General features: G+C 33.4%; 5 protein-coding genes across 5 annotated transcripts; all 5 read left to right on the forward strand.

Annotated features, from left to right (window-relative positions):
* The first annotated feature begins 6018 nt into the window (after positions 1-6018).
* On the forward strand, positions 6019-19527 carry EBS3 (Alg9-like mannosyltransferase family). The gene is made up of 10 exons (XM_086445085.1): positions 6019-6435; positions 15135-15222; positions 15358-15517; positions 15823-16040; positions 16160-16455; positions 17826-17940; positions 18032-18170; positions 18662-18858; positions 18960-19049; positions 19135-19527. The coding sequence occupies exons 1-10, from the start codon at positions 6161-6163 to the stop codon at positions 19264-19266; spliced, it is 1710 nt and encodes a 569-aa protein (XP_086301211.1). The 5' UTR covers positions 6019-6160; the 3' UTR covers positions 19267-19527.
* Positions 19528-26245: 6718 nt separating this feature from the next.
* LOC147411148 (Heavy metal transport/detoxification superfamily protein) lies at positions 26246-27738 on the forward strand. The gene is made up of 3 exons (XM_086449480.1): positions 26246-26397; positions 27077-27152; positions 27267-27738. The coding sequence occupies exons 1-3, from the start codon at positions 26392-26394 to the stop codon at positions 27608-27610; spliced, it is 426 nt and encodes a 141-aa protein (XP_086305606.1). The 5' UTR covers positions 26246-26391; the 3' UTR covers positions 27611-27738.
* Positions 27739-39089: 11351 nt separating this feature from the next.
* Positions 39090-43499, forward strand: LOC147411149 (noroxomaritidine/norcraugsodine reductase-like). The gene is made up of 5 exons (XM_086445097.1): positions 39090-39268; positions 39352-39559; positions 42265-42481; positions 42608-42714; positions 43043-43499. The coding sequence occupies exons 1-5, from the start codon at positions 39189-39191 to the stop codon at positions 43214-43216; spliced, it is 786 nt and encodes a 261-aa protein (XP_086301223.1). The 5' UTR covers positions 39090-39188; the 3' UTR covers positions 43217-43499.
* A 14782-nt stretch (positions 43500-58281) lies between these two features.
* LOC147411150 (noroxomaritidine/norcraugsodine reductase-like) lies at positions 58282-63443 on the forward strand. The gene is given in 6 exon segments (XM_086445140.1): positions 58282-58440; positions 58518-58725; positions 62200-62319; positions 62321-62417; positions 62535-62641; positions 62974-63443. Coding segments are annotated over 6 exon segments (786 nt in total). The 5' UTR covers positions 58282-58360; the 3' UTR covers positions 63148-63443.
* A 3987-nt stretch (positions 63444-67430) lies between these two features.
* Positions 67431-68508, forward strand: LOC147411151 (L10-interacting MYB domain-containing protein-like). The gene is made up of 2 exons (XM_086445106.1): positions 67431-67621; positions 67702-68508. The coding sequence occupies exons 1-2, from the start codon at positions 67439-67441 to the stop codon at positions 68380-68382; spliced, it is 864 nt and encodes a 287-aa protein (XP_086301232.1). The 5' UTR covers positions 67431-67438; the 3' UTR covers positions 68383-68508.
* Positions 68509-72089: the final 3581 nt, after the last annotated feature.

A 72089-nucleotide genomic window follows, 5' to 3' on the forward strand; every position in this document is an offset into this window, starting at 1 on the left:
GATTAGATCTCCAACCTCATCTACCCCACACGGATTCGGTAAAACATGGGTTGGGAAAGGAGAGAAAGAGGTGGGCCATATTAGAATTAAAAAAACACATATTAGGATTTGATGCCCTAACCCTAATTTTATAGGGGGTTGTTTAGAAGAGAAAAAACATAAGAGTTGGAAGGCAGCGAAGGGGGCGATTCCAATGGCGGGTTGAAAAAGAAGCGAAATGAGAAAGACAATGCGAGACTTCATGAGCTTCGGAATCCAATGCAACACCATTTTCTCTCCCTCTGAAGAACGTTGAACAAAATGTTCTCAACATTCACCTCTCAAGGTGACTGTTGAACGACACAAATGATTAGAGACATTGAAAGTTGGAAAGTTGCGAACTTGCATTTGTTAGGTTTTCAAATTTGTACAGTTGTGCAACTTGTGTGAGTTATCAACTCGCACACGCAACTCTTGTTTATCAAACATACCCCTTATCTGTTAATCAACAATCGAAGTATTTTGATCCAATGCATAATTTTTCCAAAATCAATCTTTTTTTTTGTTGCGAAACCTATACATTTAGGTATAGAGTTGGATAATTTTGGTGAAGTTAAAAAAATGGGAGAAATTTCAGAGATTGTACATATGGTATTTTACTTAGACTCCCTATGAAGATCCTCTTAATCTTGAAATTCAAATGTTGTAGGAAATAAAAATTTGAAGGTGAAGGGTAAAATTGTTATCATATTCGCAATTATTCAATGTTGTGGATTTAATGGGCTAGTCCCTTATTTGGAGAATTTTATGATTTTTTTTTTTAAATTGAAAATGTTTTGTGACTATGCCTAGAAATTTGCAATGCTTGAAATATTGAAATGACTTTATCAAAATTTTAGTAAATACTTTTTGTCCAAGTCCAACTCAATTAACGTTATGCTCACTCGATCCTAAGCACGATTTCAATGGGTGGGGATTTAAACCTGATTGAAAAACAAATGTTGACTCCAAGGCCTAACCAAATCAGATCCCATGTCTCAATTTATTTGGATTAGACCTTTTGAAATAGATTGAGATTATTTTATTATTTTTTCTTTTCTTTACTAAACTTTAAAATTTTCAAAATCATTATTTGTTTTTTCAAGCATTAGGTTAAATTTATTAGCATAATAATTGTATCAGGATCCATGGATTAATGAACAATGACTCGTACGATAGTTAAGGCTAAATATTAGGGATACATGATATATTTTTGACTTATAAGTTTTATTCTTATTGTTCGATTGCATGTTTTAATTTTTATTTATTTATTTTTTATGGTGAGGGTATCTAGACTCATAGACCCGACTTGTAAGGATGAGGCAACTGGCTTCTTAGAGCACCATATCTTGGCCAGATCCCCTAGTTTCATGTAATACCCTACAAAACAGGTAAGCTGAAACGAATCTATGTGGGTGGCCAATGAGAGGGTTTGAACTCAAGACCTCTCCAAAAAGGAATGTATGTTTCAAGGGAAAATTACTTAAAGGACCTTGACGGAGGGATTTATTTTTAAATAGTCCTTTAGTTTTTTTGTTTTGTTTTGATTTTTTTTTTCAGTAGTTTTATAAGACTTTTAGTAAACTTTTATTTCTTAATGGTCTCTCATTATTGGCGCACTCATCGATTTTTTATTTATTGTCAAGTTCACCACTTTTTATTTTTTTTGTTGAACTTGATGTTTTTTTATCTAGTGTCGAGCTTACAATTTCTATTATCAAACTCACAATTATGTATTCTCGAGTTCACCACTTTTGTAAAATCCCGAATTTCTGATTCGTATCTCGAGAAAAAATAAATAGTGAAATTTTGAGAAAATCTTGAAAGTGGGACTTAGGGGTAAAATTTTAGGATGTTTTTGATCATTTTTAATGGAATCTGACCTCACCATTGGATTTAAAATTATCAAAAAACATACTTTAGCCTGGAAGCACGCTCAAATGCGAGTCCGAATATAAAAGTTGCAAAATCCTCGATTATCGGGTCGGACCAGGTTAAAATCGTAACTTTTTGCTAGAGTAAGAATTATTAAAATTCGATTATACCATTGGATTCATAACAAAAAATTATTAAATATGGACTATTTATTTGTCATTTTTGGAGATTAGAAAGTTAAATTATCGTCAAAAACGAAAACGACATTAAGTTTAGGGGTCGCCTAAGGTAAAAAATGTAAATTTTTGTTAGAGATAAAATTTGTTGAAATTGACTATACCATTATATCCAGAATGAAAAATTAAGCAAAATAGAATATTCATTTATCAGTTTTGGAGTCTGAACGGTCAAGTTATAGTCGATCAAAACAATTGACAAAATATCGAATTCGTCCCAAATTTTATATAAATAAAATTTTTAATTTTTTTTTATTCCTTCGTTTTCTCCAACCCATCCAAACACAGCCAACGCGTTATATAAAAAAAATTATTTTTTTAACTTCCACCTCAGATCTCGTGCAAACGGCTCGTCGTCGATGATCGACGCAGAAGGGAGAAACGTCTGCAGCCTCGACATCTACAAAATCCATCCAACCTTTTTTCGTTTCACTTACTTTTTCATCCAATATCGTCAAAAATCAGTCGTATTTATATACGGAGATTTTGAAACTTCGACATCGAATTTCATCGATTTCGGGGTCAAACCATCTTTCGTCGTAGAATGGAGAAAGGACGACGGTGTTGAGATCTTTAAAACCACCGGGTCAGATTCAAAAATCAGCCGTTTCGAAGTTCGGGTAGTCTCGATTTTCATGTCATTCACCTCGATTTCGACGCACACGCTTCGATCCTTTTACCTAGAGATGGTAAGGAACTCTCAATTTTATTAGTAATTGTAGGTTGTGAAAATTGCATTTAGGATTTTATCAAAAAAATTTAGATGTATTTCCAAAATATAGAATTCTTTTGTTATTTAAAAAATTCACGTCAGAAATTGCATGTTTGATATGTTTAATTGTATTTTTAACAAATTATACGTGGGTAGGATATTTTAATGGGTTATTTCCATAAATTGGGTCTTGTGCACTGTTCGGACCCTGTTTTGATATAAAATTTGTATTCTTTTTCAATATTATTGATAGAAATAAATTCTTCAATTGAAAAATGTGATTTAATATTCAATGAACTCATATTGAGTTGATGAATATCAGAAAATGGATATTTTATTGAAGAGATTAAAAATTGTAAAAATCTAAAAAAGGAAAAAATAGTATGAAACGGTAAAATGTTAGAGTCACACCCGAGGGGTGATGTTTGCATTTTACGTTGTTGTGTTGTGTGTAGGTTGGTGAACATATATCTAAGAATAATATTGTTGGTTGCATGTTTATTTAAATTTCTGTTAGCGCGAGACGCTGTTTTACTTTCCGTTATGCTATTTATTTTAGGCCGGGTGGCCACACTTGCATGGTAGAAAACTGGATATCCATTCTCAATCTTGTATTGTTAATTTCTCTTTTGTTTTCAAATGAAAATAATATATATATATATATATATATATTATATATATATTATATATATATGTAGTTATTTTGTGAGCTGTTAAAGAGTCTGTGAATGCCTAAAGGGATAGTACGTCATATCATTCGGAGTGGTGTACTATCCTGGGATGTACGGTAGGGACCACCAAGCTCATACGTGGTATGGGACGCGTATGAGAGTGGAGTCATAACTGGAATCCAGATTATTCCTCTTTATCTTTACCAGTGAACTTGTAATATAAAGGTGGTCGTATACGAATGATTTGTATATTTGGGAATCACATGCACACCTAATAGGCATAGACGAAGATGATTAGTCAGTGATCACTAACAATCTATAGTAGTCGAACGTTCTGACACATCGAAAAGAGACCTATTGTTTACGGTCATGTTAAACGGCCAGCTTGAGCCGGATAAATGGTCAATCAAGCGTGGTAAATAGGGACCAGTCACAAAATCAGAAACTAAAATCAGAGAAGAATTGTAACATCATGTCCTGACTGGGAGCGATCCAGTCGTGAATCCCAACTCTCTAATTTCAATACTCCACCATTGTATATTATGTATCTGTTGCTTATTTTGATATATAAAATGAAATTCATGTTTAATGTTTCCATTTGATTAATTAGATTTGTATAAAAAGAGAATGTTATAGTGAGTAATGATGATCGATGTAATGTGAGTTTTAAAATGTTTAGTTGCTCATCCCTGACTATATGTACCGGTTAATCGTAGTTTCTTCTATAAAATTTTGTATATTTTAGAATGATTCAGTAAATTTATTCGTTCATGTTAGGAGGGGTTATTAACAGAAATTGTTTGTTTCTTTACTAAGTAACCATTATTACTTACCCGTTCCTTTATATTTTTTTAGCTTCAGAGCCTACAGTTGGCTAGGCGGGTATAGAACCAGTGTGTGAGGACCATCTGGTGGGTCAGATAGACGATCAAAGTCCATTAGCTGGTGAGTATTGGGGTTATTACCCCCTAATGGTGTCGATTTGTCTAAGAGTAATATAGATTTGATTTTGAGCGTTAGGAATTTTGTTAGAGTAAGGAATTCCTGTATAATCATGTATATAAACTTCTTCTTCCGCACTCTGATTTTTGTTCGTTATTAGATGTATCTAGACTTCCGCTAGTATTATATTTTGAGTGTATATATGCAGGAATGTATATCGTTTATCAGGTACATGTTGAACGCCTTGGAATGCTAACATAAACAGAGGAGACCATGCCAAAATTTTGAGGGGCCACCTAGTACCCGAGTTTTGACATGGGGTTTTGTATTAGTGTTCGGCGAGGCACCACAACTTTTTATTTACTACCGAACTTGACTCTTTTTATTTATTGATGAATTCACTACTTTTAAAATAAAAAGTGGTGAACTCAATCTCAACATTGATAAAACCCACCCATTTTCAATTTTCGAGTTTTTTCATCTAAAATACATGGAAAGATTGACTAAAAATTCAAGATAATGACTTGCTTAGGTGATTTCAACCTTAAAGAACCATTCTTGATTACTTTTCATCCAAAAACTAAGAAAAAGTGAAAAACCTTAAGTTTTTACATACATCTTCAAAATGTTTAAAAACCCCCATTGAAAATGGTTTATTCTTCATTCTTAAATCATTTCCAATAGAATGGAGTCTCTAAAACTCCCTTGAGATGCCAAAAATCTAATTTTTTGGATGAAAACAGTGAGATCGAGTGGTTAGGGCATTTAATCGTGAGAAATGTGGGAGATGAGGTTCATGGACTGTTAAAAAAAAGAAAAATTTACTAAATGGACTATTAAGAGATCGTCCAAATTAAACTTATGGACTAGTTAGAAAAAGTCCCCCACCAAGGTATTTTTAAGCAAAATTTCCATGTTTTAATATTAGGATTGCATATTATAATATGAACTATTTAATAAAAGGGGAAATGAACATGTAGACCAACAATTTGAAAATAGTCGTGATAAAATGATGCCCCTCTGACATATGTCCCCATAATAGAATTGTAGATTATTTGCTTTTGGATACATAAGAAAGAGATTTATGATTGTATGTATCCCGAAGCAAATGATCTACGATTCTGTGATGTACACATTTGAAAAATGTTACCAGTGAGTCACCTATTTGCAAATGTGTAATGATTTCCTAACGCCCCCCTCTGACACACGCCCCCATCACAGAACCATCGATCATTTGCCTCGGGATACATATAATCATAACTTTTTTCTTGTGCACCCTGAGTCAAATAATATGTGATTTTGTGACGGGGGCATGTGTCAGGGGGGAGTGTCATATTATCACGATTCTTTGCAAATAGAACCTTCCAAGGCTCTTGTTTTAAACATTGTCCTCATTGGATCCTTATGGATTGGGTCTAATCCTATTCTAAATCCAAAACCAAATCCTTGATCCAGACCCTAAATTATCGGATTTCGGGTATAATCCGATCCATTGATTGGTTGTGGTCATTAAAACTTGAAAGTAATATTAGCAGTAGTGACCAATGGCAAAAGTAAAATAAAGCATCAGTTTTTGGACCTCGGAATCCAAAAAAGCTACCATTTGGTTCAACGAAGCATGAGAGAATGAAAATGAGGAAACCTTCACTCTAAGTCATATTTGTTGTTTTACTTCTCTTTTAGACAAACCAACAAACATCTGGAGAATGGAAATCTCTACGAGGCAGCGACGCCCACAAATCTCCGAAATCTCGTCCTCGTCTACGTCTTCATCATCTTATTCGAAGCTTGATAAACCAGAGAAATCAAAGGATGGGAGAGATGGAGGGTTGAGTTGGACTCTGCCCTTGTTTGCTCTAGGGGTGCTAAGGTACATGAGCGCCACCTCCAACATTATCCACGACTGTGATGAGGTCTTTAATTATTGGGAGCCCCTCCATTACCTTCTCTACAAATCGGGTTTTCAAACTTGGGAGTACAGGTCTCTCTCTCTCTGTGTATTTGTCTATCTATATGTACTTGATTATAAATTTTATTTGAACCATGGCTGGACTTGTATTTTTTTTTATAATTATAAAATATATTGAAGAAAGAAGGAGGAACAAAATACAAGGAGAGAAGGCAGAGGAAGCCCCTCAAAGAAAAGCAAAACGAACGAAAAAAAATCTAAAACGTGAGTGATTACAGAGGGAATTCCATCTAAAAACAAAGTCATTGAAAGTAGTCCCGCAAATTCTCTGTTCAGTTTTGACCAAAGGTTAAAAAAGCCCAAGATCTCAAAAAAAAACGCAATGAGAGCTGGACTTGTTTTGAATATGTGGGTCTTTTGTTTCAATTTGTAGGATTAGTGCTTATTTAGAAACTTTATTCGATTTGTGGGTGTGATTGCTTTGAGATTTATGACTATGGGTTCTTTCGTTTCAACTTGGAAATTCTAGTTTTTAGAGTAATTGGATCTCTCTTGGTGGATTGGTACTTATTTAAGAACTTTATTCAATTTATGGGTGTGTTTGCTTTGAGATTTATAACTATGGGTTCTTTTGTTTCAATCTGGAAATTCTAGTTTTTAGAGTAATTGGATCTCTTTTGGTGGATTGGTACTTATTTAAGAACTTTAGTCGATTTATGGGTGTCATAGCTTTGAGATTTAGAACTGTGGGTTATTTTGTTTCAATTTGAAAGCCCTAGTGTTTGGTATATTTGGATATTTCTTGGTGGATTGGTTATTCTCTGTAATTATAGCACAAGTAGACAATGAGTTTGAATTGATTCTAAATGCTGACATTAGTATGGTTTCGATTTAACTTTTAAGTTATATATTTTTCTTATTGAAACCATGATCATGATATCTTATCTTTATGAATATTGCTTCCAATTTTATTGATTTTTTATTTTCTTTCTACTGTCGACATTACTTGTGAAAGCTCCGGTTTTCCATTACCCATTTTAAGAGAGGCTTCTCAATATTTTTAAAGATGCCAATAGACTCAGATTTTGGATTCATGTGTAATCATCATTAATATCATCCTTGAAGTCTTATCCCAAAGATTTGGGGTCAATTGAATGAATTATGTTCCTCCATTCAATTCCATCAAGAGCAACGTCTTCTCTATTATTGGAAGTGAGTTCATGCCAACTTTCTCTACTTCATAATTCACATTCTTTTGGGTCTCCCCAGCTCTTTTAGAACCTTCAATTTGCATATTGCTTCTAATTGGTGCTGTAATTGGCTGGCGTTGAATGTGTCCAAACCATCTTGCTTGACATTATCTCTTTTTTAACCTTGCTAGAGCTAATACTACATTTTCTTGAATGCATTCATTTCTAATTATATCTTTCTTAATGTTTTCTCCCATCCATCTTAGCTGTTAAACTAATTTAATATGACAGTATCCTATATTTAAAGAAGCAAGTAAACAATGCCCAATGGAAGCTGAATTAAAATAGAGTTCAAAACACTTACAATGATGTATATGAATACAGACAAAAAAATGAGACCGAGACTAGAGTTTGACTCTATGTCCTTAAGACAATATTCGCTCCGACTGGTGCCCATGGTCTTTGATGATTGTCTCCCAAGATACAACGATCTCCTTCTTGCGATAGCAGCACTTTAAACCATAATAACAACGAAACAACTATGACTTGCACACACTCTCTTTCTATGAAACTAGTATGCAAAATGATCAAGAAAAAATCAGTGTCAAATGTAATGAGAGATGGATTATAAATAGAAGGAACATGGGAAGTTAGAACACCTATTCGTAGTGGTACTGTTGGAAATGGTATTGCACCTGTTAACATTTAATACACCTGCTTGAAGAGGTACATAACTCTTGGAAAGAGTATTGCAACTGTCAACATTTTTCTGCCCTTAACTACCCACATGACTGTTATGAACAAGTTTTGTAACTACCTATGTGACTGTTGGTTTGAACTCAGATTCTATAATTTGAGACAAATCCAAACTCTAATTTATCATTCATTTTTCTAACAATTCCTTACATGAATGGAAATTAAATAAAAAAAATGTAAATGAAAATGCAGACACTTGAGAGAGTACGATTGGAAAAAAATTGTATTGAGATAGGTAGCTTGTGGGTTTGTACCTTCCCTAGTGAAAGAGTATTGGATTTACTAGCTAATCAGTGAACATGATGTCTTGAACTATTCAACCTTTGGTGTAAACCTAGACAATAGAATTCACACAATTCCTTTTTGGACAATTCTCACGGTTGTGTTCTTTTTGGCACTAAACAATTCCTGGTTTCATGAGTGCTTTAGATAATTTTAACTTTTAAAATTCTCATAGAAGCGGCCCCTTTTCACATTCATATATGTGATTTCTTATTAAGAGTATCCTGCTATACCCTACTTGAATTTTCAAGTTATAGTTACTATTAAAAGCATAGCTTATCCTAATACACGCGTCGTAGGTGACATTGTTTCATCATAGGATTGATTGGGAGTAGTTTTCTCCCTAGTGCTACTATTGAATCATACATAGTTTAGTTGTCCCTTTTTAACCTAAATCTAGGGATCTCTAGTCAATTTGGTTGGATTGCTACTATGAAGGTTCTTTAGATATACGCTTTAATCCCATTCCCCTCGATAAGTAGTTAACTTTATCTCTTGTTAAAATTTTAGTAAATGGATCCATAATGTTGTCTTTTGATTTAATATAATCTATGGAAATTATTCCATTTGAGAGTATTACTTCACGATATTGTGTCTTCGACGACTATGTTGGAAATGTTCAGCACCCAACCATTTGCCCAACATGTTTTGTCCTACATGGGTTAGAAATTTTGGAATGGGCTGATTTTTGGTGAGGATGATCTCTACGGTTAGAAGATCATCCTCACCAAAAATCAGCCCATTCCAAAACTTCTAACCCCATGTTTACAAGTTTAAAAATCGTGGACCGTCCATTTTTTGTAAATCATTTGTGATGGGGTTAGAAGTTTTGGAATGCGCTGATTTTTGGTGAGGATGATCTCCTCATCATAGAGATCATCCTCACTAAAAATCAGCCTATTCCAAAACTTCTAACCCATGTAGGACAAAACATGTTGGGCAAATGGTTGGGTGCCGAACGGGACCTTATATATATATATATATTACTTTGTGCCCTTCCAATCACTGATTGACTATCGCAATGTATACATATTGCTGGCATGGATTTTGACCAAAATGGAATATCCTCTAAGAAATTATGAAGCCATTCGGTTTGCTCTCCAATTTTGAAGATTTCCTTGATACAGCTGCCCCTCCAATTGTAAGTACAAATCCTCTAATGGACTTGGAGTCCTTAGTGTTTGATATCCAATTAGCATTGCTATACCCTTCAAGTACAACTAGATATCTTGTGAAGTGCAACCCATAATTTAGGGTGTATCTTAGATATCTAAGAACTGTAATTATTGTCGTTCAATGATCTTTTCCTAGATTACTTATAAATTTACTGAATTTATTAACTGAGTATGCTATGTAAGGATGTGTTGAGTTTATGATATACATTAAATTGCATATGATACGAGCATATTCTATCTGAGATATAACTTGACCAATATTTTAGCTAGATGTAAATTTACATCTACAGGTATTTTTAATGGACTATCTCCATATTTATTAAAATTTTATAGTATTTTCTCAATATAGTGTGATTGAGATAATATTAGTCCATAAGATGTTTTAGAAATCTTTATTCCTAATATAACATTCGCAACACCCAAGTCTTTCATATCATAATTTTTGATAAGCATTTTCTTGGTAGCTTTAATGATATCATTATTGCTACCTATAATAAGCATATCATCTACATAGAGACACACAATTGCATAATCATTTTGTGTGCTCTTGGCATATACGCATGTATCACATTTATTGATTTTGAAGCCATTTGACAACATTGCATTGTCAAATTTCATATGTCATTGCTTTGGTGCTTACTTCAATCTATAAAGAGATTTAATAAGTCTGCACACTTTCTTTTCTTATCCAGGAACGATAAACGCTTCCGGTTGTTCCATATAGATTTCTTCATCTGATTCACCATTTAAGAAAGCTGTTTTAACATCTATTTGATGAATTTCAAGTTTATGCAATGCAACAATTGCTATTAACATTCTAATGGCTGTTATCCTGGTAATTGGTGAATATGTATCAAAGAAGTCCAAGTCTTCTTTTTGTTTAAAGCCCTTGGTTACTAATCTAGCCTTATACTTATCAATTATTCCGTTAGATTTCAATTTTCATTTGAATATCCATTTGTATCCTACGTGCTTATTACTTGGTGGAAGATCCACCAACTCCCATGAGTTATTTTGTAAAATGGATTCGACTTCACTATTAATAGCTTCTTTTCAAAATGGAGTTTCAGGAGTTGACATTGCTTCCTTATAACCCGGAGACTCATTTTCTAACAAATAAGTTAGAAAATCAGGTCCAAATGACTTAATCACTTTAGCTTTCTTACCCCGTCTAGGTTCATTCTCATTTCCTTTGAGAACTACTACACGCAGTATCATGAGTTCTTTTATGATAATTTATTTCTTGTACATTTTTATAAGGAAAAATGTCTTAAAAAAATGAAGCAATCCTTGACTCAATATTGATATTTAACATGAATGTCAGATTTGTGCACAAGGAATTGATATACACTATTGTTATGTGCAAAATTAATGAATATACAATCAATGGTTGTTGGTCCTATCTTAACCCTTTTAGGAGTAAGAACCATTTAAATATTTATATGACGGTTTTCGTCCTTTTTTATACTCATGGAATTTGGTATTTTTTCTTGTGAGGTATTTTATTGAGAATGTGATTTGCGGAAAGAATTGCTTCTCCCTACAAATTCTGAAGTAAACTAGAACATATTAACATAACATTCATCATTTTCTTTAAGATTCGATTTTTGCGTTCAACAACATCATTAGATTGAGGTGAATAAGGAGCGGTAGTTTTAGTGAATAATACCTTGTTCTATACAGAACTCACCAACATGTATTTTATATTCACCACCATTATCGCTTTTTATTATCTTTTATCTTTTTCCTAAGTTGATTCTCAACTTCATTCTTGTAATGCTTAAATATTTTTAAGGCTTCGTCTTTACTCTTTAGCAAATACACAACAATATTTTGTGCAATCATGAATAAAAGTAACAAAGTATTTTTTACCACCTCTAGTTTGCACAAACTTTAAATCACATATATCACTGTGAATTAACTAGAGGTTTAATGTTTCTTTCAACAGAATGAAAAGGTGTTTTGGTTAGTTTAGCCTCCACACACATTTCACACTTATGGTTTAGGTCAATTTGAAATTTAGGCGATAAATCTAAATTTATTAATTTACGCAAGGTATTAAAATTCACATGACCTATTCTATCATGCCACACATTAAAAGACTCAAACATATAATCAGAAGAGTTAACTCTATTAATATTAGAAATTATCAATACAATTGTCATTACATTCATCTTAAACAGACCATTGGTTAAATACCCTTTGCCCACATACACCCATTTCTTTGTAAGTACAAATTTGTGGGATTCGAAAACCAACTTGAACCCATTTTTGTTCAACAACGACCTTGAAACTAAGTTCTTTCGAATATCTGGAACATGCAAACACATTGTTGAAAGTGAGTTCCTTGCCCAAGGTCATTGTCATTATGACTTTGCCTATGCCTGAAATCTTGGAAGTTGCATAATTTCGTATAAATAATTATTCTTCATTCTTTACTTCCTCATATGAAGAGAACATTTTCTTGTTCGAACAAATATGGCAAGTAGTTCCAGTGTCCACCCACCATTTTTTTGGGTTGCTTACCAAATTAACTTCAGATACTACGATTGAAAGTTTTATGTTGGAAATTTCAGTTACTTATCTCTCTTCCTCGGTCATATACACTTGGTTTGTCTTATTTTTGAAGTTCTCCTGTTCCTTGTTCAAACAACATTCCTTAGCATGATGACCTTGCTTATGACACACATAACATTTTCCTTTGAACCTTTTTGAATAGAGCCTTGGCTTGGTTAATCAAAATGCTTTCTCTTTTTATTGGTTTTCTGCCTTGCCTCCACGATGTTTACCTTGGATTCCATAGAAACATTTCCCATTTTCTTTTCAGAAGTACGGTTATCTTTCTATATCCTCAATCTCACAATGAAGTCCTCGAGTCCCATCTTTTTACGTTTGTGCTTTAAATAATTTTTAAAGTCTTTCTAAGTTGGTGGTGATTTTTCAATTAGTGCAACCACTTGGAATGACTCAATAAGCACCATATTTTTTTGCATGTATTTTATGCAAAATGAGTTGTAACTCTTGGACTTGACTTATGATAGTCTTTGAATCAATCATTTTAAAATCAAGAAAACAACTGGTGACAGATTTCTTTATGCTAGTATCTTCTGTTTTATATTTTTTATACAAAGACTCCCATAACACTTTAGAAGTTTTGATTTGGTTATACACGTTATACAAGTGTTGTCCAATCCATTGAATAAACAATTTTTACATAAAAAATCAGAATGTTTTCATGCATTCACAACAACCACTACTTGAGTATCAGTTTCATTTTCTTTTGAAGTAGGGGCTTCCTCATGCAAAAATCTCACGGGATTCTATATAGTGAGATAGAACAACATTTTCTGTTGCCATCTCTTAAACTCAGCCCCATTGAATTTCTCGGGTTTCTCCCCATGACTAACATGGATTGGAATAGTGAGGGGTAACAAAATTTGTAACAGATATAGTAGCTATTCCTATAAAATACAAACTCTAAATAATAAACAACTAGGATTTAAAACAAATGTCACAATTTATACCAAAACAAAATTTAAAATTTGTTCCCCACCCCTTTTAATATAATTTGAAGTAAAAAAAAATTGATATTATATTCAAAAGTATTATCTACCTTTGTAAATAGCAATAAGAAAGCAAGTTTAATATTATATAGGTTTATAATAATACAAAAGTAGATAAAGCCACTAATGTACTAAAACACTTGCTATTATAATAATGAAATAATGTCTATGAACGAAAAATTGTCTTAAGATTGTTAAACTTATTTAATATGGCAATATACTATATTTATTGAAGAAGCAAGTAAACAATACCTAATGGAAATTGAATTAAAATAGAATTCAAAACACTTACAATGGTGTATACGAATACAGAAAAAATAAGAATGAGACCGAGACTAGAGTTTGACTCTATGTCCTTAAGACAATATTCGCCCCGCACTGGTATTCACAGTCTTTGGCGATTATCTCCCAGGATACAACGATCTCCTTTTTGTGATAGTAGCACTTCAAACCACAAGAACAATGAAACAACTATGACTTGCTCTCTCTCTTTCTCTATGAAACTAGTATGCAAAATAATCAAGAAAAATTCTGTGTCAAATGCAACGAGGGATGGACTATAAATAGAAGGAACATGAGAAGTTAAAACACCTATTCATAGAGGTACATGGCTGTTGGAAAGGGTACTGCACCTGTTAACATTTGATACACCTATTTGAAGAGGTGTATAACTCTTGGGAAGGGCATTGCAACTGTCAACAATTTTTCTGCCCTTAACTACCCATATTACTGTTATGAACTGGTTTTGTAACTACCCATGTGATTGTTGGTATGAACCCAGATTCTATAATACTCTAATTTATCAATCATTTTTCCTCCATTAGCATCCTCATCTATGCGATACTCAATCCCTTTTTGCCGTCTTATAAAATTTTCCTTTTAATTTGATTGTTGTGTGTTGGTCACAATACAATTCAAAAGTGTACCCCTGTACCTCCACTTTACGTACTGAATTTATATACCATGGGCAACATCTTCCTCAATCTCTCAATCCATATGTACAATAAATCCTGTGATAATGAAAATGGTCATTTAGGTGTATTTTTAGATCATCAATTTTTATTGTATATTGGTTAAAAAACCTTATTGCCTTGAAATGGGTACTACCCATAAGAAATAAGAATTGAGATTCATAGGCACGTTTTCTGTAAATGAGGATAATAGACACAACCACATTAAATATTAGTCTTTATAAAAGTTATCTCATGGTAATTTCCTTCATTTTACTTCTTCTATTGGTTATCTTGATATAAGGTTAGATTTAGGCATTATGGATTTTCCTCTTGGACTATATCTTATTAATGGTCCAATTATAGTGTCACTCAAAACTTACTCATCTAGGACATAAACAAATCCTAGAAAAAGTGGATGAGTCAAGACTTCATATTATCTATAAGATTGGTCCACCGTTTGTTTCAAAACCTGGTGCAAGTTATACTTGTTCTGTCATTTTTTCTTTTGTTTTTGATAAATTGCATGATCTTTTTTATTTTTAAGAAAGATGAAGATCAAAATTTTGTTGAACCATCATTTTGCATCCTGTTTTAACTATCTATTTCTAGATTCAGAATTTTTTGTCCTTTCTTTCCAGTTATATGGTTTATAGATTTGTTTGATTAGTGTTTCTGGTTGCTTCATAATTATTCTTGACTTGGTTAAAATTATTATCTTATATAGCTATGTAGGGTTTTCATGTATCAAAATGACCAACTAGTTGTTGATATTTTACTTGATTAGAGGAAAATTTTCTTGATTAATATTTGCTTTGCATTGAAGCACTGATTATCCTAAAATGTGCATTGCAGCTCCCAGTTTGCCCTTCGATCATATCTGTACATTCTTTTCCATGAATTAGTTGCTCGACCTACTTCTTGGTTGTTCACTGATGAAAAAGTGAGATTTTCCATTCATTTTGAAGTATATTTAGCTTCTAATTGTTTATTCATCTGGCAAATATTGTTTTTTTTCTTCTATTAAAGTGTTTTTGTTTTTTTGGATTGCTCCAACCTTATTTTCCAAACGTGCCAGGTTAGGGTATTTTATGCAGTAAGACTCTTTCTTGGTCTTATCTCAGCCATCACAGAGACAGTTTTGGTGGTAGCCCTTTCTAAGAAGTATGGAAAACGCCTTGCTTCTTACACGCTTGCAATGCTATGTTTAACAAGTGGCTGTTTTTTCGCTAGCACTAGTGAGTATATTGTTTTCATTTCTTTCCTATACTATGCCAACAATGTCACTTTCTACTTTATTTTTATTTTATTTTTTCTTTATGTTTTCGAACTATGGCTTTTCTAGTTTTATTTTTAAAAGAAATGGTTTGCTAGTTATGCCATCTTAGAAGTGAGTCAAATTTTTTAATAAATGTTCCATGCAGTTGCATGTTCCATTACCCTCAAAGAAAATGTGATAAAAAATAAATTTTCTCTCAAAAGGAATATTTTTTGTTTTCCCTTTTTGATTTTCTGATGTTCATTTTGTGGGGTGCATTGCCAGGTTTATTGCCAAGTTCATTCTCTATGTATGCTGTTACTCTTTCATCAGCACTGTTTCTTCTTGAGAAACCCGCTATGGCAGTTTCAGTGGCAGCTGCGGGTGTCATCCTTGGTTGGCCATTCTCAATCCTGGCCGTTCTTCCGATTACATGCTACTGTCTAACTAAACAATTCAAAAAAGTGTTTCTATCAGCTGCAACCACTTCTCTTGTCATTCTTGTAAGTTATTTCAGATTTTTAATTAAGAAATTATAATTATCAAGAAATTACAATTATTCTTTCTTAACTTTTTATGTGGTTGTACGTTTACACTACTAAGTACATCGGGTTTGTTCCAGGCACTTTCAGTACTCACAGATTATTACTACTACAGAAGATGGACATCATCAGTTCTCAATCTGTTAGTATATAATGTCCTGGGAGGTGGTGAGAGCCATTTGTATGGGACTGAAGGGCCATTGTATTATCTGAGGAATGGATTTAACAATTTCAACTTTTGTTTCATTCTTGCACTACTGTTCCTCTGTATTCTGCCAATCACAAGGAAGAAGTATGCCCCAGATCTTCTGGTCGTAGTCTCACCCATTTATATTTGGCTGGCATTTATGTCTTTGCAGCCCCACAAAGAAGAAAGGTTAGAGTATATTATGAGTACTACCAACATTTTTTATCCTGTATGCAGCATTTTTTTTGTATCCATGTTCTCGTAAAACATCAGTTTCAATTGTTTCTTGAAAATGCTATACATTTTAGGTCATTTCCAGCAGGTCTTTCTGTAGTCTGTTCTTGTAGGATGTGGGGTTACCTTCAATGTGAAAAACATAGTTTTCTTATATCAACCATAGAAAAATTGTGCTTCTTCAATATGGGAAACCAAACACCTTGTGATGTTTATGAAAGTTCCGTAGCAGTTCACTTCAGTTAGGTGGTCCAAAAGCATGCCAGTATGCATGGGAGATCAAAACCAGGCTTTGGTCAGACAAAAAATGCAACAAAGAGTATTTGCACTTATTTAGGGTCCCCCCCCCCCCCCCAAAAAAAAAAAAAAGTGTGAGCTATCCACATAGCACAATAATATCTTGAACATGTATCTTTCTATTAGATGCTTTTGTTGTTTTAGTAGGAAAGAATGTATAAACTTCAACTTTCCCCAAAACTTTGCAAAGTTAAATTCAGAATTAATTCTAGGAAGTTTAGTTTGACATGAAGAAGTTTCATATAAATTAGAAAATTAGAGAATTAATGCAAACATATTGAAAAGCACACATTGATATTTAAGGAAATGGTAGAAAGAGCATGATGACAATAGTTATAACCCAGCATATAACAATGCACTTCCGTTTATGCATTTGTTATATCAATGTAGCTTGGATGTGTAAAAGATAAACATCATGCTAATAAATTGAGCAACAAAAATGGGGATGTTGAGATGAATGAGTAGAAAGACAAAATTAGAGATGAATGTATCTGAGAAAATGGAGTAGCTCCAATAGGCAGTAAACTACGAGAAAGTTGATCGAGATGGTTTGTGCATGCTCAGCGACGGCCGATTACAGCCCCATTAGAAGAAATATTCAACTTAAAGTTTTTGAAAGAGCGAGAGGAAGACCCAAAAGAGCGTAGATTGGATGATGAAAGCAGATATGAACACACTTTCAATTATGGAAGACATTTATATGGACATAGTGGAATGGGGGAACAAGATTTTTTTAGTCTGTTCCGACTTATCTCTGGATTCAACATATGCATCGTAAAGCTACGTTATGAGTCAAACTAGCTATCTTCATCCTATGGTACTTGGATCCTTGAAATCCCAAGGTAGCAGTTTTGGTTGACCTGACCTGACATGGATGTGGCCATGGGTTCCAATATTAGATACTCCTGTGTTACTAAAATATTTTTGGATTAGTTTTTGTGTGATAGTTATACTACAATTTTTTTTTGAGAAGAATCAAAGAAATGATAACCCAAACGACAATTCTGTTTTATTTATTTATCTTGCAGGTTCCTCTATCCAGTATACCCACTTATTTGTGTTGCTGCAGCTGCTGTCATAGAGAGCTTTCCCGATTTCTTCCGGGATAAGTACAACCCAAATGACAGTTCTTTGCTGCTTATGGTGAGCTTCATCTGTATTCCCCATATTTCTCTTTCAATCACAATGTCCTGCCACTTATAATGTCTCACCTCCATGTGCATTCCTGAAACAGATCGCAAAATTCCTTAGACCTCTGGTTCTTAGCTTCATATTATGTGCCTCCCATAGTCGAACTTTCTCACTGATTCATGGTTACTCTGCACCTTTGGAGGTATACAAGCATTTAGAGCACCACGATGATGCTGGGATTGGTAATAGTCTCTTCTTATACTATGTTGTCTTTGAACTTGGAATACCAGAGAGTAAAATATTGGAAGTATTCATGCAAAATATCTATAATATTTTTCGAGAACTGCTATTGACACCCCAATAAAAAAATAAAGAAAATAAGTGAATGGTTGAGAATAAGTAAAAGTTGGGGGTGCAATAGAAACTCTCTCAATATATATCTATATCCATATATATATATATATATAATTGCTAGATTTCTATTTTTTGGGTTTAGGATTTTATATGAGCTTAATCATAATTGTAAACAACTACTGAAATTGTTTGAGTGAGTATTATAATGTTTTGTAATGTTGAGATTATAATTTGAGCCAAACCTTGGTAATGTTTGAAGAGTGTATGTTAATCTATAATTAGGAGATGATAATTTAAGAAATTATTTGTAATAAGTAAAAGTTGGGGTGCCAATAGCAGCTCTCTCTATCTTTATGTGGATCTAATATTTGTTTTTCAGGCTCTGTGGTCTGTGTGGGAAGTGAATGGCATCGTTTCCCGTCATCCTTCTTTGTTCCTGATTACGTGGGTGAAGTTCGTTGGATAGATGATGGGTTCCGTGGGCTACTTCCATTCCCTTATAATTCCACCTTGGGCGGCACTGCTGCAGCACCACCTTATTTCAACAACAAAAACAAGGCGTCAGATGAGCAATATGTGATCACCATCTCAAACCTATCCATTTTAAAATTTACTTTTCTTTATGTTGTTTTTGTAATGTCCTCACCTGTTTACCCTTGGTCAAATTGACATTACAGCTTAGGGATCTTGAGGCCTGTACTTTCCTTGTCGAACTTCAACTTCAACGGCCTTACCCTTCTCGTGGAAGTGATTTATCAACATGGGAGGTAAATACCTTAATATCTTTTCAAATGGGTTTTTCTTCATTTTTTTTAATATGCTCATCGTTATACTGAATCGCGTACGTTTCAGGTTGTCGCTGCACTACCATACCTTGATAGGGAGCTCTCACCTGCTAAATACCGGTCTTTCTTCATCCCATATTTATGGCAGCAAAAGAATGTATTTGGCATGTACAAACTGCTTAGGAGAATACCAAAGTGACGTGTTACCCAAGTCATCCCAAGAAAAGAAAGATGTCCATCTCCTCATCATTCGTGTCTTGGAAGAGCGGTGAGTTAGCCGTTTTAAATTTTTGTTGCTAGGTTTTCCAAATTTGCCGTTATACTCTTAATTGATCTTTCCGTGCACATTTGATTAGAAAACTACTATATGGTATTGATCAGTTTTAGTTGTGGTGTTAGGATTTTTGTATCAATTTTTAAAGATCAGGCTATAAGATATGTTAGTATTTTCTTCACTTAATTAATCAGTTGCATGGCATCATCATTCACTTAAAAATATGGCCCATACAAAAAGAATGAAATCGTTTATAACTATTAAAAATAGAACTTGGTATGCTTAACACACTTGAATTAATACACGACACATGGATTTAGACAAAATTGAATGAAGTTGACCCCATATGTTTCGGATAAAGCTTTGGCAATGATGATGGCTTAAGATAAGCAAAGCAGGGTCTCTCTGCTATGTTTACATGTTCTTGTGATGTCATCCCATTGCCACACCATCCGCAAAAGCAGGCATTGTCTCCTGATGTTTTAGTTCAATCCATTCTGGATGTTACAGGCTCCGGGGCCTGGGTCTGTCTTTGGTAATTTTAGTCGGTATCGGCCTAATTATGAATAAAAAATGTTTCAGCTTAGGATCTCATGTTGCCGTTGCATGAACTAATTGATGGTCTATGGTTTTTCTTTAAATGGTCAAAAACATTAACATTACAAAAGGCTGAGCACTCCATATTGTGGATCCCATAGATATCCCCAATTGCAACATTGTAGGTTCCGGCATTTGTGTTTAATCACAATATCTATGCGGGAACCTATACATCTATCTATCTTTCTCGCCAATCACTATATGGAGGTCCTACTTAGGGCTGTCAATGGATACCTATCCGATTGGATATAGATACATCCAAATTCGAATCTGAAATAAATCATCAATATCTGAATTCAAATTCGAATCCAGCGGATACTCAAAAGGAATTTCAAATTCATATCCGATTAACCTTTCAGATATCCGATTTGGATTCAACCTCTTCATTATTTCTCAAATCCATAGAATCGATTTCAAAATCCATCATTTCCACCCTGAAGAAACTCTTTTTTTTTTCAAACCCATTTATCAATAATCCATGAAAATAAAAATAAAAAATCTATTGTTTTCTTCCTAAAGCCATACATCTACAACCTTTATTCTGTGTAGAAAGATTCAATTTTTTTATTTGAGATTGAAGATGTGAGAGGCCTAAGAAATAAGGGGTTTTTTTTTTGTTGTTGCATGAGTTGAAGTTGAGAGAGAGAGAGAGATGCAGACTACAAGAAGAAGAAGAAGACATATAAATCAAGGAACTTTTTCTTGTTATTCATCTTAGTTTGATTTATCATAGGGATTAAATAGTCTAAGATTTCAATGGGGATATATGCCATGGTGGAGCTTCTCAAAACTCTTTTTTGGTTTTAGTTGAGAGAGAGAGAGAGAGAGAGAGAGAGAGAGAGAGCGAGCCTGGACAGTTCGCCCTTATAGTTGTAATAAGTGGAGATGGTGGAAGACTTATGGTTTAGAACTTTAGATAGTTTAATTAAAAAATTATTTTTTTCAAATGAATTGGATATTATTGAATTGGACATATCGATATCCAAATTCGTATCTGAAATGTTATTGAATATTAAAATGCATCTGAATTCGAATCTGAAATTTTTGGATAATATCCGAGTTTTTCGAATACGGATTTAAATTTGAATTCGGATTTCGGCTATCCATTGACAGGCCTATTCCTACTCATATATAATCATGGTTTTCTTGAGTCATACCCTTTAAAATGGGTTTAGAATTCTGAAGAAAACAAGATTTTTTCTTTATTATATTAAAATAACTGTTAAAGTTATTGGACTGTATGTTGGGTTAATAGAAGCTTTATAACAATGTATTATTTACTTAAGGGAGCGGTTCGGCAGGCCTAAAGTTTGCCAAGTTTTGTGTCAAATATTTTTTATAAATCACTTTTGATGGGGTTAGAAGTTTTGGAATAGGCTGATTTTTTGTGAGGATGATCTCTACGGTGAAGAGATCATCCTCACAAAAAATCAGCTCATTTTGAAACTTCTAACCCTAGTTTACAAGTTGAAGAATCGTGGACCATCTAATTTTTGTAAATCACTTTTGATGGGGTTAGAAGTTTTGGAATATGCTGATTTTTGGTGAGAATGATCTCCTCATCATAGAGATCATCCTCACAAAAAATCAGCTCATTCCAAAGCTTCTAACCTATATTTTGAAAAATGTTTGACACCAAACTTGGCAATATATTAGAAATGGGAGCGGTTCAGCGACCCTAAAGTTAGTCAAACATTGTGTCAAACATTTTTCAAAACATGGGTTAGAAGCTTTGGAATGAGCTGATTTTTTGTGAGGATGATCTCTATGGTGAAGAGATCATTCTCTTCAAAAATCAGTTCATTTTGAAATTTCTAACCCTAATTTACAAATTGAATAATCGTGGATCATCCAATTTTTGTAAATCACTTTTGATGGGGTTAAAAGTTTTGGAATGGACTGATTTTTGGTGAGGATGTTATGAGATCATCCTCACCAAAAATCAGTCTATTCCAAAACTTCTAACCCATGTTTTGAAAAATGTTTTGCAAACTTTAGGACCGTTGAACCGCTCCCATTAGAAATATTTAAATTATTAAAAATTGACTATTATATATATAGATATATATAAAAACAGTAAAATCAACTGATATGGTTGACATTAATAAACTCGACTGAATTAAAAAAAAAAATTTGGATGGACTTTTGCTAATTAATATAAAGGTAAAATTAATCTTATTTCAATTTTACTAATGTTAAATTTGTTCACCTTGATGGGCCCAAATGTGTTCGAATCACTGTGTTGACTCGTCTGAGTTAAATACTATGGTGGACCTAGCTTGTCCGAGTTATGCATGTAGCTTTCCCCTTTAAATGGGTCAATTTCTGTACTAACCTTTAGTAAAAGAATTGGAATCTGGCCGAGTGAAAGTGCTATTAGACAACTCACAGTCAAAGTCCAATGTATGATACCACACATGGATGTGCATGAAGAAATATTCACATGTAGCCATCTGTACCGAGTCATCAGATTCTGTTTGATCATCACATCTTATCCCTCTCTTATCCCAATTGGAGTCTGTAGAATGTAGGGCTGTCAATGGATCAATTTGGATTTGATTGGTGCAGTATTATTGGTAACGATCCGATCCAAACCCATTGAATCTATCTATTTATCCTAAACAATTTAAAAGAGAAGAAAAAATTTCTCGAATTTGAATGAAATTTAGTATGTCATAATGGATTAAAATTTTGTTGGATGATCTCTAAATTATGTAAAATTCATTGTAGGGTTAGATCATCTAACATGATATCCATATGAACCCTAGGATGGACAAAAAGTAAGGAATAATTATATAAACTAATTCATAAAATTGTAATATTAAACTTAAAATCACATTTATTTTCTCTTTTGAAAAAGTATTAAATATAGTATGTATAACTCAGATGAGTTCACAATTGGATTACTTAAATATACCCTTTTTGAATTTGTAAATCGAGTTATCTAGAAATTCCATTCAAGAGTTGAGTTTAGCCGAGCCATGCGAGTTTCGAGATCACTCATCGAATTTTAAAATAATGATATAGATATCTTGCTTGTATAAGAGCTGACTTATATCTAATATATTAAATTAAATAGGAAAATTATATAATGAACAACAATGACCACCATTTTTCTTTATTTGAAGTTACTGACTTCTTACATTTAAGTAAATGGTATTTTAAAGAAAAGTCGTTAGATTACTTGAAGAAAAATGGTGAGAAAACTTAGAAATATATGAGTTCAATAGTATAAAATCCAACTCCACATCTCTATTGTATAGTATTGATCCATCAACTTTGAATGATGAATGAGCTTGATTGGTGCTCAACCTCTTCACTTGGCCCAAACCCAACTCGGGTTAAGTTTGTGTAAAGTTGGTTGGATGGGTTGAGTGCATAGATACTAAAATAAACAGAAAGTTATAATTAGCTGCTTTGGAATCCAAGGGAGGTAGAAACAAACTAGATCAAGTATAGAGAATGCAAATTTAAAAAGAGTTTGGGATCCGTGGAGTCATCAAAGTACATAGAATGTAATCACACCGTTGAAATATAAAATCAGATTGTTCAATTTTTTCCAAGAGATTCATGATGTATCTTCAGGACACATGTTAATGAATCCTTTTTCCAGTCCTCGGATCTTGACCAATTTAAAAATGGAACCTAATAAAAGATGGGCCAATGAAATTTTGACAAACATTTTTATGGGGTATATAAAAGATGGAACATAATATATATGGGTTCCGTTCAGTAACAAACATTTTGGCAAAACATTTTTCAAAACATGGGTTAGAGGTTTTGGAATGGGCTGATTTTTGGTGAGGATGATCTCTACGGTGAGATCATCTTCACCGAAAATCAGCCAATTCCAAAATTTCTAGCCCCAGTTTACAAGTTGAAAAATCGTGGACCGTCCATATCTTGTAAATCATTTTTGATGGGATTAGAAGTTTTGGAATGAGCTGATTTTTGGTGATGATGATCTCCTCACCATAGAGATCATCCTCACCAAAAATCAGCCAATTCCAAAACCTCTAACCCATGTTTTGAAAAATGTTTGTTGCTGAACATTTCCCAATATATATATATATATAAAAGGAAATGCTAACGTCTAAGATTTCATAGGGTATTATTAAAAAACATAAAGTAGTGGAGAATGCTAACGTTCCCATAAGATCTTGAACGTTAGCATATATATATATATATATATATATATATATATATATATATATATATATATATATATAGTGTTCGAAGGCCCTAAAGAGAGCCAAACATTTTTTCAATCTATGGGTTAAAAGTTTCGGAATGGGCTGATTTTTTGTGAGGGTGATCTTTATGATGAGAAGATCGTCATCACAAAAAATCAGCTCATTATGAAACTTCTAACCACATCAAAAGTGGTTTATAAAAATTGGACGGTTCATGATTGTTCAACTTGTAAATTAAGGTTAGAAGTTTAAGTATGAACTGATTTTTTGTGAGGATTATCTCTATCTATTTTGAAAAATGTTTGGCTCTTTTTAAGGGCCTCCAAACGCTTCCCTATATATATATATATATATATGGGTCCCGTTCGACACCCTACACTTTACCCTACATGTTTTGTCCTACATGGGTTAGAACTTTTGGAATAGGCTGATTTTTGGTGAGGAGATCATCCTCACCAAAAATCATCCCATTTCAATACTTCTAACCTCATAAAAAATGGTTTACAAAAAATGGACGGTCCACGATTTTTTAACTTGTAAACATGGGGTTAGACATTTTGGAATGGGCTGATTTTTGATGAAGAGGATCTTCTAACTGTAGAGATCATCCTTATCAAAAATCAGCCCATTCCAAAACTTCTAACCCATGTAGGACAAAATACGTTGGGTAGAACATTTCCCTATATATATATATATATTATGTGATGAGAATGTTGTCAGTTGATAAAAATTAAATGGTTTAAAAAGGATATGTGCTTTTAGAATATTATGTGATTGCCAAAATCCAATCAAATTAACTAAGAAAAATTTCACTATAAAATTAACATTGCATTTTGGAGATGGATGTAACTAGCCAAACAAAATGTATTAGATCGACAATAAGATCAATATTTCTTTGTGGAGATGGACTTAGAAACATTGAATGAAGGATTTCAAAATAAGCACGTGTTTGCCTACAATAAAATATATGTTAGCATTCTCCACAATTATGTTTCTTTCATATATATTCTTGAAATATATATATATATATATATATATATATATATATATATATATATATATATATTCACAAAATATTAAGTGTTTTAGAGTCATTATATAATAAGTTGAATTCGTGTTGGATATTGATTGAAATCGCCATTGGGAAACGAATATGAACCTTCTTGTCAAAAATGCGTTTTATGTATATTTCCACCTTATTGCTACTCCCTGTTTGATTCGACTTGTGAGGTTCATATGGAAAATAGTTTGGACAATCCAACTGAATATTTAGTCATTCTTAAAGTGAAAAAAATAATTAATTTGAACTCTAATAAATATATAAATATCACTAACTTTAATTCATGATTTTTTTATATAAATAAATTAGATTTTTCAAATTCAAATCAACATTTAATGAGATTGAGCATAAATAAGCTAACTTTAACTAATGATACAAATTAATGAATGATTTAAAAATTTCAAATTCAAATTACTCTCATGGGATTAAGTACATAAAAAATGGCCTAAAATTTTATGAGAATAGTCTCTAAGTTAAAAATATTTCACCCAAATTATTGTTCACATGGATCCTACAAACAAGAGTACAAAGAGGGAGTAAGTAGTAAGTATAGATCAACACAATAATAAATGAATAATGTCTAAATAAAAATATTATTTTTTATAAATAATTCAACTGACATTATTATCATTAATATAATAATTAAGTAAAGACTTTGTAATGGAAGTCATAATAAACTATTCTTTGACGACAAGTTACATAGTAATTGCAAAGCAATGAGGCCCCCGCAATGATGCATTATAGACACAAGACATGATCCGATGGGGACGCCATCACATGAATTACCCAAACACTTCCATGATCCTCATCTGGTTGACTTAGTTCTTTAATGTTAATTTATGGACTCAGCTAACACGTGTCACATTTGTATTGAGTTACAATATACACGTGGCAGTTTCTTATTGAAAGTTCTCTTTCTTATAGAGAGGGACTCCACCCACGTCACATGGCAACTTCTCTTCACTTTCCCTTCACAGGGTTTGTCTCTCACAAGTAAACCAATTGGAGAAGAGTCGGTGGAGCCAAAGCAATAAAGAAAGTATTCTTTCTTATCTATCTCTACAAGAAAGAATAAGAGATCGCTATATATAGAGTGCTTGTTCTCATAACTTATTCATCAACTTTTGCAACATTTTAAATCAGATTTTGCAACTAAATTAGCTTTCAGAAGAAAGACAAGAAGATTTCCCAACGCCCAACATGACTGTGAGTTTCCTTTTCTTTTAGTACTTCAAGCTTTTTGAAGGAGTGCATGTCATGTACTTAGGGTGTTGGATAACAAACCCTAAATCAAACGTCCTCTGTGTGCCACATGTCAATATCATTCAGACCCCAACTGAGAGACTGACCCATATAATTAACTCTTTTTCTCCGCATATCAACCTATGTGGTGATTTCTTGATGTTGTGGATTAGAGCATTATTATTATTGTTTTTAAATTTTATAATGGACTGACATTATAAGCAGGTCCATAGGTGCGTCCAAGCCCATATTCACTATTTCATACCATAATGATGATGATCATGGTCATTTATGGTTGCATTTCAGGCTGTGTTTGGAGGTGGTCTTTAGTTTGTCCATCAAAATCATATTTTGGAGGGAAAATTGCCACAAAAGCAGAAGCCAAAGTTGCTTGGACCCACTTTTAGCTTTTTGTTTTTATCGATATCAGTTAATATGATGAAAATTATAGGATTTTAGAATGAAAATATCCCAATTTTTTTACTTAATGACAAAAATACCTTGGATTGTTTTTTACATTTCTTTAGCTTATCCATCCAAAAACAACAAGAAAAAGAAATTTACTTCTTGAATATAGAAGCAGTTGAGTTGAATTTAAAGCTTCTACAAATAGAGACTAAATTGTTTGGTTTTGGTGTCTCAGATCGTAGAGATGAGAGTCCATATGGACTGTGCTGGATGTGAGAGTAAGATAAAGAAAGCTCTTCAGAAAATAGAAGGTATATATGTAGTATGTATGTTACTTAACTATATTACATGCAAATCTTACAATAAAATCCCTTAGCGTCCTCCCATCCTGACGTGAGTATGTACTCTCTCGATGTATGTATCAGGAGTGGATGACATCGACATAGATATGGGCATGCAGAAAGTGACAGTCACTGGATGGGCAGAACAGAAGAAGGTCCTTAAGACTGTGAGGAAGACTGGAAGGAGAGCAGAGCTGTGGCCGTTCCCATACAACCCGGAGTATCATATGTACACCAATCAATACTATCAGCAACACCATCAGAGCCATCCATTTACCCATCACACCTCATCTTACAACTACTACAAACATGGGTATGATGGGCATGATCATGGTTATTATCATCAACCTCCGCATTCAACCATCTTCAATGAACGTGCTGGAGCCATGTTCAGTGATGATAATCCCAATGCTTGCTCTATAATGTGATGAATTGGAGCAAATATTTCAATTTATGTGTCCTTGTTTTATTTATATTTTTCAATTTTTTTTTTTGCACTTTGTATATACTTTTATAGTTTTATTTGGTAATCTCTCTCTTCCTTTTGTATTTAAAAAAAAAAGTTTTAGAACATCTGTTTGAATATTTTAATTTTTGGTTCTTTTGGAGTAATTTAAATTTCGAATTCTGTTGCATTAAAATCAAATCATCAGCCACTATTAACGGCTACATAAAACTCTTAAAATTATCATCTTCATCACCAAAGTCTTATCTATTTCCCCCATTAAATTCTATTTAAAGTCATGTCTTATGAATTTGAGTGTTTTCGCATCGTCTTGCTCAATCCATTTCCTTTAGAAAAATGTTGGAGTGACTTCAATTCACATTTGCTGATGTGGAGGTGTGTACGGAACAATAGAAGCTTTTCATCGATGTATGAGTGAAAAACGTCTATTGTTCTGTGCTATGTGCACACCTTCATGTCAACAAAGTGTGAATTGAGGTCACTCCCAGACCCTGACGAAGGGATTTCTTAACACCAAAACTGATCCATTCCGACCGATAACCTTGGGTCTGGATCAATGTTTTGGATTCCAATAAGGATCTGACACAATAAGATTTCAATATGATATCTTATTGGATCGGATATGGATCAACCATGTCCCAATCCTATCCTATATTAGAAAGTATATAAATTATATTATATATTTGAAGAGGTATGTAAAGTTTATTTAGATTTTGTATATAAATTTGAGTTTGGCCCAATCCAGACCTAATCTGATGGTTAATCGATCTGATCTGGATCTTAATACTGAAATCCAATACTTATAATCAATTCTGAAACTGATCTGATCCTTATTGAATTGGTACATAATTGACCCCGATCCGATTCATTGACTGCCCTAGTCTTTGGATTGGTTCGTGGACTTGGGGATTTTTCTTTTTAAAGGGCAGTTTAAGAAAAATGGCTTTTTGGTGTGTGGGTATGGGGGAGGGTGCGTCCGATGTGCAGGGTACAAGCCTGGCCTCCAAAGTCTAGGCCCAAGCCCGCCCAGATATGAACGAGCTCGGGTTGGGTTTTATAGGGTCTGGGCTTGAAATTGGACCAGGCCGAGTTGAGGCTCATGGGCAGACTTGCATCCCTAATTGTATTGCATGTTCTTTTAGTACAAAATGGAAATAAATTTGAGTTTTCTTTAAGATTTCTTTGGATCTAAATTTGATTTTACAGGACGACTAAAGTTGTTGGTTTTGTCATCTTATCACATCCCACCAAGTGGGCTCTCTTCCCCGCCTCCCCAACAAACAAACACACACACGCGCGCGCGCGCGCACACACACACACACAACAATAGCTTTCAACTCCCAACCTTCCATTTTTTATCAATGAGCCAACAACTCTCCCTTGTAAGGTCTACTCGAAAAGAGAGGACTTCAGGTATCTTGATGGAAATTTACCCTATTCAAATTAAACCCAAGTTAATTATTTAGGTGAAATAGAAAAAGCAAAGTTAATTATTAGGTCTCTTGGTTTGCGTTTCCATTGGGGAAAAATGACCTAGAAGAGGGGATAGAATAACCCCGAGTGGTTGGCTCAATGGAAATTTCTAACCAACAAGCGGTAAATGTCTGTAGGTCATCAATTCGATACCCAGTATGAGTATTAATTCTTTGGGGGACACCCGTGAGGGCACACTCCCTCACTTACCTAGTGTGTGTAATGTGTGGTCGTTGCATGTGACCCGGGACTAGTCCTTATACAAGACCATGGTCTATGGATTGGAAAAAAGGCCAGATACAAGCTTGATTCGTTGTCTACAAGGATAACTGATTATTAAAAAAAAAGAAAAAAAAGATATAATTAGGGGCGGATTTACATTGGGGGCAATGGTGATACTTGCCCCTACAAGAATTTTAGAAGTCTAGATAAATGAGTTATTGCAACACATATTAACAGCGGGTACAAAAATCTGCCACTATTACCCCCACAAATTTCTTTTCCACTCTTGGTTGTCCCCACAAATTTTTTTCTACTCTTAGTTGCCTCCCACATGGGCAAAATTCTAGCTCCGCCCTGGATAGAATGCTAAGAAACTGCCTAGGATTGACTTGCTTTATTTAATTATTATGGTCAAATATAAAAGCAATGTTGAGACAAAGATATAAAGATCAATTGTTGATGATATGGCCGAGGAATTCTCTTTCATGATGGCTACCAACTTTGAATTTGCTTACCATTTTTGCCAACTTGAATACCCTCTTTTACATGCCTATGACAATTGCAAATACTTGTATGCATGATTGTACATGGAAAATGGGTGGGAGAATAATTTCTTTTGAAAAATAAAATTTTTAAGTCTTAGATTATGCATGTATTTTCGTAGGAATTCAATTTTCCATCAAAAGGGATTTTTATCTTACTGAGGGGAAATTATTTTGCCATTCAACCCTCAAGGAAAATGATTTTCCCACCTTCTAATGCTATTTTCTCATGATTACTCATTATCCCCAAAACTAAAAAAACCATATTCTGAAAACTTGAAGACATCAAGTCGAAGTGGACGAGTGAAATAAAAAATTAATTAAATTTATAAAGATTTAAAGTAGGTTTGATATGACTTAAAATAAATAAAATATTTATATATTGTTCTCAACAAAAGTATTATATGTAGATGAATAACTCGGTCAAGTTGTTGACTTGATTAGGTGCATTTTCAAGATGACTCGATTGAGTCAATGTATTGATTTGATAATTTACCAAATTCACTCGAAAAATTGATTTGATTGAGTTTTGAGTCGACTCGACGAGTTTTAAAACTATTTCCAAAACCAATTCTCTTTTGATGCGTACTTTCTTAGGTACTATCAAATGTTCTAATTCATTTTCCCAAGGAATTCAAATTCCATGCAATCATACAAATCCCTAATTTTCAAGGCTAAAGTTTGAACAAACTTTGGTAAATTTGTTTTTTTGAAATGTCAGGAGATAAATCAATTTACGAAGAATTTGATGTTTGAATGGGCGAAGGACAAAATTTGGTCTTGTAGATGTGTGACGTTCAATTCAAAAGATCACCACTACGAATGTTTGGAGTCGCCACCATTCCTTTTTGTAAAAGGGTGTGAATAGTCACCCTGGGTAAATTTTTAGAAAAAGTGTCATTTTGACGTTTAGTGATTCTCGTACGGATAAAAAATCGATCCACTTAAGATATAGGTAAGCAGTTCGATTAGAGAAAGGGGAAGGTGTTAAGCACCCATTTCTCTCCACTAATTGGTGGTAACCTTAAAAGTAACTAGGCCATTTTTGGATGAAAACAAAATAAAATAAAATAAAAGTCTTCCGGTTAACAACTTGTACCTTAAGAAGGGATTTACTATCGACTCGGATTATAAAGATCATTTCACTGATGGAGATAATCCTTAGAGATCTAGCCTTGGAACAACATATATATATATATATATATATATATATATATATATATATATATATATATATTTAAAGTGTTGGCTAATGGTTGTTTGGGAGAATGACCTAATTACCGATTACCTCAAAATAAGTTCTTTGAGAGAATTTTAAAAAGATTTTTTTTTTGTTAAAAATGATTACAATCCCTACACTTTCGATAGAATTGAAGTTCGATCTATCAGAGATAGGAGAGGGGGGAGCATCACATCTTAGAAGTTTTCTAAAAGAAAAATTAAAGAAGTGAGCAGGAGAAGTAGAAGAGGGAAATGGAGTGGAGAGAGAGGGAAAGTACAATGTTTCCTTTAACTGACCTTGAGGCCTTGACTTCTTATTTCTTTCCTTCATTCTTCTTCTTTTTCTTCTTGAGTCCTTAGTAGAATTATGAGAATATATTTTAAAGTGATGTGAGAATGGAGTAGAAGAAAGTTAAATGATTTTTTTTTTTGTTTAGATTTGATGCCCTTTTTTTAGGAGGTGAGGAAGGGGGGTATTTATAGGTGTTGAGGGTAGGATGAGGTGAAAAGGTAGAAAAATAGGGAATGGCATGAGGTTTGAGGGTGAGGGGTGTGGAATTTAGAGTTGAAATAAGGGTATTTGTGGAATGAGAGGTAAATAAATAGTTTTTTTTTAAATTCAAATTGATTGGATACCCCAAAACCATTTAGATTGAGTGCTTGGTAAAATGAAATGATGTGGTGTTTTGTTGAAAGAATGAGTTGTGTAAGGAGTTAGGTGGTTAGGCTTTGAAAAAGTGAAGGGGATGGTGACAAGTGTCTAAAAGGTGTAGAGATGAAGTGTTTAAGTGAGTTGATTGGGAGGAAGAGGTGTGAGGATGGCTTGTGAGAATATGTTTAAAGTGCATGATGAGGAAATGTGTGGGTTGATAGTTTTGTTAGATAAAAGTGATGGTTTAGGTTTATAATATGAAGTGTAGGGAGTGGTATATGTGACGATTTTATTGGAGAAAGGTGATGGGTTAGGTTGGATAGAATGATTTTTGGGATGTAAGTTGTATTGAGGACAAGTATCCCATTTGATGATCAAATATAGATTGGTTGATGTGAATAATAATTTGTGAGTAATGGTTTGTGGATTAGGTTTATGGATGTGGATGTGGGCTTTGATATGTTGGGCTTAGGATTTTAGGTTGTTAGCATTGATTAGGATTTATTTTAGGATAATATTTTGCAGGTAAGTGGTTTTTAGGATTTGGGTTGTATGGAGTTAAAGTTAGGCTAAGTTGGGTGGGGTGAAAAATGATTTTTTTTTGGAATTGAGGGTTTGTGGGCTTTAAGCGGGCTTGGGGTAGTTTCGGATTTGGGAATGTAGCGCTGAAAGATGGAAGAGGTGAGGGGCGTGCAAAACCTCATTGTAGGTCCATTAGACCTTTTGGGGTCTTAGGAATCTTTGATTTGATCAAAATGTCGAATTTCGACGATTTGGACTTTTTGATGCTCGTTGACGAATTTTGATAGAAAATTACTTTTTTTGAGTCTTTTCGAGGAGGCGTCCGTTCAAATTGGAGTGTCCATAGAACTAACAGCATGACACCTGTAATGATAATCTCATCTCCCACATTTCTCACAATTGAATGCCCTAACCATTCCAACTCATCGTTTTCATCCAAATATTGGATTTTTTCCATCTCAATCGAGTTTCGGAAAATACATTCTGTCAGAAAGGATTTAAGAAAGAAGTTATTTTCAAGGGTTTTTCAAACATTTTGAAGATGTGAATGTAAAAAACTAGAGTTTTTTTTTTTTTTGAATGAAAATCGATCAAGAATGGTTCTTTTGGGTTGAAATCATCTAAACAAGTTGTTATCTTAAGTTTTTAGTCGATCTTTCCATGTATTTTAATAGAAAAAACTCAAAAATTGACAATGGGTAGATTTCACCAGTGTCGAGTTCACCTTTTTTTTATTTAAAAAGTGGTAGACTTGACAGTAAAAAAAAAAAAAGGTGAGTTCACCAGTAACGAGGGACCATTAAAAAAAAAAGTTTTTTAAATTTCCTATTTAGCTACCCTGCAGAATTTAGGAACTATTTAGAAAGAAACCCTTCCACAAGGGTCCTTTAAGTTATTTTCCCTTCTTTTTAAAATTTTAATTATTTCAAGTACTTAAAATCATGAAATATTGAAAGGATACACAATGTGAAAGAAGCCCAAATTTGATGGTCCTGGGCCGTCAAATTTCATAAAATTCAACGGACCAAAGGGTCGAATTTTTCATTGTCAAATTTTATTTTTCAATAGGCTGAAACTATCAAATTAATGAAGTATGGGAGAAATTCGACGGTTCTAAGCCGTCAAATTTGGGAACATCAAGAATTTTGACGGTCGTAGACCGTCAAAATTCAGTTTCTAAAATTCATAGGTCTTTGCCCCTCAAATTTTTCTGTCGAATTTTTCAATTTTCACGTAGTGATACATGTCTCACATCACACCCCTCTAATTGGTCGCATGGGAGAGAACCTAAGGAAGTTTCATCAATTATGGCATTCCTTTGTCTACCAATTGTTTCATAGATTACTGGCGGTGCATAACTATCTATGGTTTCTATCGCTAAATGATTTGTTAATCATCAATAGCTACTCTTTCTTCTTTGGAGTCGTAGAATTCTTCTTTGAGTTCTGATAATCTAACTACCCAATGTGCTACACTCAATCTATTCTCTTGATGTGGCAAGTTTGGGAATTGTAAATCGTAGATCTGTACACCTCAAGATACATGGTTCCCTTGGGATACACTTTTTTCAAATTGGAAAGTGCTGTTTTGTATCCCAGGTGCATAGATCAACGATTCCCGAACTTGTTACACCAGGAGAGTCGATTGGGTGTGCCACATGGTAATAAATTTGGGGGTCCAAGTCACAACCAATTGGCTATGAGTGGTGAGACCCAATAACTTGGGAGGAGAGAGACAAGGCAATGTGTGTCCGATGTGGGACTAAACTCAATACGCCCCCACGCGTATGGGCATGACTGGGCCAAAGCACATCGTGGAGATATGAACTAGTTGACGCAAAGGATAGAAAAGCCTACTTTGATTCCATGATAAATTTGGAGGTCCAACTTAAAATCATTTGATTATAAGTGAAAAGACCCAATAAATTATAAGGAGAGAGACCGGGCAATGTATCTCTGATGTGGGACTAAAACTCAACAAGTGGGATAGTCAAACTATCACGATTCTTCTTTCTTCTAATTAAATATTTTTATCAAATGAAATTTCTATTTCTTATTATCAGAGAAATAAGTATTTAGGCGGACTCTTACAAAAAAAAAATGTGACGTCCTCAATTCAATATGGAGATGGAGGTTTTTCATGAAAAATTATTTAATGGTCAGTCACCGCTATGGAGCCACTACTTTTTGGGACCTTTTTATGATAGAAAAATAAAATAAAAAATCAGCCAAGCACCACTGGACCACTGCACCAACAGGGGGTGGTGGTGTGCCCACAAATAATTTGCATAAAAAAAGAGGTTGAGGTTAAGTCGATTATTATTCAAACGTTGAGCTAGGGTGATACTAAATAAAAGAAAATATATGAAACCACTCACCAAAAAAATAAATAAATAGAAAAATACTTTCCTGTCCATAAAATGGAGAGAAACCCTTTCCACTACCTCAAAGTGACTTGAGGTAGCGAGGTCAAATCAACTGAGTTATGGGTATAATAATTAAAAATAAAAATAAAAATAAAGAGAGATTTTCAAGGGCAGACCTATTGTTGCAATTTTAGTACAAAAACTCTCTTTACTTTATCAAATTTGTTACTTGAACAAACCTTATTTTATGAGTTAGATTTGAATGACCAACTTACAAAGATTTTAAATCTTAGTAAGAGACTTTGGATCCACAAAGATTACCAAATTAGTAATCCAACATCACAGCCTTTTATAATTCATGGAAAACTCATATTAAAAAGAAAAAAAATTCAAAAACAAAAACCTTTTTGAGCTTGATCGTTGGTGCTGAAAATGGATGGTTAACGAATTCCCAAATTTAAAATTAAAATTCAATGGTGAAAATTAACCTTTTATTTTTTAAAGTCCTTAAATTTTGTCATTTTTAACCCTATAAGTTCTATATAATCTTGGATATAGGCTATGAGATTACATTATAATGGAAACCTGCAAATTCTATCTATTCATACTAAGTGTCAATTAAATCCAAAAGACATTAGTTATTTCATCCTATACGAATACCGTTTCTTTTTTTTCTTCCAACTATGAATCCGTGGGGGATTATTGTAAAATTCATAATTTTTATTTTTTGTTTAGGGTAAGATTTGAACTCAAGCCCTCTTGAGTTTTTAGTTGTGTAGAAATTTTCTTTTTTTAGAAAAACATAAAACTAGAGAATTTTTTTCTAAAAGTGTGCAAGTTGATAGTTAAAAATTCTCTTTGCTTTTTTTTTTTTTTATATAAGAGACGTAGAGACAATTCCTCTAACCTTTAGCTTCATATTGAATAATTACAAAGGACAAATATAAGGATAAAGAGAAACCAAACTAATCACGATAACTGGACAAATATGTCATTTTTGAAGTCGTATTCAAAATGTCTTTTTGAATTTAAACCTATGTTACCCCCATTCATTGTTACTAGTCTCGAGCAAGAACTGATTGAAACCAAACTAATCACGATAACTGGACAAATATGTCATTTTTGAAGTCGTATTCAAAATTTCTTTTTGAATTTGAACCTATGTTACCCCCATTCGTTGTTACTCTTCTCGAGCAAGAACTGATTGAAAACCAGTCAGTTGGATTTAGTCAAATTCGACGGAGCTTGACATCAAATTTATCCCTTTCTCCACATAATGATATTTGGATCGGTTTGCCAAATCAATTTATTATTATTTATATTTAAAATTTGAATTATGATATTAACTTATTTTTATTTAATTTAGAATTTTTTAACATTATAATTATACTTATAATTTGTATACTTGAATTATATATATGGGAAGTGTTCGGAGGCCTAAAAGAGAGCCAAACATTGTGCGAAACATTTTTAAAAATAAGAGTTAGAAGTTTTATAATGGTCTGATTTTTTGTGGGGATGATTTCTATAGTAAAGAGATTATCATCACCAAACACATTTAAAAACTTCTAACCTTAATTTACAAGTTGAAGAATCGTGGATCATCCTATTTTTGCAAACCACTTTTAATTAGAAGTTTCGGAATTGGCAGATTTTTTATTAGGATGATCTATATACAAAAATTGGCAAAAAATCGACTCGCTAGTTTTGAAACCTGGTCTAAACCTATGTTACCTATTCGAACCAGGTCACATGACTGGATAAAATTAATTCATTTATTGGTTAGCTTTGCTTTCATAGATCGATTTACTAGTTTGGTACACTTGTGCATGTATATATATATGGGTCAGGATCTAGGGACATGAAAAAACATGTGTAAAAACTATGAAACATTAATAAATTTTCGAAATATGGGTTAGAAGTTTTGGATTGAATTGATTTTTGTGAGGATGATCTCTATGATGAGAAGATCATCCGAAAAAAAATCAGTCAAATCTGAAACTTCTAGCCCCATTAAAAGTGATTTAGAATGTGGATTGTCGATTTTTTACTAATTTTTGTCAATAATTTATAAATTACTTTTGATGGATTTAGAAGTTTCAGATTGAGCTGATTTTTTGTGAGGATGATCTTCTCATCATAATGACCATCCTTGCAAAAAATCAGCTCAATTCAAAACCTCTAACCCATATTTTGAAAAACTATTGTTTTTACATATGTCCCTTGAACCGCCCCCTATACATGGGTGGTATTCAGAGGCCCTAAAAAGAGTCAAACATTGTATCAAACATTTTTCAAAATAGGGGTTAGAGGTTTCCGAATGGGCTGATGTTTTGTGAGGATGATCTCTATAATGAGGAGATCATCCTCATAAAAAATCAGCTCATTCCGAAACTTATAACCTTAGTTTACAAGTTGAAGAATCGTGGACTGTCCAATTTTTGTAAATCATTTTTGATGGGTTTAAAAGTTTTGGAATGGGCTGATGTTTGGCGAGGATCATCTCCTTATGATAGAGATCATCCTCACAAAAAATCAGCCCATTCAAAAATTTCTATTTTGAAAAATGTTTGGTATAATATTTGGCTGAGTTTTACTGAGTTAGATGAAATTTCAAAAATACTTAATTATTTTAATCAATTAAACAAAACTCTTGTTGACTGTGCCAAGTTTTACCGACTTAGATGAAATTTCAAAATTTCATCAGTCATCTTATTTATCTTGTGAGATGACTTTGAAACTTGAGATGCCATGTAAATTCATCTATTTAGTGAACAATATTGAGATGACTCAGGAGAACCATCTCAGTCTTTAACAAGATTTGAAACCATATTTAGACTAAGGTTACTATTCTTCTTGAAATTTTTATTAATCAAGTTGGGAAGTATCAACTTGATTAATAAATCAAGGTTGTTATTCATCTCGGTCTCTCTCCTTCTCTTCCTCTCTCTCTATATCTATCTATCTATCTGTTTTTGTTACAGTACATTCTGGTTCAAATATAGGTCTTGTAACTAGTGTGAGTGAAAATTTCATCATTTCCTAATATAAGGATATTCAATTTTGGTTAATAGGTCAATGTTAGTATGTTCCTCGAAGTCGAAGTGTTTAATTACATTGGAAAGTAAGTAGGGATTAATTAAGCATCCCTTATAAAAATCTGGCTATCTTCAAGTTCTTAGGTAAAATATTTGATATTTTTCAACTCAAAGATTCGTTCTACCTTCAAACCAAAAGAACAATAATTTTTTTCGAAGAAGTATAAGGCGATGGGAATTTGAGTAGAAAAATTATGGGATTTTTGATAAGAGGTTAAGATGGGGATGTGTGAATCCAAAGAGGTTGAAAAGTTAAAAATAAGAATAAGAATAATGATTTTTGACTCCCCCCTTGACATACTCTCTTGACGTGGTCTACATTAGAGCCATATATTTTTTTTTCTAAAAATAATTTATATAATAAAGCACAATGGTTATCTTTTTCCTATGTTGTCAATTTCACACGTATCTCAAAAAATGATTTCAACTTTATTCCCTTTTTCATTTCTCTCTTCATCTTTTTAAGAATACTCCTTCACCTTTATTTCTTTTTCTATTTTACCTCTCTCCTATAATACTCTTTTTAACTTTATTTTATTTCCTCTTTGCTTTTGTTTTTTTTTCTAAGAATGCCCCTTTAAATTTTTTACCTTCACTCTTTCATTCTTCGTCCAATAATACCCTTTACAATTTTATTGTCTTTCATTTTTTTCACATTAAAATTCAAAGAGATGACTGTGCCTATGCAAACTTTAGTTCAGGATAAAAAATTATTTTCCTTAGTAAGATTTGAAATCGTAATAAGGTTGTTTTGCCCATTGCCAATCCAACACAATTTAGTAGAAAAACTCATATTAAAAAAAAGAGTTATGATTTTCTAACGCCTCCTCTGACACACACCCCCTAATATGGCCTGGGCTAGAATCATAGATTTTTCCATTGAGATACACAATTGTACACCCCCATAAATATGTGCAGTTGTGTATCCCAAGGAAAATAATCTATGATTCTAGTACATATTACATGAGAGGGCGTATGGGGGCATGTGTCAGAGGGGGAGGGAGGGAGGGAGGGGGGGGGTTTAGAAAATCGTTATTCTAAAATAAACAAATCATGTTTTTGGTTTATTTGAACTTGGTCTAAGGTCTTTAATTTTATTTTTCAAAGTTCTAAGCTGGTGGCATCAATCATGTTTTCGAATACGAATATATGAGCTCACAACCCTTAATTAGCAAGATTTGAAATATTACTAAGTTAGTCAAGCTAGCCTAACTCTTTACTCGGAGAGATGGAAAGATGGATTTTTGGGAGATGAGGAAATGAAAATAATGGGGTATCTTAAAAATTCACCATAACATGGAGGGGCACATGAAAGTCAGGAAATCATTGTGATTGGTGATTCATAGCCATCGGATTAGAGAATATTTCATGAGGAAATGGCTTCAGGTTTAGTATACATAGAGAGAATAACAGCAGTGACTTATTATAGAAGAAAATAAGAAATTATGGAAGAAGCAGCAGAGAAGAGGAGATGGTCTCTCGAAGGAATGACTGCTCTCGTAACTGGTGGAACCAAAGGAATTGGGTCTCTCTTTCTCTCTCTCTCTCTCTCTCATAGATTCTCTCTCTCTCTCTCTCTCTCACTATAGATTGTTGTTTTTTGTTCAGCCATGCAATCGTGGAGGAGCTCGCTGGTTTGGGAGCGTCTGTGCACACATGTTCCCGCAAAGAAGCTGAAGTCAACCAAGTCGTACGTGAGTGGACTGAGTTAGGCTTCCGAGTCACTGGATCGGTCTGTGATGTGACAGTGAGAGCCCAACGAGAGAAACTCATGGAGGATGTCTCAAACATCTTCAAAGGGAAGCTCAACATCTTTGTGAGATTCTTTCCCATGTTCATCATATTTAGTTCTGCAACTGTAGTGTACGATCATCTTCACTTTTTTCCTTCTATAACGATTTGGCAAAACATACGGCTGAGATGGGATGATCAGCACAAATTTCCTAGTGATTAGTTCAGTTTTCTTCGGGATCTGTATGGAAATCTTCCGGGGTTGAGATCCCTAAGAAAATATTCTTTGGGAGATTTCTTTTCTCTTAGGGATTCCCTAGAGTCGATCTCTAAGAAACTTGGACTAAGAAACCAATATTGAGTATTTTTTGCTCGGAAAATGCTGAAGTAACATTGAAATTGACATCGCTTCAGACCTTACTGACGTTGATGTGCCTACACAACGATGCGATTGGGAAGCGAACTCTGTTACGCCAGCACAACTCTTTTTGCTCACGGCAACGCAGCCGCTTGACGTATGATTAAAAATAGGGGTGCAACTTGGTCTGGTTCAAACTGATAATCGAACCAAATAGATAGCTTTGGGGTGGTTTGGTTTAGTTTGGAGAAAGTTGTGATTCAATTCCAGGTAATGAAAATGGAGAATCGATTAATTTGATTCGGTTCTCGAATCAAACCAACTAAGCATTGAACCCTAAGTAATGTAATAATAATAATAATAATAATAATAATAATAATAATTATTATTATTACTATTATTATGAATTATTTTAGGAGTTAGGACATAGATTAGTGATTTTTTTATGGATAAACTAATAACTTTTTATGAATAGATATGTGATTTATTGTATGAAATTTTATGTTTGTTTTTTCATTAAAAAAATATTACTTACAATTTATATAATATTAGCAATCCGTAGAACCGAATTGACTTTAATTCGATTTGGGTTGCATTGGTTCCAGTGGAATTTGGTTCTATTCTGATTCTTATTTCGTGGAACCGACCTGTGTCGGTTAGGTTCCAGTTTGACCTCAAACCGAACCAATTTGCACCCTTAGTTACAAAGACAAAAATAAGAAGAGTGCTCATAATATGATCGATTTTTGTGGTTCCAATGGAAGCACGTAATTTATAAAAAAGAAAAAAAAAATCTCTCTCTTGCCCGTTTTTTGTCCACATATTTATTTTTTAAGATTCAAATCTTAAAAAAGGTCGTTGGGCCCATATTGATTAGCACATTGACAATCCAACAACATAGACATATAGATTTCATGAAAATATTCATATTTAAAAAAATAAAATTAAAAACAATTTTCTTTTTAACTTGATCCATGGTGTTTAAAACAGACGGGTACCAAGCACTCATATTTAAAAATAAAATTTAACGGTGAAAAATAACTGTTTTTTTTTTTTTTTTTTGGTTTTCCTTTTCTATTAAAGTTCATATAGTTTTATTCTCTGCAACCCCTTCTCTTTTAAACTTATTTTTCCCCTGAATTTTAATTTTGAAATTTAGATTTTGGGGTTTAATAGCTGTGACAAAACTTGATTTTTTTTCAATAGGAGATTTTTTTATATCAAATATTGAAAGCTGGAGTGTTAGATTGTCGATGTGCTAATCCATTTTATGTGGGCCCACGTACTCTTTTTAATATTTGAAATCTTAAAATTAAATTAAATTTGTCGGTAAAGAATGTGTGGGTAGGAAAGATAATTTTTTTCCCATTTCCTTTGTCTTGTTGCACCACATGTCAAATGACAAGAAGTGAATTTGTCGCTTTCTATTAAAATGAATAATTCATTATCTTGAAATAAACAGAGTAACGAATTCATTGCTTTGTTTGCTACAAGCAGTAAATTTGTTACTTTATTTGTTTCAAAGAGACAATTTTGGTGCTTGGCAAGCAACGATTTATTGATTTATTTGATTGGAATTCTCAAGAAAAACTCTGCCAAATTAATGTGATATACAAAGAGAATCTTAAGATCCCAACTTAAAACAAGATAAATATCATGTTCATTATGAATTTGTGATTATCATCGTGTCCATATTCGCCATCCTCCTCCTCATTATTCAAGAGAATAAATGTCTAATTTTGAAATTTTTTTTAAAGATTTTTAAATTAATTTTCGATAATTTTAAAATATAGGTGTATCTCAAATGTCCACCAAAACATCTAGGGGCGCATTACATTTGTAAGGTGGTTTCATTCACCAAGAGAGTCAGATGATTTCTTAAATTGAAATATTCTTATTTGAAGAATGTTTAACTAAGAGGGCCTTAAATGGTCGATATTTTCCCTCAAAGGACTCTTAGGTAAAATAGTTCAAAAATTGATCATACTTCTCATTTGATATCTAATAAAGAAAATATTGGTTTTTTTCTTGGGTGAATTATCATTTCGTGAGCTGAAAATAAGTTATTTATGATTCCGGCTAACTGTTCATTTTAATTATCAATCGTAAATCATCACGTTTTCATTAAAATAAAATTCAGAGTAGTAACGAAATCTACAGTTTTAAAGTGCTTATTTCGAGGTATAAAGTTACTATTCCTACGAGTCACTTTAAACCTGCGAAATTGTCACTTTAAAAACCTCCGGCTTCGTTATCGTTCACATTTTGATAATTAAAATGAACAGTGAACCAGAATCATAAATTTTTCAAAAGTTGATCTCTTTTTCAGAAATTTCCCTTTTTTGCTTCCCTTCCTCAAGACCTAAAATAGGGGGAACATGTTAAAATTTCCATCTTGGATTGATTCGTTCAGTTTGATTTTATTGAAATAGGTAAGCAATGCTGGAGTATTTATACCGAAACCAGTTGTTGGTTATACTGCTGAAGAGTTCTCATTATTGATGACTACAAACTTAGAATCTGCTTACCATTTGTGTCAACTTGCACACCCTCTTTTAAAAGCCTCTGGTGAAGGAAGCATTGTATTCATCTCCTCTATTTCTGGTGTGAGCAGTACACATATGTCGAGTGCTTATGGAGCAACTAAAGGTAAAATAATTTTAAAGGAAAAAATAGAACTTTATATGCAAAATAAGACTTTTGTTTCCAATGCTAAAGATTTAAATTGATTAAATTTTTTTTTTTTTTTTGTAAATCTTATGTTGGAATTATCAGGAGCAATAAATCAAATAACGAAGAATTTTGCGTGTGAGTGGGCGAAAGATAATATTCGGACTAACAGCGTTGCACCGGGAGTTATACAGACAGAAATGGCCAATTGGGTACAACTACATTTACTTTTATGATAATTTTGCTTCTCTTGGAATTGTTTTAAGAATAATGCTGAACCATAGATGCTTTCATCGAGATCTGACTCGTATGTCTGTCGATGATAAGCATCTATGATTCTAACATGCATCCACATCAGCCGATGTCCCCCGCAATGTTACTCCAGGACGACTCTTGTTTTAATTAGAACAGAAACAGAGATTAGTAAAAATTTCAAAATTGGACAAATGGTCTTTAGATCGTATTGATTGACTTGAAGTAATTTATTAATTATGATTTTCTGATTCCTTTTTTATTTTCATTTTAAAAACAACTATTCAGCTTCTTGAAGACAAAGAATTTATGGAAAAATATGCGGTCCGTACTCCTCTTGGTCGCGCCGGAAAGCCTAAGGAAGTTTCGTCGATGGTGGCATTCCTTTGCCTACCTGCCGCTTCATACATTACTGGCCAAATTATATGTGTTGATGGGGGCATAACTGTTAATAGTTCCTAGCAATAAAAGACCAGTTAATCATCCATAACTGGCCAAATTATATGTGCGATGGGGGCAGTACCGTTAATAGTTTCTAGCAATAAAAGACCAGTTAATCATCCATTACTGGCCAAATTATATGTGTTGATGGGGGGGGCATTACTGTTAATAGTTTCTAGCAACAAAAGACTAGTTAATCATCAATCGTTGTTATTTTACTACTTGGAATCCTAAAACCATTTGTATTGGTCACCTTCATACGCCATCCTTGGATTGGTTTATTTAAATATAAAATTTTTAGTCATAGATGCTTCCACATACGAGAATTCTTACCTAGTGAAAAAAGAAATATTTGGCTTATTTTTAAATATATTTACAATTTTATTAAGTGGTGTCAGTATACATGCATTTTTTTTTTTTAATAGTTGGTTTGCGTAAACAAACAAAAAATTATTAAGTGTCAATTTATTGCAAATTTTTTAAACAAGATTTTGGAAAAGAGTCGTGCTGGGGTGACACAGAATTTACTAAGATTCTTACAATTCTGATGTGGACATGCATACATAATCGTAAATGGTTTTTACTTGTATCGTGAGAAAACACATCTATGATTATGTGCACATCCCACGGCAGATTTGTGAGAATGGCTGAGATTTTTTTTTGTCATTTCAGCATTTTCCTTTGGAAAATTGCTCATTTTAAGAAAAAGAATTGACTATTTTTTCTAATTTATTTTTGGATATCTATATGATTTTTTTTTTCATTTAAGTCCCTGTTTTCTTGACTTTGCTGGCTTTTACCCATTTGGAATTTCAACTTCCTTACAATGAGTATTAATGGGGGATACATGGAAAAGTAGAGCCCATTTCTTCACGCTTGTGCCGTCTAAGTGCAAAATCACGTATATATATTTTACGGTTTGATGGTTGATGCTCGGGAAAAACTTTTGCGAATTCGGCTTCAAAATTTGGATAGAAACTTCTCCTTTTGATCATACCTAGTGTCTACAAGGAGCTATCCCAATTATTAACGAAAATGTAGGTGTGTAAAATAAACTCAAAAAGCCATGTGTCATGTTACGAGGAGGATTCCTCCAAAAGTTTGATGCGATCCATCCGCTTTCAAAGATGCTTGCTTTATATTTTGTGTGTACCAATAGTAACTATTGCCAACATAATCACTATCATATATGTCTTATTGCAGGTATCAATTAAATTCATTAAATGGCCTTGAGTTCAATGTCATCTTCACTCACTTGTCTAAAAATATTAATATGGGGAGCTTCCGGAGACCATAAAGAGAGGCAAACATTGTGCAAAATATTTTTTAATATATGGGTTAGAAGTTTTGGAATAAGCAAATTTTTTGTGAAGATAGTCGGTTTACCATAGAGATCATCCTCACAAAAAATCAACCTATTTTGAAACTTTTTAGTCATATAAGACAAAATTTTGTTAAGAACGTTCTCTAGAATTTTGTCTATCAAACTTTGTCCATATACTCACACACACACACACACACACACACACGCAAAGAGAGAGAGAGAGAGAGTGAGTGGGGGCTTGGATTTTGTAGACAAAGTTTTATCCTATCTGGGCTAAAAGTTTCGGAATGACATGTTTTTCTGTGAGGATGATTTCTATGATAAGGAAATCAACCTCACAAAAAATGATTCCATTCTAAAATTTCTAATCCTAATTTATAAGTTGACGAATCATTGACCATTAATTTTTTACCGTTAGTTTGTAACCACTTTTAATGGGGTTTGAATTTTTGAAATGGACTGGTTTCTTTTTAGGATGATCTCCTCACCATAGAGATCATCCTTACAAAAAATTAGACCATCCAAAACTTTGTAACCATATAAGATCAAACTTTGTCTATCGAATGTTGTTCAAATATATATATATAGGGAATGACAACATTCAAGATCTCATGAAGACATTTGGATTATCCAACACATTTTTTTTCAATAATATTATTACTCAATTAGACTTGTAGTGAAAAATATAATGCTATGTTGACAATGTTTAAGAAAAAGTACAATACATGCCTCTAATGTTGATGGCCTAGATTTACTTTTAAAAGAATAAAAATAAAAATTATAATTTTTGTTAGACTGAACCCTATGATCCGAAGTATAAATCAAGAAAGAACACAAGAATCTTACACGACACAAAATATATATGGTTCGGTCAAAGAATCGACCTACGTCCACGGGCGAAAACGACGATTTCACTATATCAACCAAAGAAGAACGCGATTACAATTTTTCTCTCTGTCTCTCGTATCTTTCACACACCCCTTTAGGGTTTCATCTCTTACTCTTTATATACTTAGGGTTACAAAGAGATTAAACGGGTCGGAAACCCCACACATTACCAATTAAACGGGTCATGCGGGTCGTTAACGGATCTCAAAAGATCTGGGTTGAATCCACGACAACCCTCCACATACAGGAATAGAAGACATAACTAACAATTTTTTTATTAGATCCATGGCTTTTGAAATAAATGGTTATTGTTCTTTCAAAGGCAAATGGTGAGATTTTACTATCTTGTTGACATGACAGTTTTACAACCGTATAATCCTGCTACAAAGGGCTACAGACAAAATGGCTACAGAGGATACGTTCCAGTCAGTGGGGAGGGAATCCTCTCTAACCCATGATTCTTGTAGCTTCATATAGAACTCTCTCCATAGGAAAGAGATGACCATATTTACCAAAAAGTATAATACTGGCCTCTAATGTTGATGGCCTAAATTTGATTTAAAAAAAAATAAAAATGAAAATTTATAATTTTTTAATCAGATCCAAGGCTGTTGAAATAGATCTTTACTATTCTTCCAAAGTCAAACAATGAGATTTTACCACCTTGTTGACATTGCGAATTTACAACCGTGTAATCGTGCCATAAACAAAGCGCTGCAGATTATCCGTCCCTGTAAATGGGAGCAAATCCTCTATATCCCATGTTTCATGTACCTTCGATTATTACTCTCTCCATAGGAGAGAATGGCCAATGTTTAGGAAAAATTACAATACATGACTCTATGTTTATGGTCTAGATTTTATTTTAAAAAAGTAAAAATGAATATTTATAATTTTTTAATCCGATTCAAGACTTGAATTTGATGGTCACTGTTTTTCCAAAGTCAAACAGTTACCATCTCGTTGATGTGGCGGTTTTACAAATATGGTGGTTGTTAATAGAGAAGCTCAGATAATCCAACACAACCACCCTCTAAGTTTCATTGAAAAACTCAGATAAAAAGGAATAAAAATTCAAGAAACACTTTATTTTGAAAATAGATGATTACTGAACTTCCACATAAGTTAAAATTGAAATTCAATAGTGAAAAATAATATTTTTTGAAAAGAATAAAATTCAAAGTTTATGGGATTTTTTCCTTCACAACCCTGAAGGTGAGCTTAAGGACCCTTAGCAAGGGTGAAATCCTTACTACCTTAGTAAGGCTAGTAGGACTCTTGTTAATATCGCACAGAACCAATAAAACATGTCAAGGGGGATTTTGAAAACACATTGGGATACGACCCTATGTATAAACTTAACCTGTACTGATCTATAGGAAATGTTTGGAGAGCTTCTATTAATACACCAACTTTTACTTATAACATGTCAATCTATATGAAACGTGGAGCCTCTGTTGTACTGATTTGATTTGTGGCTAGGAAAAATACTAAACTAAAAGCATTACTGTTTTGGATTCCAATAAGGATCCAATACAATAAGATTTCAATATAATATCTTATCGGATCGGACCTGGATCAATCATGTCCCAATCTGATAATTTATTAGAAAATATATAAATTATATTATATATTTGTTGAGATATATACAGTTTATTTAGATTTTGTATCTAAATTCTGGTTTGACCCGATCTGAAACTAATCAGATTGTAAATGGATCTGATCTGGATCTTAATATTGAAATCCAATACTTATAATCAATTCCGAAAAATTGGCTGCCCAAGTCTTTGGATCGGTTCGCGGACTTGGGGTTTTTTTTTGAAGGGTGGTTTAAGAAAAATGGCTTTTTAGTGTGTGGGTACGGGGGAGGGTCCGGATGTGTAGGGGACAAGCCTGGCTTCCAAAGTCTAGGCCCAAGCTAGCCCAGATATAAACGAGCTCGGGTTGGGTCTGATAGGGTCTGGGCTTGAAGTTGGGCTAGACCGAGTTTGGGGCTCATGGGCAGATTTGCATCCCTAATTGTATTGCATGTTCTTTTAGTACAAAAACCAAATAAATTTGAGTTTTCTTTAAGATTTCTTGAAAGATGGATATGAATTTGATTTTACATGAGGATGGTTTTGTCATCTTATACCCCCCCCCCCCCCCCCCCCCCCCCCCCCCCCCCCCCCCCCCCACCCACACACACACACACACACACACACACACACGCAACAATAGCTTTCAACTCCCTACCTTCCAATTTTTTTTTTTTTAATTATCAATGAACCAACAACTCTCCTTTGTAAGTCTACTCGAAAAGAGAGGACTTCACGTATTTTGATGGAAATTTGCCCTCCTCAAATTAAACACAAGTTAATTATTATGGTGAAATAGAAAAAGCAAAGTTAATTATTAGGTTTCTTGGTTTACGTTTTCATTGGGGAGTAATGACCTGAAAGAGGGGATAGAATAACCCCGAGTGGTTGGCTCAATGGAAATTTTGGACTAATAAATAATAAATGTTCGTACATTACATGAAAATTGAAAATTTCGACATAAAAAAATTGACAACCAAGGCCCATGAATTCTAGAAATTGAATTTTGATGGTCTGGGATCGTCAAAATTCTTGATGTTCCCAAATTTGACGGTTTAGAACTGTCAAATTATTTCATCCTTTATTAATTTGATAGTTTTGGTTCGTTGAAAAAAAAAAAAAAATTTGACAATGAAAAATTTGACTCCAATTCAACCTCTTGGTCCGTCGAAACACCCCCCCCCCCCCGACATGGGCAAAATCTTGGCTCTATCCCTGGATAAAATGCTAAGAAAGTAGATAGTATTGACTTGCTTTATTTAGTTATTATGGTCAAATAGAAAAGCAATGTTGGGACAAATATATAAAGATCAATTGTTGATTATACGGCCGAGGATTTCTCATTCATGATGGCTACCAATATGTGTACGTATGATTGTACATGGAAAATAGGTGGGAGAATAGTTTCCCTTAAAAAATAAAATTTTTTAAGTCTTAGATTATGCATGTATTTTCGCTGGATTTTAATTTTCCATCCAAAGTGATTTTTATCTTATTGAGGGGAAATTATTTTCCCATTTAACCCTCCAGGAAAATTATTTTCCCACCTTCTAATGCCATTTTCTCACGATTTCTCTATATCCCCAAAACTAAAAAAAACAATCATATTCTTAAAACTTGAAGATGTCAAGTTGAATTGGATGAGTGAAATAAAAAAAATTAATTAAATTTATAAAGAGTTAAATAAAATAGGTTTTATAAGAATTAAAATAAATAAAATATTTATATATTGTTCTCCACAAAAGTATTATACATAGATGAATAACTCGGTAAAGTTATTGACATGATTAGGTGCATTTTCAAGATGACTCGACTGAGTCGTTGAATTGATTTGATAATTTATCAAATTCACTCGGAAAATTGATTTGACTGAGTTTTGAGTCGGCTCGATGAGTTTTAAAATTATTCTCGAAACCAATTCTCTTTTGGATGCATACTTTCCTGCGTACCATCAGATGTTCTAATTCATTTTCCCAAGGAATTCAAAATCCATGCAATCACACAGATCCTTAATTACAAACTTTAGTAAAAAACATTTCTTTGAAATGTCAGGAAAAATAAATCAATTTACTAAGAATTTAGTGTCTGAATGGGCAAACGATAATTTTCAGACTAACAGCATTGCACCTAGAATGATAAGAAACTTATATTATTATGTTGGAATTTTTATTTGAACAATGATACCGATAGAGAACACTCAAAATCCAGAAATTGGTCACTCAAATTAAACTATTTTTTAAATGAAAATAATAATAATAATAATAATAATAATAATAATGAGCTAATTCTTAGGTTCTCTCTCTTTTTAGGGAAAATTACTTAAAGGACTCTCACGGAAGGGTTTCTTTCTAAAAAGTCCCTAAGTTTTCGATGGTAGACATTTAGTAAACTTTTTTTTTTCTTCTCAATGGTCCCTGATGTTATTTCCCACATTTCTCATGATTGACTGCCCCAACCATTCCAACTCATCGTTTTCATCCAAAAATTAAAATTTTGACATCTCAATTGAGTTTTAGATAATTCATTCCATTGGAAAGGATTAAGAAAGAAGAAGTTATTTTCAAGGAATTTTGAAGATATGTATGTAAAAAATTAGAGTTTTTTTTTTTTTCTCCAGTTTTTTCTTAGTTTTTGGATGAAAATCAATTAAGAATGGTTCTTTTAGGTTGGAATCATCTAAACAAGTCGTTATCCCAAGTTTTTAGTCGATCTTGCGATGTATTTTAGTCGGAAAATTCGAAAATTGAAAATGGGTGGATTTCACCAGTGAGGTGTTCACCACTTTTTATTTAAAAGGTGGTGAACTTGATAGTAAATAAAAAGCGATGAACACCTTTTAAATAAAAAAGCGATCAACTCAAGCAACCCTGCAAAACTTAGGGACTATTTAGAAAGAAACTCTTCCACAAGGGTCCTTTAAGTTATTTTCCCTTCTTTTTAAAATTTTAATTATTTCGAGCACCTAAAATCATGAAATATGAAAGGATACATGTCTTGCATCGCACCCCTCTAGTTGGTCACATGGGAGAGAACTTAAGGAAGTTTCATCAATTATGGCATTCCTTTGTCTACCAACCATTTCATACATTACTGGCAGGGCATAATTGTCTATGGTTTTTATCGCTAAATGATTTGTTAACCATCAATAGCTACTCGTGTTTGGAGTCATAGAATTCTTTCTTGAGTTGTGATAATCTAACTACCTTACGTGGCACAATCAATCGACTCTCCTGACGTGAGAAGATTGGGAATCGTAAACCGTAGATCTGTACGCCTCAAGATACATGGTTCCCTTGGGATACACTTTTTTCAAATGGGGAAGTGCAGTTTTGTATCCCAGGTGCACAAATCTACGATTCCCGAACTTGGTACGTCAGGAGAGTTGATTGAGTGTGCCACGTGGTAATAAATTTGGGGGTCCAACTCAAAACCAATTAACTATGAGTTGAGAGGCCCAAGAATTTATAAGGAGAGAGACAAGGCAATGTGTGTCCGATGTGGAATTAAATTCAACTCGCCCCCACATGTATAGGCCATAGTAGGCCAAAGCACATTGCGAAGATATGAATTAAGTGACACCACGGAGAGAAATGGCCACTCTGATACCATGATAAATTTGGGGGTCCAACTCAAAACCAATTAACCATGAGTGGAGAGGCCCAAAAACTTATAAGGAGAGAGACAAGGCAATGTGTGTCTGATGTAGGACTAAATTCAACTCACCCCCACATTTATGGGCCATAAGGGGTCAAATTAAAACACATCGCGAAGATATGAACTAGGTGACACGAAGAAAAGAAATGACTACTCTGATACCATGATAAATTTAGGGATCCAACTCAAAATCAATTGACTATGAGTTAAGAGGCTCAAGAACTTATAAGGAGAGAGACTTGGTATGTGTGTCCGATGTGGGATTAAACTCAACACGTTGGATTATTAGATTATCACAATTTTTCTTTCTTCTAATTAAATATTTTTATCAAATGAAATTTCTATTTCTTATTCTCAGAAATCAGTCTTTAGGCAGATTCTTCAAATAAATGTTACATCATCAATTCAATATGGAGATGGAGGTTTTTAATGGAAAATTATTTAATGATCAGTCACTAACATGGAGCCACTACTTTTCGGGACCCTTTTATGATAGAAAAATAATTTCCCGTCTATAAAATAATTTGCACCAAAAAAGAGGTTGAGGTTAATTATTATTCAGCAAAGCACCGCTTTACCAACAGGGGGTGGGGGTGGTGGTGTGTGCCCACAAATAAATAGAAAAATATTTTCCCGTCTATAAAATGGAGAGAAACCCTTTCCACTGCCTCAAAGTTGCTTTGCAATGGGAGGTCAAACCAACTGAGTGATGGGTATAATAAAAATAAATAAATAAAAATAAAGAGAGATTTACTGGGCAGACCCAACTGTTGTAATTTTAGTTAAAAAACTCTTACTTTATCAAATTTGTCACCCGAACAAACCTTACTTTATGAGTTAGATTAGAATGACTAAATAAGATTTCAAATATTACTAAGGGACTTTGGTTCCAGATGGGTTATCAAATTAGTAATCCAAGACCATAATTATGTATATTTCATAGAAAACTCATATTAAAAAGAAAAAAAATTTAAAAAATAAAAACATTTTTGAACTTAGTCGTTGGTGTTGAAAATGGATGATTACCGAACTCTCAAATATTAAAACTGAAATTTAATGGTGAAAATTAACCCTTCTTTTTTTGAATTTTTTTCAAAGTCCTTAAATTTTGTCTTTTATAACCCTCTAAGTTTTATATGATCTTAGATATGGGATATGAGATTACATCATAACGTAATACTATAAAAGTTCTATCTATCTATATTAAGTGTCGATTAAGTCCAAAAGACATCGACATTAGATATTCGTTATGTTACCCTATACGAACACCATTTCTTTTTTTCTTCCAATTTTGAACCTATGAGGGGTTATTGTAAAAATTCAGAATTTTTATTATTTTGTTTGGGGCAAGACTTGAACTCAAGACCTCTTGAGTTTTTAGAGATTTTCATTTTTAGAGAAACACAAAAACCAAATAATTTTTTCAAAAAATGTGCAAGTTGATAGTAAAAGATTCACTTTATTTTTGTTTATTTATTTATTTGTGAGAGTTGTAGAGACAACTCCTCTAAATTTTAGTCTCATATTGAATAATTATAAATGATTTTATTCTCTTATTTGTTTGAATATGAATAATAAATAGAGTGAATCTTTTCCGTACATGAAAACTCAAGGCACTGCGAAATTGTAGTCCATCATGTTTGAGATTCATCTATCAGAAAATCTTAGTCTATGCACATGTGCATTTCACATGAGCAATAACAATGTTAAACTGTAATAAATACACTTTGAAAATAAAATTTTATTTCAAAATACCCTTAAAAATAACATTATATCGAAATACCCTCATAATCCAATTTTCAAAGTATATTTAGTGGACTTTAACATGTGCCCCACACCTTACGAGAATCTCTCATTATAATAATGAAGATGTCTTATTTTACAGATATTAAATTCCTTGAAAATTTTATGTAAAGACAAGATGTCTTATTTTACAGATATTAGATTCATTGAAAATTTTATGTAAAGACAAACCCCGACTAATATAATAAGAGAGAGTTGTTGGAATCACCTTTAAAATATTGTTTAAATAATCGAATAAGTGATAAAAAGAAATCAAACTAATCCCAATGAGTGAACAAAATTATATATATATATATATATATATATATATGGGGGCGTTCAAGGGCCAACTTTTTGGCAAAACATTTTTCAAAACATGAGTTAGAGATTTTGGAATGGGCTGATTTTTGGTGAGGATGATCTCTACGGTAAGGAGATCATCATCACCAAAAATCAGCCCATTCCAAAACTTCTAACCCCATTAAAAATAGTTTACAAAAAATTGACGGTCTACGATTTTTCAGCTTGTAAACATGGGTTAGAAGTTTTGGAATGGTCTGATTTTTGGTGAGGATGATCTCCTCACCAAAAATCAGCCCATTCCAAAACTTCTAACTCATGTTTTGAAAAATGTTTTGCCAAAAAGTTTGCCATCGATCGCTACCCATATATATATATATAGGTCCCATTCAGCACCCAACCATTTACCTAATAATTTGCCCAATATATTTTGTCTTACATGGGTTTGAGGCTGATTTTTTATGAGGATGATCTCTATGGTGAGGAGATCATCCTCACCAAAAATCAGCTCATTCCAAAACTTCTAACCCCATCACAAATGATTTACAAAAAGTGGACGCTCCACAATTTTTCAACTTATAAACATGGCGTTAGAAGTTTTGAAATAGGCTGATTTTTGGTGAGGATGATCTTCTAACAGTAGAAATCATCATCACTAAAAATCAGCCCATTCCAAAACTTCTAACCCATGTAGGACAAAACATGTTGGGCAAATAGTTGGGTGTTGAGCATTTCCATATATATATATATATATAGGGTCCCGTTCGCCACCCTTAGTTTTACCACACACTTTAACAAACGCGTTTTGTCTTACATGGGTTAGAAGTTTCGGAATGAGCTGATTTTTGGTGAGGATGATCTCTATGGTGAGGAGATCATCCTCACCAAAATCAGCTCATTCCAAAACTTCTAACCCCATCAAAATTGATTTACAAAAAATGGACGGTCCACGATTTTTCAACGTGTAAACATGGGGCTAAACATTTCGGAATGGGCTGATTTTTGGGGAGGATGATCTTCTAATCATAGAGATCATCTTCACCAAAAATCAGCTCATTCCAAAACTTCTAACCCATGTAGGACAAAAAACGTTTGTTAAAGTGTGTGGTAAAACTTAGGGTGCTGAACATTTCCCATATATATATATATATATATATAGGGTCCCGTTCAACAACAAACATTTTGACAAACATTTTGGCAAAACATTTTTCAAAACATGGGTTAGAGGTCTTGGAATGGGCTGATTTTTGGTGAGGATGATCTCTACGGCAAGGAGATCATCATCACCAAAAATCAACCCATTCCAAAAATTTTAGCCCCAGTGTACCAGCTGAAAAATCGTGGACCGTTCATTTTTTGTTAACTGTTTTTGATGGGGTTAGAAGTTTTGGAATGGGCTGATTTTTGGTGATGATGATCTCCTCGCTGTAGAGATCATCCTCACCAAAAATCAGCCCATTCCAAGACCTCTAACCCATGTTTTGAAAAATGTTTTGCCAAAATGTTTGTTGCTGAACATTTCTCATATATATATTAGGGGTGCAACTTAATTCGGTTCAAACCGAGAACCGAACCAATCCGTGAATTTTGGATTGGATTGGTTCGGTTTTAGTTAAATGCGGTTCGGTTTCGGATAAAAGAAAACAAGAACCGATGAGTTCGGTTTGGTTTTCGATTCAAGATTGATAAATAACCGAACCAACTTGAAAACCGATACTATATATAAAAACAAAAATGTAATTTTTTTTTTAAATAAAAACCCTCTTCGTCTCTCATCTCTCAGTTGCGGCTGCGACTGCGACTACAATCTGCGCTGCCACCGACTGCCACCAGCTACAACCGTCTCTCTCTTTCTCTCTCTCTCTCTCTCCATCATTGTCTCTGCGGCTGCGACGGTGGGACCTGCAACCTGCGGCTGCCATCGGCACATCTCCCTCCCTCCCTCCATCCCTCTCTCTCTTTCTCTCTCTCTTGCGCTGTGGCTGCGACCTCTGATTTGTAACCTGCAGCCGGTGATATACGATCTGCGACAGGTTTGAGATTGGGTTTTTTTCTTTTTTTTTTTTTTTTTTGTTTTTTTATTTTTTATTTTTAATTCCTTCTTTATATTGTGTTGATCTTTAGTAATTATAGGGTTTGAAATTCAAACTTTAAATCGAAGAACTGGGAATCAATTTTGTGTAGAATTTGAATGTTCTTCTCTTTTTGACAATCCATCGAACCAAACCGAATTAAGGTCGGTTTGGGTTGGTTCGGTTCTAGACCAATTCGGTTCGGTTTTGATTCTCATATGATAGAACCGATCTTGGTCGATTCGATTCTGATTTTGCTCTAAACCGAACCAACCCGAACCGAGTTGCACCCATATATATATATATATGGGTCAGGTTCAAGGGCCATATGAGAAAACATATAAGAAAACTTTCGACGGTAAATAAAATTTTAAAATATGGGTTAGAAATTTTGCATTGAGCTGATTTTTTGTGAGGATGATCTCTATGATGGGAAGATCATCAAAAAGAAAAAAAAAATCAGCCCAATCTGAAACTTCTAACCCCATTAAAAGTGATTTAGATTGTGGACCGTCGATTTTTTACCAATTTTTATCACTAATTTGTAAATCACTTTTGATGGATTTAGAAGTTTCTGATTGAGCTGATTTTTTGTGAGGATGATCTTCTCATCATACTGATCATCCTTGCAAAAAATCAGCTCAATCCAAAACCTTTAACCCTTATTTTGAAAAACAAAAGTTTTCTCATATGTTTTCTCATATGGCCCTTGAACGCTACCCTATATATATATATATATATGAGTAGCGTTCAATGGCCAACAGTTTGGCAAACGCATTTTTCAAAACATGGGTTAGAGGTCTTGGAATGGGCTGATTTTCGGTGAGGATGATCTCTATGGTGAGGAGATCATCATCACCAAAAATCAGCCCATTCCAAAACTTCTAACCTCATCAAAAATGGTTTACAAAAAATGGACGGTTCACGATTTTTCAACTTGTAAAATGGGGCTAGAAGTTTTGGAATGAGCTGATTTTTGGTGAGGATGATCTCCTCACCATAGAGATCATCCTCACCAAAAATCAGCCCATTCCAAGACCTCTAACCCATGTTTTGAAAAAGTGTTTGCCAAAATGTTTGCCAAACTGTTGGCCACGGATAGGGACCCTATATATATAGGGTCCCGTTCGGCAGCCTAAGTTTTACCACACACTTTAACAAACGCGTTTTGTCCTACATGGGTTAGAAGTTTCGGAATGGGCTGATTTTTGGTGAGGATGATCTCTATGGTGAGGAGATCATCCTCACCAAAAATCAGCTCATTCCAAAACTTCTAACCCCATCAAAAATGATTTACACAAAATGGACTGTCCACGATTTTTGAACCTATAAACATGGGGCTAAACATTTCAGAATGGGCTGATTTTTGGGGAGGATGATCTTCTAATCATAGAGATCATCCTCACCAAAAATCAGCTCATTCCAATACTTCTAACCCATGTAGGACAAAAAACGTTTGTTAAAGTGTGTGGTAAAACTTAGGGTGCTGAACATTTCCCATATATATATATATATATACATATATATGTATCTATATATATACATATATATGTATATATGTATACATATGTATGTATATATGTATACATATATACATACATATGTATATATATATATATATATATATACAAGAATGAAAACAAAATCAAGCCAAAGCAAACTTATTATAAGAAAACTTCTAAGCAACGGAAGAAGAAACCTTTTGAACGTTTTAAACAAGCAAACCAAAAGAAAAAGATACCTACATGTTTCAAATGTGGAAAAGTAAGACATTACAATAACCAATGTAAAGTAAAGCAGAAAATAAGTGAACTAGAAATAGACAAAGATCTAAAGGAACAATTAGAAAACTTAATGATAAATTCTGATTACAATAACACTAGTAGTAGCCAAGAAGAAACAATTGAAGAAACAACACCAAGCTCTAGTGAACAAGAAGAACCAGAACATTTACTACAATTTTGTAATACAACTTGTAAGTGTAAGTCAATAAATATATATATATATATATATATATATATATATATATATATATATATATATATATATATATATGGAGCGGTTCGACAGTCCTAAAGTTTGCCAAACATTTTTTGTAAATCACTTTTGATAGGGTTAGAAGTTTTGGAATTGACTGATTTTTTGTGAAGATGATCTCTATGATGAAGAGATCATCCTCACCAAAAATCAGCTCATTATGAAACTTTTAACCGTAGTTTACAAGTTGAAGAATTGTGAACTATCCAATTTTTGTAAATCACTTTTGATGGGGTTAGAAGTTTTGGAATAGGCTGATTTTTGGTGAGGATGATCTCCTCATCATAAAGATCATTCTTTCAAAAAATCAACTCATTCCAAAGCTTCTAACCCATCTTTTGAAAAATGTTTAGCAAACTTTAGGGCTGCTGAACCGTCCCCATATATATATATGTATATGAATTAGGATCCGTATACACATAAAGCTACAATGTGTTTTGTCTTATATAGGCAACAATATTTGGAATTGGGTGATTTTTTGTGAGGATGATCTCTATGGTGAGGAGATCGTCCTTGCCAAAAATCAACCTATTATGAAATTTCTAGCCCCATGTTTACAAGTTGAAAAAATTTAGACCGTCCTATTTTTGTAAATCACTTTTGATGGAGCTAGAAGTTTTGGAATGAAATGATTTTTAACAAGGATGATCCCCTTACCACAGAGATCATCCTCACAAAAAATCAACCCATTTTGATTCTTTTTAATCATATAAGACAAAAATATTGTAACTTTATAAGTAGCTTTATGTGTCTACGGAACTTGACCCTTGATATATATATATATCAAGATCCATGTACACATATATCTAGAATGTGTTTTGTCTTATGTGGGCTAAAATTTTTGGATTGAGCTGATTTTTGGTGATGATGATCTTTATGATGAGGAGATCATCCTCACCAAAAATCAACTAATTCTAAAATTTGTAACCTCATATTTATGAGTTGGAGAATTATGAACCGTCCATTTTGTATAAATCATTTTTAACGAGGTAAAACATTTTAGATTGAGTTGATATTTGGTGAAGATGATCTCCTCATTTTTTGGATACCAAGATCTAAGCTCACAAATATTCATCAATAAGATTTAAAATCTTATTAAGTTAGTCAAGCTACCTCGACTCTTTACTTGGAAAGGTGGATTTTTGAGAGACAAGGACACGAAAATAATGGTGTCATCTTAAAAACTCACCATAAGATGGAGCGAGTGTACCATATGGGAAATTTTTAGACCCCACATGAAAGTCAGTAAATCATTATGATTGGTGTTCATAGCCATTGGATTAGAGAATATTTCATGAGGAAAATGTCTTCCAATTGAAACCACTGACAAATACTGCTCCATGGGTTAGGCGGCAAGAAAGAGGTTAACGCGTGCCATTATTTGGGGAGATATGTATCGAACTTTTGTAGTGGTTCGCGTATCAAAATTTTCACAGTAAATAAATGAGAGCAACGCCCCCAGATGGCTTCAGCTTTAGAATATATAGAGAACATAACAGCCGTGCCTTATCATAGAAGAAAATAAGAAATTATGGAAGCAGCAGCAGAGAAGAGGAGATGGTCTCTCGAAGGAATGACTGCTCTCGTAACTGGTGGAACCAAAGGAATTGGGTCTCTCTCATAGATTCTCTCTCTCTCTCTCTCTCTCTCTCTCTCTCTCTCACTATAGATTGTTGTTTTTTGTTCAGCCATGCAATCGTGGAGGAGCTCGCTGGTTTGGGAGCGTCTGTGCACACATGTTCCCGCAAAGAAGCTGAAGTCAACCAGGTCATACGTGAGTGGACTGAGTTAGGCTTCCGAGTCACTGGATCGGTCTGTGATGTGACAGTGAGAGCCCAACGAGAGAAACTCATGGAGGATGTCTCAAACATCTTCAAAGGGAAGCTCAACATCTTTGTGAGATTCTTTCCCATGTTCATCATATTTAGTTCTGCAACTGTAGTATACGATCATCTTCACTTTTTCCTTCTATAACGATTTGGTAAAACATACGGCTGAGATGGGATGATCAGCACAAATTTCCTTGTGATTAGTTCAGTTTTCTTTGGGATCTGTATGGAAATCTTCCGGGGTTGAGATCCCTAAGAAAATATTCTTTGGGTGATTTCTTTTCTCTTAGGGATTCCCTAGAATCGATCTCTAAGAAATTTGGACTAAGCTACCAATATGGCTGATTATTTTTGCTCGGAAAATACTGAAGTAACATTGAAAGTTACATCGTTTTAGACGTACAGACATTGATGTGCCTATTTTTCATCCAGATGTGATTGGGAAGCATCTTTGGTTATGTGCACGCCAATGTTCCAAACGATGTCAATTTCAATGTTACGCCAGCTCGACTCTTATGGCAACACAGCTGCTTGACATATGGTTAAAAGTAGGGGTGCAACTTGATCCTGTTCAAATCGAGAACCAAATCAAACTGATAGTTTTGAGGTGGTTTGGAACAAGTTGTGATTTGGTTCGGGGTTACGAAAATTGAGAGCCTATCGATTTGATTCGGTTCTTGGATTAAACTTGTATAGGACTGGACCAAAATGAGAACTAAACCCTTATGCAATAAATAAATATATGAATATAATAATTATTATGAATTATATTAGGAGTTTAGGACATAGATTACTAATTTTTTTTATGGATAAATTAATAACTTTTTTATGTATGGATTTGTGATTTATTGTATGAAATTTTATGTTTATTTTTTCATTAAAAAAATTACTTACAATTTATAGAATAGACAATCTAGAGAACCGAACCAAACCAAACCAACTTTAATTCAGTTTCAATTGGTTTGGTTCCAATGGAATTTGGTTCGATTTTGGTTCTTATTTCGTAGAACCGACCTATGTCTGTTCAGTTCTAATTTTACCTCAAACCAAATGAAACCGAACCAAGTTTTACCCCTAGTTAAAAAGTCAAAAAAAAGAAAAGTGCTGATAATATGAAGGACTTTTAATGGACGGATTTGACGCACACTGACGTGGAAGCACATAACTTATTTTAAAAAAAAAAAATTCTCTCTCTTGCCCGTTCTCTGCCCACATATTTGTTTTTTAAGATTTCAAATATTAAAAAGGATTGTTGGGCCCACATTGATTATTACATTGACAATCCAACACTATAGACATTTATATTTCATTAAAATATTCATATTAAAAAAATACAAAATTAAAAACAATTATTTTTTGAGCTTGATCTATAGAATTTAAAACAGATGGTTACTGAGCACCTACATTTAAAAATAAAATTCAACGGTGAAAAATAATTATTTTTATTTTCTTTTAAAGTTCATATAATTTTATCCTCTACAATCCCATTTCATCGGATCATGATTTTGAATGTCGAAAGGTGATTAGATTTGAAAGTTTTATTTTTTTTCCACTATGTGTAGGAGAGAGAGAAACTTTTTATTTATTTATTTATTTATTTATTTATTTATTTATTTAGTAAGTTATGTGCTTCCACGTCAATATGCATCAAATCCGTCCACCAAAAGTCCATCATATTATCAGCACTCAAATAAGAAAAATAGAAAATTTCTATCTTACTCGGAATGGAAAATGAAAATTTCTGATAAAAATATTTTGCTCATAGAAATTTGGAGTCCACCAATCATATGTATCCACGTGTATTGAATGGCATTTCTAATTTATAAAAGTACCTTCTTTAGTTACAAAAATACCATTGTATGTTTCACATGGCAAGCACTAAAGAATCTGTGAGCAGTGTGAGCGAAAAATGACTCCACCTTATGCCATTCAAAAACAACAGTGTGAGTGAAAAATGACTCCACCTTATGCCATTCAAAAACAACATCTGATGTTATGGCGGATGTCATGAGATTGTAGAGGACAAAATTCTATGAAATTTAAACTAGAGAGAGTAGTGTTAAAGGCACCCCAATTATTACAAAGGGCACCACACACTATAGCCAATTATTTTTTTTGTTGTTGTCTCGTATGGGTTAGAAGTTTTAGAATGAATTGATTTTTTTTTTTTTGTGAGAGTGATCTCTATGATGAGGAAATTATCTTCACAAAAAATCAACCAACTTCAAAACTTCTAACCCCATCAAAACAAGTTGAAGAATCATAAATTATCCTTTTTTTTTAAACCACTTTTGGGTTAGAAGTTTTAGAATGAGCTAATATTTTGTGAAGACGATTTCTTTACCATAAAGATCATTCTCATAAAAAATCATTCCATTCCAAAACTTTTAACCTAGATAGACAAAAAAATTTGACTATGTTATGGGGTGCCCTTGGTAATAGTTGGAGTGCCTTTAACACTATCCTAAAACAACTTAAGAAAAAAAACTTATTTTTCACCGAATTTAAATTTTAACATCTAAATTTGGGGGCTCAATAGCCGTGATAAAGCTTGTTTTTTTTTCAACATGAGATTTCTTATGAAATCTTGAAAGTTGTGGTGTTAGACTATGAATGTGCTAATCCATGTGGGCCCAATTACTCTCTCTAAGATTTCAAATCTTAAAATTAAATTTTTTCCGTAAAGAATGTATGGGTAGGTAAGAGAATTTTTTTACCCCATTTACTTTGTCTTGTTGCACCACATGTCAACCGGTTGGAGTGCTCGGAGCAAATTCATCGTGAGCATAAAATCAATCAATATTGACGAATTCGTAGATTTATCATTTCGAAAAGGCTAATTTGCCACTTCAAAAGGGACATTTTTGTTGTTTCTAAAGGTGACGAAATAGTTGTTTTAAAAGGAACAAAGCATTGTTTTTTCAGGCGAATTCTTTACGTAGTTTATTATGATACATAACAAACAGATAAATTGGTGAATTTGTCGCTTTCTATTAAAATGAAATTTTATTATTTTGAAATAAACAAAGTAACGATTTATCGCTTTATTTGATTGGAATACTAATAAAATAGTTCAAAAATTGATCATACTTCTCATTTGATATCTAATAAAGCAAATTTTGTTTTTTTTCTTGGGTGAATTACCAGTTTGTGAGCTGAAAATAAGTTATCTATGATTCTGATTAACTGTTTATTTTAATTTTAATTACCAAAACGTGAATCATCACGTCTTCGTTAAAATAAAATTCAGAACAATAATGAAATCTGCAGTTTTAAAGTGCCAATTTCGCAGGTTTAAAGTTATTATTCCAATTAGTCAATTTAAATCTGCGAAATTGACTTTAAAAACCTCCGAATTCGTTATCGTTCACATTTTGATAATTAAAATGAACAGTGAGCCGAAATCATAAATTCGCCAAAAGTTGATCTCTTTTTTGTAAATATCCCTTTTTTGATTCTCTTCCTGGGGACCTAAAATAAGGGGAACATGTTAAATTTCCATCTTGGATTGACTCAATTCAGTTTGATTTTATTGAAATAGGTAAGCAATGCTGGAGTATTTATACCGAAACCAATTGTTGGTTATACTGCTGAAGAATTCTCATTATTGATGACTACAAACTTAGAATCTGCTTACCATTTGTGTCAACTTGCACACCCTTTTTTTAAAAGCCTCTGGTGAAGGAAGCATTGTATTCATCTCCTCTATAGCTGGTGTGAGCAGTACACATATGTCAAGTGTTTATGCAGCAACTAAAGGTAAAATAATTTTAAAGGAAAAAAATAGAACTTTATATGAAAAATAAGACTTTTGATTCCAATGCTAAAGGTTTAAATTGATTTTTTTTTCGGTAAATTTTATGTTGGAATTATTAGGAGCAATAAATCAAATAACAAAGAATTTGGCGTGTGAGTGGGCGAAAGATAATATTCGGACTAACAGCATTGCACCAGGAGTTATAAAGACAGCAATGACCGATGAGGTACAACCTACATTTACTTTTATGATAATTATACTTCTTTTGGAATTGTTTTAAGATTAATGCTGAAGTAACATTGTGAGGGACAGTGGTGTGCACAGAATCATAGATGCTTATCATCAAGATACGAGAGAGATCTCGATGATAAGCATCTATGGTTCACAATGTTACTCTTGCACATCTCTTGTTTTAATTACAATAGAAATAGAGATTTCTAAAATTTTCAAAATTGGTCAAATGGTCTTTAGATCGTATTGATTGACTTGAAGTAATCTATTAATTATGATTAATATTCTGATTCCTTTTTTATTTTCTTTTTAAAAACAACTATTCAGCTTCTTCAAGACAAAGAATTTATGGAAAAATACATGGTCCGTACTCCTCTTGGTCGTGCCGGAGAGCCTAAGGAAGTTTCGTCGATAGTGGCATTCCTTTGCCTACCTGCCGCTTCATACATTACTGGCCAAATTATATGTGTTGATGGGGGCATTACTATTAATAGTTTCTAGCAATAAAAGACCAGTTAATCATCCACTACTGGCCAAATTATATGTGTTGATGGGGGCATTACTATTAATAGTTTCTAGCAATAAAAGACCAGTTAATCATCCACTACTGGCCAAATTATATGTGTTGATGGGGGCATTACTGTTAATAGTTTCTAGCAACAAAAGACTAGTTAATCATCAATGGTTGTTATTTTACTACTTGGAATCCTAAAACTATTTGTATTGGTCACTTTGTTTTAACTTAAGGCATATTATAGTTCGAAAAAGGGAGATTGATGTCGATTGATTATTGATCATATAGTTTGAAGCACCAAGGGTTTTGGATTCGTTATTATTTTGATTCGGATATGCTTTTGCATCGGTTTATAAGCATCACAGGTATGTTTTCAAGAACACCATTAATCTAAACAGTTGTGCTCTCAGTTTACAAGTGCTAAAGATCTAAAGGTGAAGGGTTTTAAACCCAACAAAATTGGTATTAGAACCTAACCATGCTCTTGATTTCAATCAAAACCCCTTTCTAAAGTTCTTATTTATTAAACAATCATTTTCGTCGTTGATTTGATCGCAGAGTCACCAGATTCAGCATTGCCGGCATTTGGCTGTGCGATTGCATCGATTGTCGATGGTGATTTCTCGGTTTTTGGTGCGTGTGTGCAAGACCCTGCTGTGAAGGGTTTTGTTTTTCAACCCAAATGGGCGTTGGGTCCCATTAAACCATTGGACTGGGCCACATCAAATATTTGGGTTTGGGCCTAATTTTATTAAAGAATTATTAAAGGAAAACTTTATTGTAATTTATTTATTTATTTTTTAAAACATTGTGATAGCCAAATCATCGTAGACTAGTTGTTGCAGCATGTTTAATTTTAAATGTTGTTTTCGAAAGTAACATTTGTTTACTTGGTAGATGGTTTTTTTTTTTTTAACCCATGTGAAGGCACAGCATGTTGACCACTCCAAGGACCACACTTTTAACCACTTAAAATAGATTTAGGGGCTGTTCGTTTGGAATAGAAAAGCCAGCTCAATTTACTTTTTTAGCTTTTAAGTCAAAAAAGCTCCGTAAACAATGTTCGTTTGAGCTCTTTTAGCTCCAATGAAAATCAATAAAAGTTATAAATCAGCTTTTATTCAGAGACGTTAGGGAGAGGCTTCTTTCATTTGCTTCTGTACAAAGCCGAACACCGAAAACGGCTATTGAATAATGACCAAAAAGCCCTTCATCTTTTTCTCTATTTCCAACGAAAAAACCGCCTGTTTCGTTATAGGCTTCGAACGACTGTAAACCCTCTCGTCACTCTCTACTCTCACTTTCGACTTCGTTCTTCTTAGATTTCTCTCGGCTCACACCTCCTCATCAACGTCGAACGACTGTAAACCCTCCTCGTCACTCTCTACTCTCACTCTCGGCTTCGTTCTTCTAAGATCTCTCTCGGCTCACACCTCCTCGTCAACGTTGAACGACTGTAAACACCTCCTCGTCACTCTCCACTCTCAATCTTGGCTCACACAAATCGATCTCTCAAGGGTAAACCCCTCGTCGTCACTCTCTACTCTCATTCTCGGCTTCCTTCTTCTTAGATCAGTCTCGGCTCACACAAATCGATCTCTCTCGGCTCACACAAATCGATCGCTCAACACTCTCTACAGATCGCGAATCTTGGGTTTCCTCATCACTCACGAAGGTAAAATCTCTACTCTCTGCTCTCGATTTTGTTGCCACAGTGTATACCCTTCTCTCACCCTCTCCACTCCAAATCTGAACAAAAAACTATGGGATCTCCTGCAACTAATTTATGGGTCTTGTTGGGGTTGGGTTTGATAGAAAAAATGAACAACTTGCAACTTGTATCCTTACATTTTCACGAATTTTATTTTATTTTATGTTTTCTGTCGAAAACTTGAATTGGTTTTGTTATTGGGATTGAATCTAAAAGCATGGAAATCTCTTTTGATTCTATTGGATTTTCGTTGTGGGTGAATTTATTTATATTGTTTGCAGCTTTGGATGACAAGTTTTCTGATTTCTATGGGATTTCTAGTTGTTTTTGTGTTTATTTAAAATTGTAATTGGATAGGTGTGGAATGGGTAAAAAAAACTGGAAATTGATGATTGTTATATGTTCAGGATTTGTGGTTGAGTTTCTTCATGATGTTTGAAGCTTTTGCTAATTTTCTGATTGAATTTGTTATTTTCTTCAATGATTTAGTTGAAAACTTGGATTGGATTGGTGTGGGATTGATAAAAAAGATAGGTTGTTCTACTATTTTTGGGTTGTTGAGTTCCTCGTTGAGATTTGAAGTTGGTTTTAAGTTATGATTTTTGCTATTCTTCTCCAAGTATATCTTTGGACAATCTGGAACTTATGGGGAGGTAGGTGATAGGGGTGCACATTGGATTGGATAAATCCGAGATCCGAACCAATCCGAAGCCTTTGGATTGGATTGGTTCGGATTAAACATACCCACGGTTTGGGTACGGATTGAAGAAAAAAAAATCCGATTAATTTGGTTCGGTTCCGGATTAGGATATAATAGAATGGATCTTTAATATATTTCTTATTTGTTTAGGAGAATAACATAAAATGGCTTAAATGCCATTATTTTAAACCTCAAGCCAAACCCCTTCTTTTTTCTTTGAGAATTTTTTTCATTTTCAACTTATTGAACTCATCCTCTATCTCATCTTCTATAAAATATACTATTTTCTATTTATTGAACCTCATCTACATCAAATTTCTTAAATGAAATATAGAATTTTTTTAATTTTTTTATTACTCCAATCCGAACCATGTGCACCCCTAGTAGGTGAACCAAATGTATTGAAAAGAAAATTCGTAGTGGTATGTGCAAAGCTTATGAACAAACTCCTTAAGAGTTTTAACCTAAGGTCCAACAAAGCAAAACAAGTTAAATCTGTGCACATGGGTTGTTCAATACTTATATAGAATTGGGTTCGGCTAAATAAGCTCCTAACACTTGCTAATAACTTTATTAGCTAAATTACATATATTTAGATAGAATTCCTCACATGACAATATCACTTTTTAAAATAAAAACTGTCATTGTCTCCTAACACTAGGTCTCGACCCTTCTTACCATTTTTATTTTATTTTTTGAAGTTGGGTTTGATTTTAATTGGATTTAAACTCACCCTTGTTGGAAAACATTTAAAACCATGCTTGGGTTATGCTCAAGTTGTCTAGTTGTCTCGATCTCGGAAGAAATTTAAAACCATGCTTGGGTTATGGTTATGCTCAAGTTGTCTAGTTGTCTCGATCTCGGAAGAGATTTAAAACCATGCTTGGGTTATGCTCAAGGTAGAAATTGTACAACTGTTTCCTTTCCATCAAATTTGAAGTAAGGTGTAGGATAATGTGATTAATTTTATGGATCTACCACTTGGGGATTCATCTCTTTCTTTTTATTATGAGGATGCAAGCTTACAATCTTAGCTAAGGTACAACTAAAAGCCTTCCTATAGTGTAATTTTAATGTTGATTCTACATTTCTTTTTAGATTCTCTCTTTTTGTTGATTTTTGTGATTTCAGGGTAAGTTTAGCAATTTTAACCACGCTTAAATTGTATTTTCCTTTATGTAAACAATACTCACCCAACCATATGTTCAGATTTATTTTTATTTTTATTTAAACAGTCCTTTATGTAAACAATACTCACTTTTTACAATTTTTTGAACTCAAAATACCAGTTTTTTAACTTTATATTGAAAGTACTAATAACCCTTCTTTTAACTTATATTCAAATTACATTTGTACACCTCCTATCTTTATTATATAAAAGAGTTGGGTATTGATAAATGTGAAGGGTAAGAATGATAAAAAGGTAGAAGAAAGGAAAACAACAGTTTTTGTATGAAAAATGTAGAATTGTTCATTTTTTAGACAATTTGGTTAAAAAACTTATTTATGAATAATGCAATTTTTTGTTTAAACTCACCTCAAATGCGGAATTTATATAGATAAATGCAAATTTATATAGTTATTTGCTTTATGAATTGATGGATTAGATTTCTTGACATTTTTAAAGATAAATTTTTGACTTGTTCCGATTTATTGATTATTCCTTATCTATTATTTTTTAAATGAATATTTAAATTGTCAGATGCCGAGACAAAAAGTAATAGAACCAAAAGAAACAGAGTCAAAAATTGATTCTGCAAGATGGACACCCTATCTTCATAAGATTTGGGTTGATATCTGCGTGGAATTAGTTAAGAAGGGAAAAAGACCCGGTACTTCATTGAATGTATCGAGATATTCATCTCTAATGAAACAATTCCAGACAACGACGGGGCTCAATTACACTAAGAAGCAACATAAGAATCACTGGGATAAAAGTAAAGCTATGTGGGCTAGATGGATTAAGCTAAAAGCATGTAGTGGTGTGGGCTACGATGTTGCTAACAATAAGGTCTTAGCAAGCGATGATTGGTGGAACTCTTGGTTGGAGGTAATTTCCGATTAAATTACCAAATAGAAATGTCACGTTTACCTATTCAAACCTATTAAAGAAATTTATTTATTTTGTAGAAAAATAAAATTGATGCACAATGGCGTTATGAGGGACTAGAACATGTTGAAGAGTTGGACATACTATTTGGAGGGACCTATGCTACTGGAGAGTATGTCGTAAGCTCTTCTAATCCTGGTGTACGTCCATCTGCTGGGTCATCTAGAGTTGGAGAGTATGAGCTTCAAGATGATAATGATGACAATGATGGTGATGATGATGATCTTGCATCTGTTCAAGAAACGCAACCACCAGAGTCTCAACCATTAGGTCCTCAGCCACCTGTTGATAGTTCTCCTAATATTGATGTTGATGGTGATGATATCCCTACATTTACTGCACCATCACACAAGAAATCTGGAGATTTTCAATCCCATTCCAAACGACAAAAAATGACGAATGCAACTATGTTGGGACAACAGATTGATCGTTTGATTGAAGCAGTTTCGTCGAGGACGAGCGGGAGTAGTGCACCACCTCCACCACCACCTACACAACCTGGTAGCATTAAGGAGTGTATTGATCTGTTAGATGCAACAACAGAAATCATTCCTAATAGTGATCGTTATCGGTTTGCACTAAAATTATTTAGTATGAAGAAGGAGTATAGGCAAATTTGGTGCATTTTGCGAACCGATGAACTCCGTATTGGGTGGTTGGATGGTGAGATGGAGGATGCTCGAATTAATCGTTCGAAGTAGTATTTGTATACTTTTTGATATGTATGTTTATTGCCATCTTTCATTGATGGTTATGACTATATCCCACCCCTATGGTGGTATGCTATTGACAATGTCTGTTTATTTTTTTATGTTTTATGTGGATTGGGTGGTATGCCTATTATGTAGTGAATGTTAAACATGTTTATTGTGTTATCTATGTTATTTGAGTGTTATGGCTTGAATTTATATAATTTGTAATTATGTATTTATACAGACTTATGGATTCCGACGATGATACTTCCACGCACGATGATATGTCCAGTAATGATGAAATTCATGACGTGAATACCATAGATGATGATCTATCGTTAGATATTTTGGTAACAGGTGCTATTGTTGCAATACAACAATACGCTGACACCTTTATCCATAGAGAACCACATAGGAGTTCTGTTTATACTGGAGCAGATTATGTGCGTCATATCATTGATGAAGAGAGTAACACATGCAATGATTTATTTAGGATGGAACGACATGTTTTCCTAAATTTGTGTGATATATTAAAAGGAAGGAGTCTGTTAAAAGACGAAAAGAAGATCTCGGTCAAAGAACAAGTTGCAATGTTTGTTTATACCGTGGGTCACAATGAAAGGCATAGGGTACTGAGGGCCAGTTTTAGACATTCATTAGATACAATTAACAAATATTTTCACATAGTTCTACGAGGCTTAATTGAAATTTCAAAGCTTTTGATCGTTCCTCCTAATCTCAACGAAGTCTCGATGCATATACGAACCAATGAAAGATATTGGCCATATTTCAAGGTATTTTTTTAATAATTTTCTTTTATTTACCATTATTTTTAATAACGTCAAATATCGTTATTTATATTTGAAATATGTAAATATAAGGACTGTGTTGGGGCGATTGATGGGACACACATTAGTGCACATATCCCGTTCGTGCATCAGAATAGATTTCGAGGACACAAAGGCATAACACAAAATGTTATGGCTACTTGTGCTTTTGATATGACATTTACACATGTCGTAGCTGGATGGGAGGGATCAGCTAATGATTCTCGCGTGTTCCTCGACACTATTACGAAGTCATCATTACAATTTCCACATCCTCCTTCAGGTTAGTTATTTTAAAGTTAAGATAAAATACAATATTAAAATGCAATTTTCACATCTTCGTTCTTAATATGTTATTTTCTTTTTTCAAGGCAAATATTATTTGGTCGACTCTGGATATCCATTGATGGAAGGTTACCTTTCACCTTATCGGGGTGTAACATATCATTTACAAGATTTTAGAAGAGAGTCGAGGTCAAGAACAGATAAAGAATTCTTTAATTATATGCATTCTTCACTTAGGAATGTCATAGAACGATGTTTTGGAGTTTTAAAGGCAAAATGGTCAATTTTGAAGCAAATGCCACGTTACAAATTCGAAACACAACGAGATATTACATTGGCTTGCATGACACTCCATAACTTCATAAGGAAGCATGCAATTGCAGATGAAGAATTCTTACGTTTCGAAGAAAACAAATTGTGGAAGATGAAGGGGGTACACCTGAACATGATAATAATGGTGAGCCTGTAGATCGTCGATCTCGTGTTACCATGGAGAGGACAAGGACTGGAATAACTAATGCATTATATGCTGTTTATAATAGAACTTAAGAACTTTGATTTATTTTAGATTTGTTCTTAATGAAAATTACATTTCTCTTTTTCTATGATATTGTAGTACTTTTTATTTGATAAAATGTGATTTGTGTATGGGATGTTATGTGGATATTGGAATGTGTATATGATGTTATGTGGAGGTTGGATTGTGTATGGGATGTTATGTGGAAGTTGGATTGTGTATGGAATGCTAATGTGTATGGGATGTTATGTGGATATTGGATTATGTATTATGCAGGTATTTTCTTTTTTCAGGAAAATCTCATATGTCCATTTTTAAGAGGAGATGCTGCCAAAATTTCGATAGAATTATAAAAATTATAAATTTTGTTAAAGTAAAATAATATATATATATATATATATATATATATCTATATATATATATATATATTAAGACATTCTGGTCATTTTTTATTATAATGTTAATAGTAACATTTCTCTTAAAACAATAATGAACTATAATGACTTAAAACATATTGATGTACGTATTATGTATTTTTTTTAATGTTCATGTGTATTAGATATTGCGTGGATGATATATTATGTATTATGCAGTGCATTATGCAGGTTTTTTTTTATTAGGAAAATTTCATATGTCCATTTTTAAGAGGAGATGCTGCCGAAATTTCGATAGAATTATAAATTTTATAAATTTATTTTAATTAAAAATAATTATTTTTATAATTTTTTAATATAAATTTATTATATTTATATATGTATTTAGTGTAATTATATATTTATTAAAGTATTCTGATAATTTTTTATGCATTCTGGGTGCATTATCAACATTAAGGGTATTTTGGTCATTTTATCAGAATCCAGTAATAAAAAGCTATCAAACGAACATGCTTTTTTGGCTTCTGTGCTTATGTAACGAACAAGCTTCTGCTGGATATGGCTTTTCAGACTCTGGGCTTCTGCTTCTTCTAGAAGCCAGCTTCTGGAGCTGAAGCTAGCTTCTGTAAAGAACAGACCCTTAGTTTCCTTTTGAAGCCGGACCCATCTAGACCCAAGTGTTGACTGAGTTGACTCGATTGGGTTGATTTGGCCCTCCTTTTGAACTCAAGTTTATTTATTGTAAGTAATCCATGAACAATTGATTAATTGTTTGATAAGAACTTATTTGAATACATGCATAGAATTGATTATCCACTATAGAACAAATATGGAGAATATTCCATGACTATCTGCACATTAGAATTTTATGAGACATTATTGAATTCTTCAAGATTTGTTAAATTTAAATTGATATTGGATCACAAAATTATTCAAATCATTTTTTGAAGTTCCTAGTTTCATTAAATATAAAATTTGAAGCTTAACTCTATTGGATTCTTAATGTGCATAAAGAAATTAATAACAAACATAATTAAGTTTAGAACGTTTGACGGGTTGCAGGTCCATTCTATGGGGTTTTAGATAGATCGGTAAGGTGATCGTTTGAGGGACTACGACTAAAATAGAATCGTGCTCTACCTAAAAGTGACCAACCTACAGAGGTGGTGGTATCCTTGAATATTGGACTCAATCTCATTAAGGCCACAAGTAGTACCTACTTGCACGAAATATCTAATTTCTACCTAATGGTGACTTAGGATTTTGGTGTAAGTTTGGATAGATAGAATAGTCATAAATGTGATAGGGAGATGAGGAGGATAACCATCTTGCTCAAAGGTAGTTGAATTGTCCAAAATCAAACTAATACATAAATGACTAGGTCTAAGCTTGTTTCAATGCGACCCTGGGAGGCAAAATTGCTTGACAACACTTCTGCCTAAAGGTGAGATTAGTTAATACAAATTTACTTGTTCCCACAAGGTGGAAAGTTTGTTCATATAGTAAAACACCTTAATAAATCCAACCTAAACCCCAGGTATGGATTAAAGTCTAAAGTTTATATCCCGTAAAGTTAAGTAATTGATTTTTTTTGTCAACACAACTATGGACGAATTTATTGTTCAAGGCATCTAGCTGCGATAGAACCTTTGACTGGCTCTAACTATTCGCAGTAGTGCATTAGTGTTGATATCACTCTGGGATGCATGTACT

This window comes from Akebia trifoliata, chromosome 1 (genome assembly GCF_017979445.1).
Source record: "Akebia trifoliata isolate Shusen 1 chromosome 1, ASM1797944v1, whole genome shotgun sequence".
Classification (NCBI taxonomy): domain Eukaryota; kingdom Viridiplantae; phylum Streptophyta; class Magnoliopsida; order Ranunculales; family Lardizabalaceae; genus Akebia; species Akebia trifoliata.

Bases quoted from the DNA above. Each gene is read 5' to 3' on its own strand.
- EBS3 (XM_086445085.1), top strand. From the start codon at position 6,161: ATGGAAATCTCTACGAGGCAGCGACGCCCACAAATCTCCGAAATCTCG. The intron at 16,041-16,159 runs GTAAGTTATTTC...GGTTTGTTCCAG, and splicing joins CCACTTCTCTTGTCATTCTT to GCACTTTCAGTACTCACAGA. The intron at 18,171-18,661 runs GTAATAGTCTCT...TTTGTTTTTCAG, and splicing joins CCACGATGATGCTGGGATTG to GCTCTGTGGTCTGTGTGGGA.
- LOC147411148 (XM_086449480.1), top strand. The intron at 27,153-27,266 runs GTATATATGTAG...TGTATGTATCAG, and splicing joins AGCTCTTCAGAAAATAGAAG to GAGTGGATGACATCGACATA.
- LOC147411149 (XM_086445097.1), top strand. From the start codon at position 39,189: ATGGAAGAAGCAGCAGAGAAGAGGAGATGGTCTCTCGAAGGAATGACT. The intron at 42,482-42,607 runs GTAAAATAATTT...TGGAATTATCAG, and splicing joins TGCTTATGGAGCAACTAAAG to GAGCAATAAATCAAATAACG. The intron at 42,715-43,042 runs GTACAACTACAT...ACAACTATTCAG, and splicing joins AGACAGAAATGGCCAATTGG to CTTCTTGAAGACAAAGAATT.
- LOC147411151 (XM_086445106.1), top strand. From the start codon at position 67,439: ATGAAACAATTCCAGACAACGACGGGGCTCAATTACACTAAGAAGCAA. The intron at 67,622-67,701 runs GTAATTTCCGAT...TTTATTTTGTAG, and splicing joins GGTGGAACTCTTGGTTGGAG to AAAAATAAAATTGATGCACA.